General features: G+C 60.1%; 2 protein-coding genes and 1 pseudogene across 5 annotated transcripts; 2 read left to right on the top strand and 1 right to left on the bottom strand.

Moving 5' to 3' along the window:
• The first annotated feature begins 7,352 nt into the window (after positions 1 to 7,352).
• GMEB2 (glucocorticoid modulatory element binding protein 2) lies at positions 7,353 to 35,437 on the top strand. 4 transcript variants are annotated; one of them, XM_035705628.2, is made up of 10 exons: positions 7,353 to 7,484; positions 12,692 to 12,878; positions 20,738 to 20,835; positions 21,447 to 21,577; positions 25,581 to 25,684; positions 28,172 to 28,329; positions 30,957 to 31,028; positions 31,277 to 31,414; positions 31,631 to 31,753; positions 32,740 to 35,437. In XM_035705628.2, exons 2-10 carry the CDS (start codon positions 12,748 to 12,750, stop codon positions 33,396 to 33,398), a joined length of 1,614 nt encoding a protein of 537 aa, XP_035561521.1. In that variant the 5' UTR covers positions 7,353 to 7,484; positions 12,692 to 12,747; the 3' UTR covers positions 33,399 to 35,437. The 4 variants fall into 4 exon arrangements, with proteins under 4 accessions (XP_035561521.1, XP_048956295.1, XP_048956294.1 ...); XM_049100338.1 differs by having other exon boundaries at positions 7,355 to 7,484; positions 21,450 to 21,577; XM_049100337.1 differs by lacking the exon at positions 7,353 to 7,484 and adding an exon at positions 9,702 to 10,559.
• Positions 35,438 to 43,295: 7,858 nt separating this feature from the next.
• LOC112673339 (60S ribosomal protein L32-like) lies at positions 43,296 to 44,372 on the bottom strand (annotated as a pseudogene).
• Positions 44,373 to 47,206: 2,834 nt separating this feature from the next.
• HELZ2 (helicase with zinc finger 2) lies at positions 47,207 to 62,453 on the top strand. Its single transcript, XM_025470694.3, is given in 21 exon segments — positions 47,207 to 47,312; positions 48,690 to 49,788; positions 50,066 to 50,249; positions 50,328 to 50,435; positions 50,811 to 51,328; positions 51,421 to 52,062; positions 52,927 to 53,710; positions 53,864 to 53,939; positions 54,018 to 54,115; positions 54,117 to 57,856; positions 57,986 to 58,104; positions 58,207 to 58,338; positions 58,425 to 58,583; positions 58,661 to 58,808; positions 58,901 to 59,017; positions 59,097 to 59,289; positions 59,422 to 59,556; positions 59,728 to 59,946; positions 60,099 to 60,255; positions 60,350 to 60,517; positions 61,041 to 62,453. Coding segments are annotated over 20 exon segments (8,925 nt in total). The 5' UTR covers positions 47,207 to 47,312; positions 48,690 to 48,742; the 3' UTR covers positions 61,223 to 62,453.
• The last annotated feature ends 1,493 nt before the right edge of the window (positions 62,454 to 63,946 follow it).

Below are 63,946 nucleotides of genomic sequence, written 5' to 3'. Positions count from 1 at the left end.
TGTTTGGAATTGGTGGGTGGGGGTCCTCTGAGACCACCTGGCTTGCAGTTGGAGGCTTGGGCTGGCCTGGGAGGCTGCAGTCATTGCCTGTGGTTGGAGTGGGCTGGGGGGGATGTGGCCTGGCCGAGTCTTCAGGGGAGTGGGCATTCCCCACCAGGGACCCATGAGCAAGCTACCCTGGACTCGCGGGTTGGGGGTGCCCTGACACTCCCAGGGGTGCCCTCCTCCATCACCGCTCCCCCCCCACCGCCGGGGCATTACAGACCCTTGGAGGACCCCACCTTTAGAGCCCTTTGGAGTCCTTGCCCCTTCCCGGGCCCTCACCCTGGTAGAAAGATGCTCCCGTGATGCTCCGGGCCACGCAGGTTTCAGGCTCACCTCTGGACAGGTGTAGCTAGGTGTGAGTGGCAGTCACCAGTGCCCCCGGGAGCAAACAGCAGGGGGAGTCAGCGACCAGCTGCCTGCAGATTCAGATGTTGGGGGGCAGGGTTCCCCGAGCACCTTCCTGCCTAGTCCATCCTTGACATTCTTGACCCATGGCCCCCTCTGGCTCCAGGCCTCTCCTGCCAAGCCTTCCTGGACTGGGTTCCATCTCCTCCCTCAGCCTAGGGGGAATCTCACAGATTCCCAGCACCAGCTTTTGAGGACTGTCGCCTGCTGGACATGGGGGGTATCCAGCCGTAGCGGAGTACTGAAGGCAGGGTCCTTGCTGACCATCCTCTGGGTGGAAAGCATGAGGGGACAGAGCCAGCACTTCAGAAACCAGGTGGCTTGCAGCCCCCCACCCTCCACCGGCTTCCATCCTGCAGAAACCTACAGGAACACCGCCAATGGACTCCCAGGGCAAGCCAGAGAGCGCAGTGGATACTGATCCCCCACAATAGGGAAGTAGTGACCCATGCCACTGTCCTCGTCCCCACCCACACAGCCCCCAGGGGAGTGACAAGCCAGGATTGGAACCCAGTTGTCCCACTTGTCCCACTCAGAAAGGGAAGCGGAAAGAGAACGGAGGGCTGGATTCCTTTCTGCAGTGGCAGCTCTCTCGTAGTGGAAGCCTAGTGTGATATGTACCCATCTCATCCACGTAGTGAAAGTGAACTTAAAATTAAATTGAATGATTAAAGACACAAAAACCCCAAAACCTGTGTGTTTAAGTGGCTGTACTGTCCCCACGTGCATCCTACATCTGTGGGATCAGACAGGTCACGGGGCACTCCTTGTGAGCATGTAGCCCCAGACTCACGGGTGGTAGGCCTGTCCTCTAGGACCCAAATAGGCCCTGGGGGTGCCCAGCAGGGACCCCTCTGCTAGGGAGGAGGCTATGCTCAGGCCTTGGGTAAGTGCCGGCTCCCCAAGACCCCGAGAGACCACTCCCCCCCACTCCCGGGCCTCTCCTGGGGCAGTCCTGGCCACTTCCCCAGGCTCCAAGGACCTCTCGCCACGTCCCCTCCCCCCCCTGCCCCAGGAGAGGTGGGAAAGTCAGGATCTGGGACATGCAGCCCCCGAAGACACAGGCATCAGAAACCTGCGAGAGCAAAATTCGGGAGAGCGGTAGGAGAGGACGGGAGTGGCCGAAGATGCTTTTATGAGGCGTGAGCTCTGCATGCCGGGACTCTGGGCACACAGACACGTGCATGCCACGTACAGGCACATCCCCAGAGGACCAGGTGACCAGGGGCCAGGGCGCCCCAACCCTCAGGGGGCCCTAGTCAGCCGTTAGGGGCAGACAGCATTTGACACACTCACCGCGTGGAGCCTCTGCATGGGGCACGGATGGGGACCCCTCCACAGACCCCATGCCTTCCCTGCAGGTGGGGTCCTACTGGGAGCCAAGCCTGCCTCGGTTACCTCCTCCCGTGTAACTAGTGACCTCAAGCACCGTGTCTCACGCGGCCGGCTGTGTCCCTAAGTCAGGAATCCAGGAGCTGGGCAGCCTGCGCGGGGACCCCCTGAGGTTGCAGTCGCGACGCCGGCTGAGGCCCTGCGCGCTGGAGGCTGGGCGGGGGGGGGGGGGGGGGGGGGGGGTGCTCCCACGGGGCCCCAGGCGGCCTCGGGTCCTCGCCACGTGGACGTCCTCGGCTGGGCGGCTGGCCCCAGGGGACTCCACCCGCGACGAGGACGGATGGCGAGAATCTGCGCAGAGTTTAAGAGCAGGTCCGCGGTGCTGCCGAGGGACCTGCGGCCCGGACACGCGCGTTCACTCCGCGCCCAGGGGCTGCGGCGGCCCCAGGAGACGGTGTCTGGTGGCAGGGACAGTCTCGCAGCAGGGCCGCCTGGTGCCGGGCAAGCCCAGCGGAGGCCGCAGAGGCCCGAGGGTGGGGGCATCAGCACGGCCACGGGCCTTACTCCTCGGCCGAGGCGCCAGCAGGGTCCCAGGGCTGCCGTGACCAGCACCACGGCTGGCGACCCGACCTTCAGACACGTACTCTGTCACGGTTCTGGGGCCGGAAGCCCCACATCAAGGTGTCCCAAGGTCCCGCTTCCTCTGAAGCCTGTGCTGGGGTCCCCCCGGCCCCTCCTAACCTCTGCTGTTGGGAAAGGTCATCTTGGGGCCCCGCACAAAGCCGCCTAAGAATGGGCTTTGGGCCCGGAAGCCTTCTTTCCAACGGGTAGGGACCCACAGACCTGAGCGGGCCAGGCCTCCCGGTGGGAGCTCAGTGAGCCACCCGCCGCCCCGGGGCAGCGCCCTCGGCCGTGCCCTCCTGCAGACCCGGGGCTCGGCTCTTCCCACTGCGGCCCGGGAGGCGTGTGCCCGCCACCTGCCGCCCCAGCACACCTTGTGTCTCTTGCGTGAGCACAGCTGCCGTGTCAGCGCCCGACTGCTCACGTTCGCCTGGGCACCCGCAATGCCAGGGTGCGGGGGGCGGCAGTGTTGGCACTCCTACCCCGGGGGCTTGTGAGCTTTGCCTTCCTCCTCGTAGCCGGGGTCCTCCCCCGGGACTGGGAAGCTCAGTGGCTCTGCTGCTGGACACTCACAGTCTTTGGCTTGCACACGCATCACACCAATGTCTGTGGTCACGTGGCCACCTCCCCTACGTGCGTCTCTGTGGGACACCAGTCATGGGATTGGGGCCCATCCTAATCCAACATGACCTCCTTTTAGCTAATTACGCCTGCAATAACCCCATTGCCAAATAAGGTCACATTCTGAGTTACTGAGAATCGAGATGTCAATGTAGCTTTGGGGGACGTGATTCAGCTAAAAACAGAAGTTGTAGAAACAAACACATAGCTTTATTTTTTTTTTAAGATTTTATTCTTTTTAAAGTAATGTCTACACCCAATGGGGGCTCGAACTTACAACTCTAAGTCCAAGAGTCACACGCTCCACCGACGGAGCCAGCCAGGTGCTCCAGGATAGTTAACTTAAAAACATTCACACATTTATTCACATATTCAGCATTTTAGCCAGTGCTTGCTACTTAGTACAAGTGTGTGTATCACTCTAGAGAATGCCCTTGATTTGAGAGCACAGCCCCTGCCCCGTGAGAACTTTCATGCTAGTCACTGAGACTCTCTGCACTCACTGTAATTTATGATTTTTCTTTTTTTAAAAGATTTATTTTTATGTATTTATGATAGACATAGAGAGAGAGAGGCAGAGACACAGGCAGAGGGAGAAGCAGGCTCCATGCAGGGAGCCCGATGTGGGACTCGATCCCGGGACTCCAGGATCGCGCCCTGGGCCAAAGGCAGGCGCAAAACCGCGGAGCCACCCAGGGATCCCCAATTTATGATTTTTCAAAAGCACTTTAACATATTTTTATTTTTTTTTATTTTTATTTTTTTAATTTTTATTTATTTATGATAGTCACAGAGAGAGAGAGAGAGAGAGGCAGAGACATAGGCAGAGGGAGAAGCAGGCTCCATGCACCGGGAGCCCGACGTGGGATTCGATCTGGGGTCTCCAGGATCACACCCTGGGCCAAAGGCAGGCGCCAAACCGCTGCGCCACCCAGGGATCCCACTTTAACATATTTTTAATCTCCAGAATGCCCACTATGAGGAAAAAAACAGAGTAGGCATTATTTTTATGACATTCATATTTTTTCTGGTTATATGAGTAATATATGTTCACTGCATCACTGCAAAGCACAAAGAAAAAAAAAAACTTGATCCACCCAAATGTCTTTCCTGCACAGCGGATTCGCTCCATCAGGGGCATCGAGGGAAGCCAGTGCTCAAACCTCTGACAACTACACACAGTAACGTTAGCACTTCTCCCACGTCATAACCTGCTTCAGCGGCCGCGTGGTCATCTAGTTTATGGATATACTGGGGCGTTTGAGAAAACTTTGCCCATTTTTTGGTCTCATAAACTTTTTGTTTATTTGGATGATACAGATGGACAGTGACCACATTAGGAATTAAAACTCAGAGATTGATTGATTATTTATTTATGTATAAAGGTTTTATTTATTCTTAAGAGACACAGAGAGAGAAAGAGAGGTAGAGACACAGGCAGAGGGAGAAGCAGGCTCCATGCAGGGAGCCCGACGTGGGACTCGATCTCAGGTCCCCAGGATCATGCCCTGGGCCGAAGGCAGGCACTAAACTGCTGAGCCACCCAGGGATCTCCCCAGAAAAAAAAAAAAAAAAAAAAAAAATCATTTAAATGATACACCCATTACATGTTAACATTCTGAAATGAAAAACAGTATTGTGTCAACTATACTTACATTAAAAAAAAAAAAAAAATCATCAGGGGCATCCCTGGTGGCTCAGAGGTTTAGTGCCACCTTTGGCCCAGGACGTGACCCTGGAAACCCAGGATCGAGTCCCATGTCAGGCTCCCTGCATGGAGCCTGCTTCTCCCTCTGCCTGTGTCTCTGCCTCTCTCTCTGCGTCTCTCATGAATAAATAAAATCTTAAAAAAAAAAAAAAAACAACAAAAACAAAATGAGCAACATTTTCCTAGGGAAAAAAGTTAGAATGGATGAAGCAGATGAATAAGTTTGGCCTCAATCCATGATTGAAGGAACGTATTAATAGATTGTTTATTTAAATACCAAACTAAAGCTTGTCGTGGGGCAGTTCCTTTGAAGCTGGCCGCAATGTGAGTCTGAAATCACGCCAGTGAACTTTTCATATGCTTCCATCAGTCCACTGGTCTGTGCTGAACTTATTTATGCCCACCTCATACCCACGTGTGGCCCTGCAGCTCCCAGGGCAGGTAGCCACAGCAGCAGGCAGCTGTGTAGGCACAGTCTCATGCCATATGGGCCCGGTGTCCGTCACCACTGCCCTTCTGGGGCCTTCTCCCTTTAACTGTATCGGTATTATCTTAAGAACACGAGCACCGAGAAACTCAGGTAAATAACACAGACACAGATTGTGCACAACCATTCTTATATTTACCAAATAATAAAATAACAGCATGAACACAAACTCAATAGTTTAATCTTTTTTTTTCTTTTTTTTAAGATTTTAGGGGGGCCTGTGTGGCTCAGTGGTTGAGTGCCTGCCTTTGGCTCAGGTTGTGATCCTGGGGTCCTGGGATCGAGTCCCACGTCGGGCTCCCTGCATGGAGTCTGCTTCTCCCTCTGCCTGTGTCTCTGCCTCTCTCTCTCTCTGTGTCTCTCATGAATAAATAAATACAATCTTAAAAAAAAAAAAGATTTTATTTGTTGGGATGCCTGGGTGGCTTAGCGGTTGGGCATCTGCCTTTGGCTCAGGTCATGATCCTGGAGTCCCAGGAAGAGTCCCACATTGGGCTCCCTGTGGGGAGCCTGCTTCTTTCTCTGTCTGATTTTATTTATTTATTCATGAGAGACACACAGAGAGAGAGAGAGAGACACAGGCAGAGGGAGAAACAGGCTCTATGCAGGGAGCCTGATGCAGGACTTGATCCCGGATCCTGGGATCACACCCTGAGCCACCCAGGTGTCCCAGTTTAATGTTTTTTAAAAAAATATCTTATGTATTTCAAAGAGAAACAAAGTACACAAGTGGGGGAGGGCCAGAGGGCGAGAGAGAAGCACGCTGCTCGCTGAGCAGGGAGCCCGACTAAGCTGGGCTCCATCCCAGGACCCCAGGATAATGACCTGAGCCAGCCAGGCACCCTGATAGCTTAATCTTAAAAAAAAAAAAAAAAAAGTTTAATTTTTTTCCATCACTGGCTTAAAGACACTCTAAATTATGAAAACAGTGAATTACAGCATTATTTAAATGAAGTTTGCTTGAATTTTCCCATTTGAGAAGTGGTCTTCAGTGATGATCGTGCTTGAGGGTGAACGCGGGCTCATGGCTTGGCCCTAACAGGCATTTATTTCCTGCCTTCTCGGTGCGCTCACACTCGGGGCAGGGGTGAGCAGGGAGAGCGATCGCACCCGGATCCCGAGGGCTCGGGCGAGCGTGCCGGGCTCTGAGAGCAGAGCCGGAGCCGTCGGGGACCTGCCCCTCGCTGCGCAGGCAGGGGAGGGCCGCAGTGGCTCCCGGGGCCCTCGGACCGACAGCGGGAAGCCTCACCACCGCGCCTGCTCTGGACAGGGCGGAGGACTGTCGTAAGCAGCCCCGTGGGGTCGAGGGGCACAAGGATGCTAGTGCCCGGCTTCCAGGTCAAGGCGCTCCGCGAGGTCAAGGCGCTCCGCGAGGTCAAGGTGCTCCGCAAGATGAAGATGCTCTGCAAGGTCAAGGTGCTCCGCAAGGTCAAGGTGCTCCGCAAGATGAAGATGCTCCCCAAGGTCAAGATGCTCCGCGAGGTCAAGGTGCTCCGCAAGATGAAGATGCTCTGCAAGGTCAAGGTGCTCCGCAAGGTCAAGGTGCTCCGCAAGATGAAGATGCTCTGCAAGGTCAAGGTGCTCCGCAAGGTCAAGGTGCTCCGCAAGATGAAGATGCTCTGCAAGGTCAAGGTGCTCCGCGAGAACTGGCGAACACGTCCCTTCCTGCGTTCTGGAAATGCACGGGCTTTACCTGTAATTAAGCAAAAAGAGCGCGCGGGCGACCTCGGCGCCCCCTCCCCAGGGTGTGTCGGGCGTCTCTGCGCGCGGGGAAGCTGCGGAGCACGCGGGCCGCCGCCACGGCGGGACAGTGCGGAGGCGGCGCAACACAGACCCCGGCGCGGCCCAGCCCCCGCCCGGGACTAAACTAGGCAGGTGCTCCCGCGGAGCCGGCGTCGGGGGGCCGCGACCCGCCCGTGAGGGCGGAATCCGCAGGTGCGCCGGTGGGCGGGGCCCGGGGAAGGTGCCGCCGCTTCCGCCCCGCCCCCGCGCACGCGCGCCGGGCCCCACCGGGCCTTATTTCTTGGCGCTGCCCGCCTTCCCCTCGAGCGCCAAATAAGTCTCCGGGCCCGCCCCCGCCCTGCGTGCGCGGCCCCGCCGCCTGCGTCACTAGGAAGCGCGCGCCCGAGCTGCCGCCGCCGCCGCCGCCGCCGCCGAATCCCCAACAAGGAGCGGAGCCCGCGGCCGCCGCCGCCGCCGCCGCCCGCCTGACGCCGTCGCCGCCGCCCGCCCGCCGGCGCCCGCGCAGGCCCGGCCGCGGCCCAGGTAAGAGCCCGCGGCCCCCCCGCGGCGAGGCCTCTCGCTCCGCCGCGCGCCGCCGTCCAGTCAGGGGTCCCTGCGGAGCGTCAGGACGTTACGGCGGGGGGAGGGGAGCGGGGGAGGGGCGGCGGCGCGCGGCGGGCGTCACGGGCGTCACGGGCGTCACGGGCCCGCGTCAGGCGGCGTCGGCGGCGGCGTCCGCCTCCATCTTGCCGGAAGGCGGCGGCCGGGCGGCGGGCATGGCCCTCGGGCTGGGCGCGGACCCCGGCCCCGGGGGGACCGTGCGACCGCCCCGCTTCCGCCGGCCGGCGGGGGCCGCGTCCATGTGCCCCTCCCCCGCGGCGGGACCCACACCCGCGTGCCCCTCCCCCGCGGCGGGAGCCGCGTCCACGCGGGCCCCCCTCCCCCACGGCGGGAGCCGCGTCCATACGCCCCCACCGGGAGCCACGTCCGCGCGGCGCCTCCGGCGGGCCCTGGGTGGGGGTCCCGGGCGGGAGCCGCGCGGCTCGGCCGGCGGGCGGCGGGCTGCTGGGCGGGGGCCCTCCCCGGGAGCCCCCTGCGCGCGGGGCGGGCGCGTTGCGAGGAGCAGCGCGGGGACCCCAGCCCTGCCCTGCACCTCGGCGGCCTGGAGCACGCGGTGCACCTTCCAGCACCTTCTGTGGGGGCCGTGGCCACGCCCGCCCGAGGCTCCCCGGGACTCCGCTGCCCCGCCCCGTCCGCGAGCCCGCCCTTGGGCCATCGTGCACCTGCCGTGCACCTGCCGAGCGTTCCAGGGCTCCCGTGGGACGCGGCCCCGGCCCCCTGGGTGCGCCCCGCCCTGGGCGCTGGGTCACCGGGAGCTGCGCCCGCCGTGTGCGAGGCGCGAGTCAGCCAGGCGTACAGCCCCGAGCCCAGAGCGGGCGCCCTGCCCTGGGGTCCTGGAGCCCGAGGACCTGCCCCATGGGGGCGCGGGGCGCAAGCGGCGCTTCCCTGCGCGCCGGCCCTGGAGCCCTGCTCGGGTCAGGCTGGGGTCAGGCGCCCGAAGTAACCCGGTTGGTGCCTGAGCTGAGAAGGGAGGCCGCTTGGCCGGGCGCCCCCCCCCCCCCCGCGGGCAGACCCCCCGGAACCCGGGACTTCATGTGCGAGCCGTGTGAACTTCCACAAAGTCGGCAACTCATTAAAAACGTTTGAAACCCTGCGAGAGGGATCCCTGGGTGGCGCAGCGGTTTGGCGCCTGCCTTTGGCCCAGGGCGCGATCCTGGAGACCCGGGATCGAATCCCACGTCGGGCTCCCGGTGCATGGGGCCTGCTTCTCCCTGTCCTTCTGCCTGTATCTCTGCCTGTCTCTCTCCATATCATAAATAAAAAAAAGACTGTTTCTGTTTATAAAAACAAACAAACAAACAAAAAAAAAACCCTGCGAGGATCTGAGAACCGGTGCCCGTGGGCGGCTGTTGCGGCCTCCGCTGCGCTCCTTGCGTTTTTACCGAAGGGAAGCACGTTCCTGACCTTGCAAGCCCCGTGGGAAGCCAGAGCTGAACCGCGCGCGCCCACCGCGCACTAGCGCTTTTGTCTAGTATTCACGTACCATCGCCCCGGAGGGCCCCCGGGAAAGTAACAGTATCTCCTTCGCCCGAACGTTACATGGAGCCTGGGTGGGCTCGCAGGACCCCGAGCTGCGGGGGGAACCCGGGGGGAGCCCGCGCTCTTCCCTGCGGGCCTCGCTCCGCGGCTGAGCATCATTGTATCAAGGCCTTGAGTTCTGTGAAGTAACTTTCCTCCGGGTTGTTCTGAAAACTTAATACAGTTGCCACCGGAGAGGCAGGAGCTCACTTGTGTGCATTTTCACCCCGTCTTGCTCTGGGTGGGCGCAGCTGCTGTAGGGAGGACCCCGCCTTCCTGCCGCGTGGAGGGGGCGTTCGTGGCCCCACGGAGCTCACCCACTGAAAGCAGGGCTCCCTGCTGGTGAGAGCTAAACCGGTTCAATGTTACTTTGAGTACAATAAAGATTAACAAATTTATTGTTTTTAAAAGTTCTTTTTTTTTTTAATTTATTTATGATAGTCATACAGAGAGAGAGAGAGAGAGAGGCAGAGACACAGGCAGAGGGAGAAGCAGGCTCCATGCACCGGGAGCCCGACGTGGGACTCGATCCCGGGTCTCCAGGATCGCGCCCTGGGCCAAAGGCAGGCGCCAAACCGCTGTGCCACCCAGGGATCCCTAATTAGTAATCTCTACATCCTCCGTGGGGCTCAGACTCAAAATCCTGAGACCGAGAGACTGGGCCAGCCGGGTGCCCCAGAAGTACGATTTTACAGTAGACTTTGACTCATGTTCGTTTAGAGGTTTTGGTTTTACCGCTTAGACTTAGGACACAGCAGCTCTACTTTAGAAATGGGCAGTGCGTCCGTCAGCGCCAGTGACTTCATCGTGCAGCTTTCCTGGTTTAAGGCGTCTGAGCACAGGCTTCAGGTCCCTGGAGGCCCTGCCATGGGACCTCATGGCAGAGGACCCGGTCTCTCGCCATCAGCATCTCCCGCCCAGTGGTGCGTGTTTGACCGAGGCGCAGTCTGCACGCATCGTAACTACCCAAAATCTGGGGTTTGCGTCACATTCTTCTCGGTGCTTATGTTCTGTGATATCACGTGGGCACCATCACGGCGTCCTGCGGTGACTGTCACTGCCTCTCGCCCTCAGAGCCCCTGCAGCCGCTCATCTGACCGTGTCCCCCGTGTCGCCTCCCCAGACTGGCTCCTCTTACTTAGCGGTGTGCAGTTAAGCTTCCTCCATGTCTTTTTCTGTCTTCGTAGCCCGTTTGTCGCTGTCCCTGGATGATGTTCCGTCGTGTGGAGCATAAACACCCGTTTATCCCCTCACCTGTTGAAGGACTCGGTTCCCGGTCTGCTTAGAGCCGCTCCGCCAGCCGAGCCGCCAGCCGAGCCGCCAGCCGAGCCCTGCCCCGGCCCCGGCACGCGGCACACCTGGCTGGCCTGGGCGCCTTGGAAGCCCTAGCAGACCACGAGTGCTTTTGCTCTCGAGCCGTCGTATGCTCATAAGAGGAAAACGGTTCAGTGTGTACTGGCCCAGATCTGACCGTCCCAGGTACTCTGTCTCCGTCCCCGACGGGACAGGCTTCCTCTCCTTTCTGGCGGAAGAACGTCCCCTCGTGCCTCCTTTGGAACAGGTCTCCGCGTGACCAGTTCTACTTTTCCTTCCCCTGAGAACGTCTTTATTTCTGTAGGACGTCTTCACTCTCGAATCCTGGGCGGACAGCTCTGTTCCCCCAGCACCTTCTGGATGCTCCTGCCCCCTGGCCTGCTGGTTTCCGGCCAGGGCTCTGGGCCCCTTGGCTTCTTGTTGGGAATGTGGTGTGTTCCGTTTGGCGGCTGCCTTTGAAATGTTCTTACTTTCTCTTTGATTTTCAGCAATTTGTTAGGATCTAGGCATGGAGCTGTTTGAGGTTTGCTGAGCGGCTTGAGTGTGTAAGTTTGTACCTTTCATTAGATTTGGAAAGTGCTCAGCTATCATTTCTTCGAAACACGCTTCTTCGGCTTCACACTGTCTTCGTCCCTCCTGGGACCCCAGGGACACAGCCGTCCGCCTCTCTACCACGTTCACTCAGCCCTGCTCATTTTGTTCGTGCACCTTTGTCTGTTGTTCAGTTTGGATGATGCACTGGGCTGTGTTCATTTCATTGTTCTACGTCCATCTTCTCCCATCTCTTTTCTGTTATTGAGTCCTTTCAGTGAATTTTTTATTTTCATACACACACACACACACACACACACATTCTCAGATTTCCATTTGGCTGTAGGTCCTGTTCCTGTGCTGAGACTTTTTATCTTTCCACTTGTTTCAAGACGTCTGGCTTTGTCCCTGAAGCATGGTACACCAGCTGCTTTAAAGTCTCTGACGATTCATTTCAGAGTGGGCTTTTCTTGATTTTTTTTTTTTTCTTGAGAATTGGCCAGACTTTCCTGCTTTTTATGTCAGAAAAGTTTGGATTATATTCTGGGTGCTTTGAATATCGTATTTTGAAGCTCTGGGTCTTGTTTAAATCTCAGAGTGTAGACATTTCTGTCCTAGCAGGAAGGCAGCCTGGTTAGGCTCAGGCCGCAGGTTTGGAGCTCCTGCCATGGGCATGGTCATTACGTCAGCTCCGTCTTCAGAGCCCGTGTGGTGCTCTTTGGAACTGACCAGTAGGGTGAGTTCTCCAAACCTTTGGTTTGCCATTTAGGGTCTGGACCCCCATAGACAGTTCTGGGGTGGTGACCCAGGCACCCTTTCCATACCTCCCTGCTCTGCACAGTCTCCGCCATATTTTCTGACCCCAGGGCCCCCTTTCTCTGGCTAGAAACCTTGGTGTTCGTGTGTCCTCTGTGCCGTGACACCTCAGCACAAGGTCTGCCTCGGGTGAGTGTCAACTGGAGGGCAATGGGATCCGCCAGTCGGTGGACCTGTGTGCCTCTAGTCCCTCAGAGTTCTAGGTGCCTGCTGGGCTCCTGCCATCACAGGGATTTAGCAGGGATCGAGGCTTGCTAGAAGGCAGAGCCAGTAAAAGCAAAAATAATAATAAAAGGGCGTTTCCTCCTCTTCTGTCTGGTGTGGGTTTTCCTTCCAGCTCTGCAGACCGGAGCCTGTACTCGTCTCCATATGCTTACTGTGCACGGTCCTGCAATGCGGGCTGCCTCTGCGCGGAGGCCACGGGACTCGCCTCCGGAGGAGTCTGCTTGGGTCCTGGGGTCCTTTTTTTTTTTTTTAATTTTTTATTTATTTATGATAGTCACAGAGAGAGAGAGAGGCAGAGACACAGGCAGAGGGAGAAGCAGGCTCCATGCACCGGGAGCCCGACGTGGGATTCGATCCCGGGTCTCCAGGATCGCGCCCTGGGCCAAAGGCAGGCGCCAAACCGCTGCGCCACCCAGGGATCCCGGGTCCTGGGGTCCTGCTCTGTCCCCTGCTACATAACCACTGAGTTTTGGGCCCACGTGCGGCAGCTCTGTGTTTCACTTGGGGGTTTTAACTCTTCTAGTGGCAAAGATGGGTGGGCTGTATTTATTCCATCTTCACCAGAACCAGCAGCCCCGGGATAGTCCTCTGTCATTTGTGTCAGGAGGGAGCAGGCTCGGACTGAAGGGCGGGCCTGGGAGGTACGGAGGCGCAGGTGCTGGGAGCTCTGTTGTGCCTAACAGAGGCTCGCTGAGACCCTGCGCCCTGCCTTGTGGTTTCTCTAGGGCTTGGGACCCTGGCGGAGTGACACTCCTGGTTCCGGTGTCATCTTCGCTGAGCCATGGCAACCCCGGATGTGAGTGTCCACATGGAGGAGGTGGTGGTGGTGACCACACCAGACACTGCAGTGGACGGGAGCGGCGTGGAGGAGGTGAAGACTGTGCTGGTGACGACCAACCTGGCTCCTCACGGGTGAGATGGGGCCTCTGTCCTGTGAGGGTGTCCTGGGCATGGCATAAGGGGACGCGGCAGGAGTTTCCCTTACTTAAATGTTCTAAACTGGAGTCGAATGTCCATGTCAGTAGAGAGCGTGAAGGAAAAATAGGAACATCACATCATCCAGGAAGCAAAGATAACACTTCATCTTTGCCTTTTTCTCCCACGTGAAACGTGGTCACGTCGTTTATATTTCTAAAGACACATGGTAATTTCTTTTTTCGTAAGAGGGACAGCGGGAACAATTGGGGACTGTTTTTTCAAAATGAAGTTGAAAAGTCAGTGATTTTCTTGACATTCTTCACAAAAACTGAATTTTTTTCTTCCTCATCCCTTGTAATAGAGGTGCACGTGGAATATTAGCTGAAGGGGCGCTTGGATGGCTCAGTCAGTTGAGGACTTGTTCGACCCTTGATTGCAGCTCGGGTCATGGCCTCAGGGTCATCATATTGAGCCCTGAGCCGAGCTCCATGCTGGGCATGGACCCTGCTTGAGGTTACCCCCCCATATTCCCTCTCTCCCTCTCTCTCTCTTTTTCTCTCTCTCAAATAATATATATATATATATATATATATATATACACACACACACACACACGTCAGTTGGCTAAAATGTCCACATTTGACTTCATGAATCTGCCAGCCTGTGGGGGCAGAATGGTTCCTGCCTGTGCAGCGCCCACTACCTCTGCCCTCTCTGGAAGGGCTGACATAAGAGGTGACCCTGCGCAGGGGGCCTGCGTCCCCTTGTGCTTCCTGCGCAGAGGGATTTAGGCTGGGGTGGTGTTCTTGTCTCGTCTTTCTGCATGGGGCACGTTCACACCGATCTCAGCACATCCGTGCAGCGGCGGGAAGCTTTTGCCTTTTCTCCGTCTGACGGAACTTTCAAGAGGAAGGTACTAGACCAGGACCCGCCCTCAGCACTGGTCCCTGTCGCTGGCCTAGAGGGCGCTTGGGTTTTCTTTCCTCCTTGTGTAGCTAACTTGGAGTTGCCGTGTGGCTCCAGGCGCCTGGACTCTTCCTGCCTCATTTCCGCACTTTGGAGCTGTGCCCTCCCATGGAGGCCTTTTATTTTATTTTTTTTTAACTTTTTTAAAAAATATTTTCTTTATTCATGAGAGACACAGAGAAAGGCAGAGGGAGAAGCAGACTCCATGCAGGGAGCCCAATGTGGGACTCGATCCTGGGACTCCAGGATCGCGCCCTGGGCTGAAGTCAGGCTCTAAACCGCTGAGCCCCTCCCAGCTGTCCCCCTCGGAGGCCTTTTAACCCGCCTTCCTGCAGGCAGCATGGAGGAGGGCTTGGCTCCTGCTAGGCCCCTGGGTTTGACAGACCGGATGCTCAGCTGCGTCACCGTGGCAGGAAACGCAGGGCCTTCCAATTGGATTTCCCACCGAAGTTGTCTTGCGTTCATTGTCTATGCCCCTGCTGTGGGCAGCTATCCAGGTTGCAACCCCAACATGTCCCTCCCCGCCAGGGGGCGGCACCCAAGCGCCCTCCCTTGGATTTGGGACGGCCTGTGGGGGATGATTCACCATGTCAGGAGTAAGTTGCCCCCCGCCCCCTCCCCCTGCCTGCCTGGTGCCCTGGATGCTGTGAGGAGCCCTGATCCACAGCCATTCTCCTGGAGGTACTCTGGTCCTGGTCAAGCCCAGCTTTGCGACCCCCCCATCAGGTGCCTGACCCAGCAGGGAGGAGTCCTGGGTGGATCTAGCCCCACATTAGAGTCTCCTGAGTGGCCCCGATACTGTGGCTGCTGCTGTGGGGTGACACCATTCTGCCCTTTTGTCCGGGGCTGCCAGTGTAAGCGCGTCTGGGTCTGTCTCCTTGGGCTGCTCAGACTCCCCAGACAAGGCGTTTCACCAGCTCTGGCTGCCATAACAAAGTACCACAGACGGGACGGTCTGCACTAAATAAACTTACCTGCTTGTGGTTCGGGAGGCCGGGAAGTCAAAGATCAGCCGCTGGCAGGGTTTGGGTTCTGGCGAGGACTCTCCCTGGCTTGCAGGGACAGCTTCTCACCATGTCCCCATATGGTGGGGAGAGAGTTTCCTCCCTTCCCCTTCTTACAAGGTCACAGTCCTGTTGCATTAGGGCCCACCCTTAGGACCTCATTTAACCTGAATTACTTGCTAATGGCCGTTTCTCCACATTGGGGAGTCATCCTGGGGATCGGGCATCAGCAGAGGAATTTGGGGGAGGACGCAGTTCAGTCGCTGGCAACACACTTTCACCCTTTTCCTGGGTGGTGACTGTCAACTGCTGTTGGTGTTTTAGGGGCTGGGCTGGGGGCAGGCAGGGTCTCACTGTCCAGGATGCTTGGATTTTCCCCGTGCCCCTCCCCACCCCTGGTGCTTGAGGCCCTATCAGTGGGAGGCCTCCTTTCTCCTTCTAGGGTCTTGTGCAGGTGAGGCTGGGACTGGGATAGAGCTGCTCTGTCGTCCCTTACTCTTGCTGCCAAAGGCAGCCGGTGCCCAAGCCTCTGGATGTGGAGTGTCTGTCTCATGTTTATTTCCTATTTAACTGGGAAGTTTGCAATAGGTTCTTAAAAATTAATAACAAATTATTATTATGAAATATGTGGTAGAAAATTAGGAAATATTGTTGAGCAAAGACTAAAGCAGGTTGTGTTGCCACCACCTGGAGATTGCTGCCGCCAGCACCCTGGAGCAGGCCCTCCAGGTGTCCTGCTTGGAAGCGAAGGCACAAGTCTTTCTTTCTCTAAGCCTTTTTGTTACTCGGTATAGTAGTGCACGTGGAGAAAGCAGAGGCGAAGGCAATGTTTCCAGCACCCCTGAGCCCCCGCAGGCTCCCTTCCAGTCCTGCAGATGAGCTTGATCAAGCTGTATTGTGCTTTTTGTTCTGGTTTTGTGTTAATCAGTGGTCTCCACTTTTCTACGTTGACATGTTTTCATCTCTCCTCCATTTCTGCTCATCGTGGGTTCTTTGAGGTCGACCCTCAAAGGCTGGGAGGCAGGCTGCTGTGGACAGTGCCCTAAAAATTCTCGAAGCCCTTTGGCCATCAAGCGAATCCTTGACATGGTCTTTATCCTGAGGCCATTTCTCACCTTGAAGTCTTTTGCCAGGTGGGAAGCTGGAGACGTGAAGCAGCTGGACTCCCGTGTTCCCGGTAAATTCTGCACCCCACAGGATCACTGTCTCCCTTTTTCACACATGATTGTTTCTGCTCTGAGAAGCTCCTTGTTCCCTTCTGCCTTCTGCCCGAGATCTTCCTTGAGAGAGCCACACACAAGTCCATTAGGATCTTTTCCACTTTCTCTGTGACTGTGGCTTACGTTTTGCCAGTTTTTCCTCTACTGTATGGTGCAGGATCCTTTTCCAAGCCTGCCGCAGCCGCTCCCGTCCCCAGCCTACCCCTGCTCACCATCTCTGTGCTTCCTCCCAGGATTTTGTGACAGCTGTACCATTTCTGGTACAGTTTCTTTGTTAGGTTTGCTGCATGGCCTCCCCACGCTCAGGGGCTTAATTGGAAACGGTGGCCGGCCAGGCAGTGGTTCTGGCCGAGGCTGGTGCTGCTGGGCCCAGCCAGATGGTCTAGTGTGCCCGCCCTCACTAACTGGAAGGGCAGAAGCGCTCTGCTCGTGGCTCTCACCCTCCAGCACCGCTTCCTGGCTGCCTTCATAATGGAAGGTTCCAGTAGTAGGCATGGGAGCTGCAAGACCTACTGGGGCCTGGCTGTATCCCATGGTCCTGGAGCCAGGGTACTGAGGCACTGCCCATGTTGGTCGGTCATTTATGGAGGAAAGGAGAGGCTGTGTGTGCCTTCTCCCTGGGAAACAAAACCCCATGCTGGGGTGGGGGCAAGATTATCTTAAAGGACCCAAGGATATTTCTCTTCTTTGTCTATGAGAAATCTTGCTTACTGTCCCAGTATTTGGAAGCAGAGATTCCCTCTTGCTGTGTGTTTAACAAAAAGGGTGGAGTGAAGAAGCCAGTTAACCTCCTTGTGGGTGCTGATTTCTTTTCTGGCTGGGTATTCGGGGGAGAGCTTGGGAATGTTCCTCATTCGTGAAAGCCGGCTAGGCCTGCCTCCCACCCACTGCTTTGCCATGGCGATGGGCATGCGTGGCCCAGGCTGGGAAGAAGAGAGTAGCATTTTGTAGATAGCCAGCAGTTCCTATAAACATTTGATTTAAGTGGACATTTTTCAAATAAAATTTGAATAACAAATGCCAGTTAATTGGCTTGTCCTAAGAGCAGGGGGGGGTTTGATCTTTGGTGTGTGTGGTGGGCAGGCACAGAGGGAGGTGCAGTTGGGGGTCTGCCCCTCGTGTCTGCCTTCCTGGATGGCCCTTTGGTCAAGGGCGGGGCCTGAGGGCTGGGTGTCCCCAGGGTGGTCCCCGTGGATGGCTTACTGCCTCTGTGCACAGACCCATGGTGAGGCCAGGCTCTGGCTCTTGGTTGGCACTTCCCTGTGTCCCACTCCTGACTCACTTTTCTTAGGGGCTCTCCTGTGTAAAGGGGCGTGCCCCAGCTTCGTCATTACCCTTTTCACTTCCACCTTATGGCTGGGAAAGACACTTTCCCTCTGAGTCCGTGCACCATTGTTGGAGTTCCGATGTTCGCCCTTGGTAGTATTCTTCATGGAGGAGTCGCTCCTGGAAGGCCCCGAAGACCAGATTCCAAGTTTGCCTTTCTTGTCAGCTCTCACTTCTGACCTGGCTGGAGGTGGAGACTGGGAAAGTGGGCCTGGCCTGGGCAGCCATCCTTGGTGCTGCAGGGTTGTGGAGCTACTGCCGCAGGAGCAGTCGTCAGCGGGCAGGGGAGGGGATGTTGCCGTCAGAGGCCACACTGAGCTGTGCGTCTGCTCGGTGTGCAGGAGGAGCGCCTCTGAAGGATCAAAGGAGGGTGCAGGGAGGTGGTCTGACCCTGGGGGAGGAAGGAGGGATGGGAGGATTTGGGTGGGAAGAGCCTCAGACCCAGCGTGCTCTGAGAGGTCTGGCCGGGTCCTGGACGCTGACAGAGACCGTGAGAGGAGCCACGGCTCGTGTGGTTTGCTGGGGAAGTGAATGGCTGCCCGTGAGCCATTCCTGACTGGGCCTTTGTGTGTGACCACACCTTTTCCCACAGAGAAGTGCACGGATGCCCTCAGTGGTCATGAGGGGATACACCTGGTGAGCCTCGTCCAGGCCCCAGACCAGTTTTCCCCATGGTGCTTGGCAGGTGTGAGGGCACCTTATCTGTTGGGTTAGTCCCTACAAGTGCGTGTCTGGGTCAGAGGGGTGTAGCATCTTGCTGCCTGCCTGCCAGGCCCCACCGTCTCCGGCTCGAGTGTGCTGGACATGGCTCAGGGGCTCTGCCCTAGGTCTTGGGCCGTTGTCCTCAAGGGTTGTCATGTCAATCCTAGGGCTCCTTAGGTAACGTCAGAAACAAGCTGTCTTTCTTGTGCTACCATATGCCTGTCCCTCAATTCTCTTTTTATTTTTTATTTTTGTTTTTTTTTTAATTCTCTCTTTTAAAAAGAAATTGTTCATGGTGTTTTTCCTTCATACAGAAAATTCTTATTTTTATTTTATTATTTTACTTTGTTTTGTTTTTGCTTGGGCACAGTATGCTTTATTGGTGGTACATGACAAGAAGACTCCCTACTGGCCTCCCTCCCCTTCTTCAGGGGGTCTGGGATAGAAACCGTTTGGCAGTCAGGAGATTCTCTGTGTGTTGGGAGGAGTCGGGCAAGGACATCCTAGCAGCTGAGGGCCTCTCTCTTCTTGGTCTCGCTGGGGCTCATGGTCAAGGGGGCTCTTACTCCTTGGCCATGCAGACCATAACATCCACCAGCCAGTTGCTGTAGCCAAATTCACGGTCATACCTGGAAATGAGCTTAACAAAGTGGTCATTGAGGGCAGTGCCCACCCCAGCGTCGAAGGTGGAAGAGTGGATGTCACTGTACAGTCGCAGGAAACAACCTGGTCCTCATGTAGCCCAAGATGCCCTCGAGGAGGCCCTCTAGTGCCTGCTTCAGCATCCTTGTTGATGTCATCATATTTGGCAGGTGGCGGGTCAGACACATTGGGGGTGGGGACATGGAAGGCCAGGCCAGTGAGCTTCCCATTCAGCTCAGGGATGACCTTGCCTGTACCCTTGGCAGCACCAGTAGAAGCAGGGATGATGGTTCTGGGCAGCCCCTGGATCACCATGCTACACCTTCCCGGAGGGGCTGTCCACAGGCTTCTGGGTGGCAGTGATGGCAGGGACTGTGGCCATGAGTCCCTCCACGATGCTGAAGTTGTCACGGATGACCTTGGCCAGAGGGGCCAAGCAGCTGGTGGTGCAGGAGGCATGGCTCACAGCCTTGAGGGAGCTGTCCTACTTCTCATGGTTCAAGCCCATCACAAACATGGGGGCTTTAGCAAAAGAGGTAGAGATGATGACCCTCTCAGCTCCACCCTTCAGGTGAGTGCCAGCTTTCTCCATGGTGGTGAAGACCCCAGTGGACTCCACAACATACTCAGCACCAGCATCACCCTGTTTGATGTTGGCGGGATCTCGCTCCTGGGAGAAGGAGATGGGCTTCCCATTGATAACACGTTTCCCATTCTCGGCCTTGTCTGTGCCATGGAATTTGCCGTGAGTGGAGTCCTACTGGAACATGTGGGCCATGTGGTTGAGGCCAATGAAGGGGTCATTGATGGCGACAGTGTCCACTTTGTCGGAGTTAAAAGCAGCCCTGGTGACCAGGTGTCCAGTATGACCAAATCTGTTTACTGTGACCTTCACCATCGTGTCTCAGGGACATGGCTGGCACTGCGCCAGAAGATGCGGCTATCTGTCAAACAGGGAGGAGCAGAGAGCCTTATTTTTACCTTTTTTTTTTTAAGATTTTGTTTATTTATTCATGAGAGAGAGAGGCAGACACAGGCAGAGGAAGAAGCAGGCTCCATGCAGGGAGCCCGATGTGGGACTCGATCCCAGGACTCCAGGGTCACGCCCTGGGCCAAAGGCAGGCACTAAACTGCTGAACTACCCAGGCGTCCCTATTTTTACTTTTTAAGGAAAACTTACGTCTTTTATTTCTGGGTTTTGTATTATTACTATTATTTTTTTGAGAGAGCACACACTGCCCTCGTGAACAGGTGGGGAGGAAAGGGGGGGGGGCGGGGAGAATCTCCAGCAGACCCCCCACTGAGCACAGAGCCCTGAGATCATGACCTTAGCCAAAATCAAGAGTTGGATATTAACCTGCTGCACCACCCAAGTGCCCTGGATTTTTGTATTAAGAAAACTTTTTACCACTGTTAATTTTTTTTTTCCTTTTGACACTGTTGTGGTTTAGTTTTTACCTTTATTTTTTACTCCTATGTAATTTGTTTTGGTACAACATGAGGTTAGGCCTTGGGTATTTTTTTCCCTTTCCTAATATTTTATATTTTTTGTTAGTTTCTGTAACCATTTGAAATCATAATAGCAGGTGGAGGGAGGGGCAGGGGGAGGAGGAGAGTCCCAAGCAGATGCCACGCTCAGCACAGAGCCTGACTCTGGGCTCCATCTTCTGACCCTGAGGTCATGACCTGAGCTGAAATCAAGAGTCAGACACTTAACTGAGCCCCTCAGGTACCCTGAAATAAAAAACTTTGTTAAAGAAAGAGGAGGGGGTTTTAAATTGCCATGTAAGTGCCATTGTCTCCACAGACGTGCTGTGGGCACTGGAGACCCTCAGGGAGACGCCGGGTGGACGGCAGCACCGGGACTGTCCCCGCAAGGTCCCCGACCTGCACGGCCGGTGCTGGCCCCCGGGCCGCATCAGGAGGGGGCTGCATGTGGGAAGAAGGGCGCGCCAGGCAGGTCGGGGCGAGCTGATATGTCCCTCCCTCCTAGGGGCGAGCTGGCGGAGGACAGCATGGAGACTGAAAATGCGGCTGCGGCCGCGGCGGCTGCGTTCACGGCGTCCTCGCAGCTCAAGGAGGCTGTGTTAGGTAGGGAGCCTGCCTTCCCGCTCGGTGCCTCTGCGGGCGGCTCAGACGCGCTTTCCCCTGGATGGTCCCCGGGGCCTGGGGTGTGGGGGGCCTCCTGCTGGCTCTTGCCCCGGGTGCAGCGGGTGCAGCGAGGGTGGTGCAGCGAGGGTGGTGCGGGCTCAGGCCCCAGGGTCCTCCCAGGTGTGGCCTGCTGGCATCTGCAGGGGGGCTCAGCCCTTCCCCGTGGCGGGCCGAACCCCCCCTCTCCGTGGTTGTAAGACCACAGTGAATGCTCACGGCCTCGGAACTCCTCAGAATAGAAACGACAAGCTTCTCCAGAATTATTCAAAACAAAGCTTGATTTTATTTCCTTAAGTGGTTCTTCCATTGAACTGTATTTTAATTATGCTAACATTATTATCATAAGATTGATTTTTGTGGTTTTATCTGAAACTCTAACCTGAGACTAAGGAGTAATGTTCTGCTCACCTGCGCCCTATCTTAGTCCCTCCTGGATCTTAATTTCTGGTGTCTGGTTGGCAGCTATGTCGGTGCTTTTGCTGAAGGAAGTACTTGGGAAAGGTTGTAACTGGTTTTGTTTTTACCCTTTCCCTGTCACCACACCTTGTGAGAAGTGAAGGTGGCTGAAGAAGAGGAGAGCCTGGAGGCTGAAATCGTGTACCCCATTACCTGCGGAGACAGCAGAGCCAACCTGATTTGGAGGAAGTTTGTGTGCCCGGGCATCAATGTGAAGTGTGTTCAGGTGAGGCTTCTGTATAACCAGAGTGCAGACCTGTGTGCCAGGACTACAGGGGAGGGAGGCCCTCGTGGTGCCACACCCTTGAGACCAGCAATGTCAGACTTCGGTCCAAGGGGGGCATGACCTGTGCGGGGGAGTGCAGAAGGCAGGGGTCAGCTGTGTTTGGGAGAACAGAGGAGCCAGGGGTAAGCCTTCAGGGATGGACACTGTTGCTGAGGGCCGCAGGGGAAAGCATCAGATGTCGATTCCTTTTTCTGGAATGCAGCTGTGGGAAGAGGCTAGGGAGGTAGCCCTGGTCATGTGGGGGGTGGCCACAGTCACCAAGTTGGGAGCTACTTGTTTTGGTAGATTGAATGAGGTGTATGCTTTGGAAAGACTCATTTAATAGCCATGAGTAAGGTGAATGCGAGAGGTATTCTCTTTCTGCCATGTTAGATTGAGTGCCCAGACTGGCCTTATGCTAAAAACAGCCCAAAAAGCTGGTTAAGATACTTTACTAAAGCATCTTTTAGATGCTTCCATGAGCTGGCAAAAATGGATGAAATACTCAAGCCAGGGGCCCGAGTAACGGGGTTTGGAGAAGGCCGAGTGCCACCTCCAGCTTTGGCCTGCAGAGCCTTCATCGGCCCCCCACTTTCTCAGCCTCACAGGGCTGGAGTTGAGAAGGTGAAGCCAGGGCTTCCCTGAACTGTGTGGTTGTAAGGCTCTTACTTGTAAGGTCTCTCCCCTCAGTGTCAGGTGGACCCCTAACCTCAGATTGTCAGCCCCAGCCCCATCCTGTCCCCTGGGACAGGGAACCAACCGCCTGCCACCCATCTTAGCACTGAGGGAAAGAGGCACCCTCTTGAGGATTTGCATGGGAGCCTGATGGTCTGAAAATCCTAAGTGTTTAGTTGTAAGCAGTTCCTGGCAGACAGTTCCTGCAGGAGCCTGACAAGCATATGAAAAGACCTTTTGGAGGATCTCATCTTTGTCACAGGTTTTCAGTAATGTCACCAGACAGAGTTTCAAGGAAGAACCAGCTCACTGTGTAAAACAAGCAGAAACACTGAGCATGTGAGGAGACCAAACACCCAAGTGCACAAACCACAAGATAGGAGACTCATAATGCTGCAGACATTGGGATTTTTAGACAGGAAACATAAAAGAATTATATGTTTAATTTATCTCAAGATTAAAGTTTGACGTAAAAGCATAAGCGTATTTAGAAGAACAAACTAGGAATGAAAAATAGAACACTTAGTGGATAGGTGCAGATTAGACACGGTTGAAGGGAGAGTTCACGAACCGGAAGGTAGGAGTAAAGTAGTGTTTATTACTGTGTATTTCCTGCTGTTTCTATCAAATAGAAGCAAAGCTTCTTACATTGGAAAGTCAAGTCCTGTAGAGGTGGAAGAAGTGAAGCTGACTGGTGAGAGCTGGTTGGGGAGCACGATGTTCTCTAGGCTCAAAATATCCCCCATCAATTAGGTATTAACCGTAGAGGAAAGGGGCACCTGGGGGCTCAGTGGTTGAGCATCTGCCTTCAGCTCAGGGCGTGACCCCGGGGTCCTGGGATCGAGTCCTACATAGGGCTCCCCACAAGGACCCTGCTTCTCCCTCTGCCTGTCTCTGTCTCTCTCTGTGTCTCTCATGAATAAATAAACAAAATATTTTTTAAAAAATTGTAGAGGAGGGGCAGCCCGGGTGACGCATTGGTTTAGCGCCACCTTCAGCCCAGGGCCTGATCCTGGAGACCCGGGATCGAGTCCCACGTCAGGCTCCCTGCATGGAGCCTGCTTCTCCCTCTGCCTGTGTCTCTGCCTCTCTCTCTGTGTGTCTATCATGAATAAAAAAAAAAAAAAAAAAAAAAGTTAAAAAAAATTGTAGAGGAAAAACAGCAGCTCTGCAGGGGAAGCCTGGCAGGTAGCTCCTCAACCAAGTGATAACAGTGGTGTCAGGGCAGACCTCCGTCACGGCTCTCCTGATTGAATAGGCGGGAATTCTGTAGCATTCCCACAAGGAAGGCACAGCCTGACTCTTCTCATGAGAAGACTTGAGGGACAGTCAAGAAATTCACTTGGCATGCTTCAGAAATGTCCAGGTCAGGAAGATGAAGGTGGAGTCTTCGGGGAGCAGGTGTGGCGTGCAGGCTGGGCTGAGTCCTGCTTCAGAGACCCATTGCTCCAAAGGCTGTTGTCGGGGCAGCTCACAGGTTCTGCATGTGGCCTGTTGATGAGATAATACAGACTAATGGTGATTTCCTGAGTTTGAGCACTGTGGTTCCACAGCTGAACCTTTTCCTCAGGAAGTAGACTGTGGCAGAGTTCCCGAAAGTGTCCTAGCAGCCGGAGGACAATGGAGCTGTGTCCTGTGCTGACAGAGGAGAGCTGCACGTGGCGGAATCATCTTTAGACCTGGGGGGGATGCAGACATTTCAGACAGAACTGTGGTGGCCACTAGCAGGTCCTCACTGCAGGGTGTTCCAGGAAGTGTTCTTGCGGCAGATAGGAGTGTTAGGTACTGAAGGCGTGCAGAGCAAAGGAAGTGGAAATGTGTGGGTGAGCCAAAGTGTGAGTGAGTCTGTAGCTCTGACAACATGTCTTAGGAAGACTCCAGACCAGATAAAACACGCGGCACCTGGCAATGGGGTCAGTTAGCTCTGGACGCTGATAGTCCACGTAGGCCCTGCACCCGCCCTGAGAGTCGAGCATGACATGCCAACTACTGGAGAAAACTCTGGAACTCCAAGAGTGGTGCTCAGCCCAGATGGTGGCAGGAGAGGAGAGGAGGCAGCGTGTGGACGCAGGGAAGTGGATGGAAGCACGAGACTCCAGACAGATGGAGCAGTTGGGTTCAGCTGTGGCAGGCCAGGGACCGAGGCACAGATGGTGTCACGTGGGGTGGGGGAGGGACAGACACTGTCACACTAGCTGGGGGGGACAGACTGGAGTTGTGTCTGGTGGGGGAACACTGATTGTGTCACGTCTAGGGAGTGGGGTGTGGGAGGTATTGGCAGAGGCTGGGCCCAGGGTGAGTGTCCTGCTGGTTGCGCAGGGGCCAGAGGGGTGTCCACCTCCGCTGCCTGGGCTCACAGCCCATCTCCTCGACCCTCGAGTGAGGGGTCGAGTGGCTTTGTGAACTCCGTGAGAGGGTGTGTGTAGGTGGTCAGGATGTTAGGAAAATGACTCCCATCTGCAGGGGTCCCCAGGCTGCTTGCACTTGCTCTGACCTCAGTCTGCTGGAGGTACCAGTGCTCGGTGCTCCGTGCTCCCAGCAGGGTACGCTACACGATCCCACACCGCCCAGGGCCCTGGAGGAGGCCTCCTGGGAAGGGGAGGCCCAGCGGCACTTGTGTTGCTGCTTCTGCTGAGTCCCAGTGACTCATCTCTCTCCTGTCTATAGTGTTATTTTGATTCTTAAGTTCCAACAATTGCTTGTTTTTCACGATCGAGTGGGTTTGGGTAAAACTGGCCCCAAAACCCTGACATTGAAATGGATGTTTGTGCGTCAGGGCCAGAGATGCCTGCTGTGAGAGGGTGCTGCGGTGGGTCGGGTGGGGTGAAGGGGACAAATCACAGCTTACCCTGTGCACGTCCTGTGTTAGATGTCACATACGTGAGTATTTAATGGAATGAGTGGGTTTGCTGAGTCCCAGCTGGAGGGAGAGAGCGTCTTGCTGTTCTGAGTGGTGTCACCTCAGCTCTCCCTGGCTCAGACGTACCATCTGTTTCTCGAGGCAGCACCAGGTGCTGGGCTCCCTCCCCGGGCTTGGGGGCAGTGCCGGCCACAGGTCCCCATGCCAGCCCCCGTGCGGAGGGCCAGGTCTTATTTTGCCTGAAGTGTTCTTTTCCCATGGTCAGGGTTGCCACTGGTTGAACCCGAAACATCAGAGAGGAGAAGCCTGCTGCTCTTGGAGCCAGGCCGTGGCACTCTGCCCTGCCACCCCGCACTGCTCTCCCGGGCTGGGCAAGCGGGAGAGGTGGGTCGCATGTGCGTCCTGACCCAGCTGTGCTTCCCTCCTCAGTATGACGAGCATGTGATCAGCCCAAAGGAGTTTGTGCACCTGGCTGGCAAGTCCACCCTGAAGGACTGGAAGAGGGCCATCCGGATGAACGGCATCATGCTCAGGTGGGCGTCTGCGAGAGCGAGCCCTCCGCAGTGGAGTGCAAGTGACCGCGCCAGGTGTCCTTCTATGGCTTTTTTGTTGGTTTTTAATAAGATGAGGCACATTCTGAACAGGAGAGCTGACCGTGTCCCCTGCAGTGCAGCTGACCCAGCTGACCGCACCTGCCACGGCCCTGCAGGCATGTGGTCTCATTCTGATGTCCTCACACGGCCTCCCTTTGCATCCTGCATCTCCCACCGCAGCCACTAAACCCAGGGGTGCCTGGGCAGGGGCCTAGGTCTCTCACCTGGGGTGGGGTGGTGTGTCTGGCCACTTGTCCCTTCCTGGCACGGCCGGTCTGCCTGCTGAGGGTCTCACCCAGACTACGTCTAGTTTGCTGGCCACACATCCGTCTTCTGGACATTCTCCACCTTTTGTGGCAATACTGCTTTCAGGGTACAGGACAGTGGGTCCCAGAGGGCCTTAGTCTAGATCCCTGACCTTTCCTGTCATCAGGTCAGGGGTGCTGGGTTGGTGCCCCGTCTCTGGCTGCTGATGGTGGTGTCCTCTTGGTCAGGTGCCCACTTACTCCTCATAGATCTCGTTTTCCCTTTGAGATTAATCAGGAATTTGTAGAAAGGTTGGGGCTGGCTCTCCGCTCCCTTGCCGACATGAAATCCCAGAATAGAGACGGATTTGTGCCTCTGTCTCTCCACGGGCAGCGTCCATCCCAAGGGTCCTGTCGCTTGTTTTCCTGGGCTGATTCTCAAGCCGATGTGAAGGCCATGTCTGCTCTGCTAGCCCTCCCTGGGTGTGTGTGACCTGTCCCCAGTGGCCTTCTGTCCCTTTCCCGTCACTCGTGAAACAGGAATGGTGATGCCCCTTCTGAGAAGCCTGAGGACAGACTAGGCTTTTAAGTTCACACGCCCAGAATGTCAGTCCCAGTCTTCACGTTTTCGGATTTCCTGCTTTGGTGGTAACAACTCACCCCTCCTGGTGAAGCAGAGGGCACCTCTCTCTGGTGGTCCCCACCCCACCCCTGTGTTCACTCCGTGGCCCCCCCTGCCGGCCAGTCCAGAGATGGCTGCTGTTTCTGATGGTGTCTGGCAAGGCTGGACCGGGTCACTTTGCTGCTAAAGGGGCTGCTCTCCTCTATGTGGTTATTCCCGGGAGATGTGGCTTTGTGCTGTCCTTGGGTGTGGGTTTGCTGCCCAGAGGAGTGCCTACGGCCCTGTGGTGAGGCCTGGGTCTCGGTCCTGTTCACTGTCACCGTGAACCACAGCCTGGGCTTGAAGTGGCCAGATGCCCACGGCCAGAGACCCAGCCGGCCTGCTGATACCTGTGCTTCTAGAGCATGCTTGGCACCCTTGCAGTTGGCTGGGTCCCATCCTGCCGTGCTCATGGCTCCTAAGCCCCACCCATTAAACGTGCTCCTGACTTTCTAGAAAGTGTTTTGGTGGCTTAGCTGTGAGAAGGCAACTGGCTGTTTCCTTGGAGGAGCACGCAGGGGAGGTGCACTGTGGGTCAGCTGCTCACCTGGAGGTCAGTGCAGGCACACCGTGCAGAGGCCCCATCAAGCCTCCCGACCCTGTCACAGGTTGAGGGGGGTGAGTTGAGGTGTTCCCAGGGTTAAACCCAGGCCCTCCAGGGATCCCTGGGTGGCGCAGCGGTTTGGTGCCTGCCTTTGGCCCAGGGCACGATCCTGGAGACCCGGGATCGAGTCCCACGTCGGGCTCCCGGTGCATGGAGCCTGCTTCTCCCTCTGCCTATGTCTCTGCCTCTCTCTCTCTGATTTATTTAATCATAAATCAAAAAAAAAAAAAAAACCCAGGCCCTCCAGAGAGGCTGTAATAAAGGGCCTCCCTGGGAGGGTGATCCTGGCAGGTGAGGGACGTGCCGTGCCCCCTGCTGCAGTCGAGGATGGGAAACGAGCCACCTTGAGTGTGTAGCCAGAAGCCAGAGGCACCAGCACCGTCCTGTGTTGCTGTACACACAGGGCCGGGCTGCTCCGGAGGGTTTCTCATCCCCCTCTGCCTCACGGTCACCTTGTGGGTGCGCCGTCAGGCTCTTCTGTTAGCCGGGGGTCTGCTCACCTGCGGCTGGCAGGCGGCGGAACATCCCCGGAGGGCTCAGGGCGTGACCAGCATCCCTGGGACAACTGCCTGCCAGCACCCTCCTTTGTCCTGGCCACCAGCCATGTGATTGCGGTCCCCATGGACTTCTGACTTGTGCTGGCAGCTGGAGGTCCCACACTGGCCTAGGGAGCCCTGGCTGGCGCTGTCACGGCCTGTCTGGAGCCCGAGGGGCACCCAGCTCCCGGCCCGTGGTTGGCCACTTTGCAGCCGCCACCTCCCCAGGGACCTGCCGCCAGGCCAGCCCTTCCTTGCCCTGCCATCAGGACCTGAGGATGCTGGAGTGGGGGGAAGGGAGGGGAGCGAGGTACCTTGAGGTCCACCCGCACCCACTGGTTCTCTGGACGTGTCCTCCGTCCCTGGTCTCCTTTGCCACAGGAAGATCATGGACTCTGGGGAGCTGGACTTCTATCAGCACGACAAGGTCTGCTCCAACACCTGCCGCAGCACCAAGATCGATCTCTCAGGCGCCCGCGTGTCCCTGAGCAGCCCCACCTCGGCCGAGTACATTCCCCTCACACCTGCCACGGCTGATGGTACGTGCTGGCTTGGAGCCTTTGCTCTCACCGGGGCTTGAGCCTTCCCACTCCAGCTACAGCCATGGGGTGGGCCTTTGCACACCACTCGTGGAGCCTGGCCTCCCGCCCTGGTCCTGTGGTGTCCACCACCGCCACCTTCTTTGTGGAGAGTCTAGCTCGATTGTTATTGTCGTTGACAGGGAAGATTCGGGTACTTTTTCTTAGTCATTTTTAACGTAAACTGTTATAATTTGTGAGTAGAGAAGTGTAGAAGGAAGGTTAGTGCAGACGTCCAGTGACCATCACCAGCTCCGACTCACTCAGGGACGCCACCCATGTGGCGGACGTGGGCTCCTCTCAGCCCCGGGGCTGAGCTGTGTCGCAGGCCCGCGCTGCCTGTAGCACCCGGTGCTCAGCCCACGTGCTGGTACCTCCTGGCTTTCGGCTGACCTACCCTCCATATCCTTCCACGATGACGCCTGTGGCTGTGGCTGGTAGATGCGCATGTTCCCAGGAAGCCTTCCAGCTTTTAGAAAGAAATTCTTTTTAAAACTGCAGTTAGGGATCCCTGGGTGGCGCAGCGGTTTGGCGCCTGCCTTTGGCCCAGGGCGCGATCCTGGACACCCGGGATCGAATCCCACGTCGGGCTCCCGGTGCATGGGGCCTGCTTCTCCCTCTGCCTGTGTCTCTGCCTCTCTCTCTCTCTCTGTGTGACTATAATAAAAAAAACAACAACAACAACAACAAAAAAAAACTGCAGTTAGAGGGACGCCTGGATGGCTCAGCGGTTTAGCACCTGCTTTTGGCCCAGGGCGTGGTTCCAGGGTCCCAGGATCGAGTCCCATGTTGGGCTCCCTGCGTGGAGCCTGCTCCCTCTGCCTTCTCTGCCTCTCTCTCTCTCTCTCTCTCTGTGTGTCTCTCATAAATAAATAAATAAAACCTTAAAAAAAAGTAAAAAATAAAACTGCAGTTAGAGCAAATTCGGTCCTTGGTCCTGCTGGTAACTTGGAGGTGGTGCATTTCCAGTGATGTCACCTGAACTAACCTGACTATACCTGTCAGTCCATGGGGCCAGGGACTGTCCTTGTCACTGGCCAGACAGTGGCCAGTGGAGGGGTCCTGGGAGGATGGGGGAGAGTCTCAGGCACAACAGCGAGGTTCCACCGTAGCCTCCAGCTCCGCTCCTGCACTCCGCCGGCACGGGCTGGCTGGCCGAACTTCAGAGCCCCTCCTGGAAACTCCAGGAACACAGTTGCCGGTAGTCAGATGAGCCAGCTGCTCTTTTGTCAGCTCTCCTCATCCGTTGGTTACAGTTTGCAGTGATGTGGGGCCTTGGGGCCTGGGCTTCTTTCTGGGCCAAAGCCCCAGGCTGGGGCCTGGTCTGGCTCCTTGGAAGGCACAGCGCAGTGTGGGGAGGGCCTGGGTCACCCCAAAGCCCTCTCTGCACCCCCAGTGGGCTGTAGCTTTCGTGAGAATAGGGCTGACACCGGGTTATGGGTCCAGACCCCCTGCTCCGCCATGAGAGTCCGCCTGGGACGACGGGTCTCCAGTCTCCAAGAAGGGACCAGGCTTTGAGCGCTCCAGTCAGCACTCACCACGTCCGGTGAAGGCCACATCAGGTTTAGGATTTAGCTCTTTGAACGCTGTCACGTCTCGACGGTCTGGACGAGGCTGTGTGTTCCTTTACTTAGCTACGTGCGGTCTGCTCAGCCAGAGTTCTCAGGGAACATCTTGCCAGTTGTGTAGTTAGTGAAAGATTTTGTGTCACCTAGACTATGGAGAAAATGTGTTTTTGCCCCGAATTATTCTAAGCACATAGCGTTTTTCAGCACGACGTCGTTGGTCGTAGGAGGCCCGTGTGAGGCTGGGGAGCTTACGCAGATGTTAGGCAGTCGCAGGCTTGTGCCTCAGCGGGGTCTGTGTGGAGCCAGGCCTCCATCAGAAGCAGCCTCAGCGGCCAGGTGCCCGCTGTGTCCGCAGCTGTGCGGGCACCAGAGCGGAACCGGGGCGTGAGCCTGAGCGGACGGCGTAGGTCCCTGATCTCGGGAGGCGGCGCTGGCACACGCGAGGTCAGGGCGCTGTGGACCTAGCGGAGGTCGCGGGGAAGGGGCAGTCCGGGTGCTGGCCTTGCGGTCCGAGGAGTGTGCGGGCAGGTCGGAAGCGCCTGGAGACGAGTGCAGTGGTGGGAATTTGTCGAGGCTGGTGGTGGCGTCAGGGAGACTCCGTTCTTTCTCCTTCATGTGTGTTTGATGATGTGTGCGGTTCAGAAGCTTAAAAATAGGTGTACCTCAGAGCTATGAACCTGTTGACTGCCCTGGTACACGTGTGCTTGTGGATTTTATAAAAACTGGTGCAAAGGGGGAGCCCTGGTGGCCCAGGGGTTTAGCACCGCCTTCAGCCCAGGGCGTGATCCTGGGGATCCGGGATGGGTCCCGTGTCGGGCTCCCTGCATGGAGCCTGCTTCTCCCTCCTCCCTCTGCCTGTGTCTCTGCCTCTCGCTCTCTCTGTGTCTCTCGTGAATAAATAAAATCTTAAAAAAAAAAAAATTGGTGCAAAGGAGAGCTTTAGAGCCCGTGTTGGGATGGTGGGTTGGGAGGGTTGCTCGCTGGCTGGCGAGGCTCACGGTGGCCGTGTCTGGGTTGCAGTGAACGGGTCTCCCGCCACCATCACCATAGAGACCTGTGAGGATCCTGGCGACTGGACCACGGCCATCGGAGGTACCAGTCCTTCTGGTTGGGCTGCTTGGGGGTGAGGGGCGGGATGTGCTGGGTGGCCCTGGGCAGGCTGCAGGCAGGCCGGGGGGCTTCCCGGAGGAAGTGCCAGTGCGGCGGTGGAGCTCCACCCATGCAGACCTGTGCACGCTGGCCCCCAGCCCCAGGCCTCCTGGCAGCTCTGCTCCGGCCTGCGGCGAGAAGCCTGCCGTGGCTGCTTCTTCCTGCCCTCTGAGCCCCCCTGCCCCTCACAGACGACACGTTCTCCTTCTGGCGAGGCCTCAAGGACGCAGGCCTGCTGGACGAGGTCATACAGGAGTTCCACCAGGAGCTGATGGAGACCATGAAAGGCCTGCAGCAGCGGGTCCAGGACCCCCCCCTGCAGCTCCGAGGTGAGAGGCTCTGTGTGCCCGGCACCACCCTCCCCCCGCTCCCCGGCTGCCCCTCCTGCCCTGCCGTGCCCCTGTAGACTCAGGACCCGGCTGGGCCTGGTTCAGCCCTGGTGGCGGAAGGGGGCGGAGCAGAGGCAGGCGGCCGGCCCCCTGGGTCACTGTGTCCGCGGGACGTCTCTGTGGGGGCCGTTCTCACCGTGTGCTCGCGCCTTCAAGATGCCGTCCTCCTCAACAACATCGTGCAGAACTTCGGCATGCTGGACTTGGTGAAGAAGGTGCTGGCCAGCCACAAGTGCCAGATGGACCGCTCTCGGGAGCAGTACGCCCGAGACCTGGCAGGTACGTCGGGTGGCCAGGGCCTCCCTGGGCCCAGTGCTCCCGTGGCCGTCCCTGGTCACTGCCTGGTGGGACAGCTGCTCCTGAGAGAGCACAGGAGGCACAGTCTGGAGGGGGGAGGACCAGGAGAGCCTAGCCTAGCGCGTCTCACGGGGAAGCCAACACGCAGGGCCTAGGTGGCCCGCCCTCGGCTCCCCTGCGACTGTTTACAGGAGAAAAGTGGGAGAGGTGAGGCTGTGCCACTGGGGCCCCCAGAGTCACTCTCTGACGTGTGTGTTTCTCCTTCCTGGCGCTCCCAGGGCGCTCGTGTGCAGCAGATGGCTCACGTGTGTGGTTTTGACCTATTTTGTATCTTCATGCTTCACAAAAGCAACTTTCTGTGCAGATTCTAGAAAGATCAGAAAGTTAGAATGGGGAAGGTCTGTCCTCGTCTGGCAGCTTAGAGGCCGCCTTTGAGATGACATTTCTGCTTTCTCGGAGGGGCAGTCAGCACAGGCACCGCAGAGAGTGTCACTGGGGGGAGATGGGGTGGGACAGGGACAGAGCATCACTGGTCAGGGTACATGTGTTTCCCTCCCTGTGTCCGCACTGGCCTCTGTTCCCCCCCCCCCACCTGACTCCTCCTCCCCACAGTGATGCTCTGTCCCATGTCCCCCATCCGCCCATGCAGTGACGCTCTGTCCCCCATGTCCCCCTGTCCTTGCAGTGATGCTCTGTCCGTGTCCCCCCCCACAGTGACGCTCTGTCCCCCATGTCCCCCTGTCCCCACCGTGACGCTCTGTCCCATGTCCCCGTAGCCGCAGTGATGCTCTGTCCTGTGTCCCCCTCCCTGCAGTAACACTCTGTCCCGTGTCCCCCTGTCCCCACAGTGAAGCTCTGTCCCCCATGTCCCCCTGTTGCCGCAGTGATGCTCTGTCCCGTGTCCCCCCCACAGTGATGCTCTGTCCCCCCGCCCCTCCCAGTGACACTCTGCCCCTGTCCGCCCACAGCCCTAGAGCAGCAGTGTGACGAGCACCGCCGTCGGGCCAAGGAACTCAAGCACAAATCTCAGCACCTCAGCAACGTGCTCATGACGCTGACCCCCGTCTCCCTGCCACCCCCCACGAAGCGGCCCCGGCTGGCAAGGGCCACGTCAGGGCCGGCTGCCATCGCCTCGCAGGTGCTCACCCAGTCTGCCCAGATCGCCCTCAGCCCCGGCGTGCCCGTCTCCCAGCTGACTGGCGTGCCACTCGGCAAAGTGGTGTCCACCCTGCCGTCCCCCGTGCTGGGCAAGGGACCCCCCCAGGCTGCTTCCGCCAGCTCTCCAGCCTCGCCCCTGCTCGGGGGCTACACAGTGCTGGCCTCGTCGGGCACCACCTTTCCTAGCACCGTGGAGATCCACCCGGACGCGTCCAGCCTCACAGTCCTGAGCACAGCCGCCATGCAGGACGGCAGCACTGTGGTCAAGGTGGTGAGCCCCCTGCAGCTGCTCACCTTGCCGGGCCTGGGCCCCACCCTGCAGAACGTGGCCCAGGTGTCACCTGGGGGTAGCACCATCGTGACAGTGCCCACGGGGGCCGTCGAGAGCGCCGTGGCCGCCTCGGGGCCTGAGGAGCACACGGCCACCATTGAGGTGGCCGCCATGGCGGAGGGCCACGAGCACAAGTAGACGCTGGTGGAGGGCGAGGCCCCTCGTGGGCACAGGGCTGGCCGCCTCTCCTCAAGCCCCGGCCGGCCGGGAGCACGGCACCGCCGCCCCGCGGGTCACGTCGGGCTGAACCAAAGAGAGGGAACACCAAACAGACGGAAGAGAAAGGGATCGCCAGCGACAGGCCTGTGCGGTCAGCCTCCACCTCGAACTTCCTCCCCCTTTTCTTAGGAAATACATTCTTCCATCTGTTGCTTATTGATACTGTTTACACGTTGGGCCTGATGAGGAGCCAGGCAGAGAGGACGAGGAGGCACCGCCGGGGAGCAGGGCGCGGACCCCGTGGGTGCGAGGGGCCCCCGGGGGGGGGTATCACGAACACAAGTCTTGGGAACCGTCCCCAAGTGTGGAAACCCATGGATCCTATGGATTTGGTTTCTTCCCACAGTTTTCTGTAGGTTTAGCGGGTCCCGGCACCCTGATCTCCCGTCTCTGGAGCGGGCGCCGTGCTGCTGCAGGTCCACACGCGGCCCTGGGCAGGGGCGCCTGGGCACCCGGGGCTGGAGTGCCACCCCCAGGGCACCCGCCTGAGCAGAGGGCCCAGAGGCCCCAGCAGCTGAGTTTGCCGTCTGCCCACCTCCCTCCGCCCTGCAGGCGCTCGGGCCCCCCGGGGGGCCCCTGCACACGCGCCGTGGGTGTTTTTAAGTGAATTATTAGTAGGCTTCTAGGAAGAGTCAGATTTCTAGCATTTTCATCCTAAGCAATGCTGAGTGCCTAGGCTTCCTGCATCGCTCTGGGCTCCAGAGTGCTCAGTACGAGGCAGCTGTGGGCGCCGCCCCGGGGCGACTGCGCTGGTGGTTCCCGCTGCTCCGGCGGTGAGCACTCGCCCGGCGGGCCGCCCGGAGGAGGGTGGCGGTGACGGTGGTGCGCCCCTGCGGCTTTGGTTCCGGGGGTGCGGGTGCGAACACAGCAAGACAGGAACCGAGGAGGGGCTGCGTGGGGCGAGGTGCTCCCGCCTTTGGGGAGCTCGTCATCCACCCCGTGCTCAGCCTGCTGGCGGGGCCGCCGTGACAGCTTTAGCCCCTGGCCCTCCGGGACCCCCACCCAGGGGTGGAGGTGCACCCTGCTGGCTGGCGCTGGTGCCCGAGGGCGTGTGGGGTGGCAGTTGGGTGGTCTGGACCAGGGTCTGTCACGGCGGGGCCACCCGGGGGCCATGCGCAGGTCTGCTTGTGGACCCAGGAGGAAGAGCAGCAGGGGTCCCAGGGCCCGCCCGAGCCCTTGAGTGGACGTCCCCGCGGCCACGCTTCCCCTGGCGGCCAGTTCAGTTGCCTGCGGAAGACCCTTCTCTGCCGGAAGGGGAGGGGGCTCCAGCGCAGCCACTGCCCTACTTTGTGCTTCGAAGGGAACTGGGTTGTCTGTCTGTCCTTCCATCCCAGGTGCCCCACACCTCCCCGAGTCTCCCAGGCGCTCCTTCCTGTTTTCTTTCTGTCACATACTTGTTTGCCGTGGTCACGGGTCAGCTGGTTTCAGCACGGTGTTTACCTGCTGGTTACGGAGTCCCGATGCCTGTGGCAGCGTGACCGCGGGGTGGGCGCGTCCTGTCCTGTCCTGTGCGTCTGCACCAGCTCGGGCAGTGCGAGAAAGCACATCTTGCCCTTGGGGCCTTTGTCAAAGTCAGACAAGCGGCCCCTTTGAAGCCGCCGCCCCGCCGGCAGTCAGACCGCAGGGCTGGAGGGAAGTGCACATCCGAGCCATAGCACGGAAGCCGCAGCTTCAGAAATAACTGCAGCCCCTCCCTCCACCTGGGCGGGGGGCGGGGGGACACCTGTGCCTGGCAGGGCCCCGAGTCCCGGCTGTCGGGGGGCCGCGGGGGCCGCCTGCACCCCTCCAGTCCCCGGGCGGGACCGCGGGCTGCTTCTGGGGAGCAGGACTGGACTTGGTTTCTCTCACGGCTGCCGGCCCAGAGGCAGCCTGGGGAAGGGAAGCATCCGGGTTCTACTTTGTATGTTTTGCAAGTATCTGCTTGGTACTTTGATTTACAGTAAAAACATTTTTCGTAACGTGTGTCTGAGTCTTGTGATGAGAGCTCATGGAGGGGGTCACGGTGGTGCAGGTGCGTGTCCCGCGCAGACGGCGCTCAGGCCATGCCACCTGCCCTGGGAGACTGTGGTCGGGGCCCAGGCCCTCCCTCCCTGTGTCCCTGAGGTCACCGGTGTTGTCGTGTCGGCACCATCCCCACCCCCAGGAGGCCAGCAGAGTGTGTGCACGTCTTCACCCCAGAGGTGGTGCGTGCTTACCACAGGCTGCAGGTGACACGAGGGGTTCCCGCGGTGGGCATGCAGTGGACGGCCTGACCCCCCTCTCACACAGGGGAGGAGGTTGAGCTACTTGGCAGGAGAGGGTGGCACAGCCTGGCTGGGAGCAGGCTGCCTGCCCCTGGTGGGGAGCTGCCGCCAGGACCGAGAAGCATCAGGGGTGCCCCCCACGGGCAGCCGGGGGGCCTGTGTGGGCCCCGGGAGCAGGACATCGTCTGCAGGGGGTCTGCGGGCTCTGTTGTACCCTCCACCTCTTGCCCGCCGTAGCCCCTTCTGGGGCTCCCTTGACCACCAGACGCCTGCTGCGGTGCTCTGAAGACTCCCCACTCCTCTCAGGCCCCGCATCCAGGGGTCCCCTCGCCCTTGTTGGTGAAGTGTGTGGGGAGCCCCTGCCGCTGTCCTCCCTGTGTGGAGACCCCCCCCCCCCCCAGCAACCGCCAGCTCAGGAGCACCGCAAGCCCCGACGCGGCCGCTCCCCACCCCTGCGTCCTCGTCCTCGGCTGTGGAGCAGCGGGTAGTGGGGCCTGCCCTGGGGACGTCCGGGAGCTGGGCCTGTGAAGCTGGTGGTCTATGACCTGTGGCCTAGGGGGCCACCCAACAGGAAGGGTCGGGAGGGAAAGCGGTCACGGGGGTACTAACGAGGAGCACAGCCCTCTCCGGGGGCGGAGGGGACGAGAGGGAGTCCAGGTAGTGTCCGTGCTCGGGCGACCTGGAGAGGCCATCGCTGGAAGGTGGGCAGCAGGGTCACTGCTGGTGTCACAGCACCTGCGGATTTGGACAAACATGAAGACATGTTTCACCCGATCATCCGGCCCTGAGGCCCTCTGAGCCACAGAGGGGCCACTCGTAGGAAAAGCAGCACTTTGGAAACTCTGGTTGTGATGCTGGTCAAAAAAGCTTGAAGACCACTCTGTGCTGGATCCCCTCTTTCATTAAGTCGTGTTCCTATATCTATTTATTTTGTGGGTGTTTTTTTTTCTCCTAAATTCTAGATCGTCTGAAGTTAATACTGCTATGTCAGCGTTGACTTATTTATGTTTGGTTGGTAGATGCCTGGCGTACCTGTTTCCTTTTTTATTTTTGACTGTATTAGGCTTTTGCGTTTGGGTGCATCTCTGGCATCTCTGACTTTCCTTCTTTCAAAATCCTCTCTCAGATTCTCAATCTCTTGATAGAATGTAGTCCTTTTACATTTATTGTACTGATGTGTTTGGGTTCAGGTCTCTTACCAAGTTGACTAGGGGCTGAAGTGTTTGTGACGAGTTGCCTTGTGCTCTTCTGCTTTCCTCCCTTTTTCCCTAGCGTGTGGGTCGCTCAGCTCTCTTCTGCCTGATGGCTTTACACCATGTCCGCAGATTCTATGACACTCGTCCCACGGAAGGTGGAGGTGGACCTCCCTCCCTTTGCTGTGAGCTGGCCTTAGTGACTCACGTTTAACGACCGGGACGAGGCAAAGGTCATCCAGGGCCATGACTTCTGGGGCTGGGCCAGGGATGGGCAACGGTAGATCCACCTTCCGTTTTCCGTGTCTCAGAATGCGGCTGGTCTGCAGCATGGGGGGCCAGGCTGGAGAGACCACGTAAGATAGAGGCAGCCTCAAGGAGCCCCCGCGCTCCCAGCCGTGGCCCACGTGCCAGACGTGGAGTGAGGGGTCTCGGATGACCCCAACCACGGAACAGGAGTCTTTGGGCCGACGCTCTGGACCCTGGAGCTGGCCCCGTGCCAGTTCCAACCCACAGACCTCAGGAGCGTAATACATGGTGGGTTGATTTCAGTGAGTTTTGGGGTCCCTTGTCAGGCACCCATATAACATCTTGGGACATACTTGTGTTCATCAGCTTCTCCATCTGAGCCACGTCTGGGTCCTACTCTCTGTTTGGTGGCCTGGGGAGGGGGCTGTCCCCTGGTTTCCTGTCTGCTGGAACAGCTTAGCTGGACACTCATCTGCAAGACAGTTTTGCTGTGGCCTCAGCCAGGCCCTGTGGTTTCCAGATGAGACTCTACGTGACCGTTCTGTGCTTTGGGAGCCTGCACCACGAGGGCGGGATGAGTCCGTAATCCTTTGACCTTGTGATCATTTCTCTTTCTTGAGCTTCATCTACATGGAGTCATGCGCTAAGTATTCTCTCAGGCCAGGATGCTTTTGCTCAACAGAACATCCCTCGGATCCATCCACGCTCTCGTGAGCGTCGGCAATGCTGTGGCTTCCTGAGTGGAGTGTCATTGTACACACGCCAGAATTTGTTTATCCAGTGGCCTGATTGTGAACATTTGCATTGTCTCCAGATTTTGGTTACAATGAACCCACAGGCCCAAGGACCAGGACAGCCACCAGCCCCTGCAACCGCAGGAGGAGCTCCGCTGACCAGGCCAGGCCTCGCCAGGAATGAAGATGCAGGGCGCCCGCAGGGCAGGTGGTGGAGCATCCAGCTGCTGGTTTTAGCTTAGGTCCTGATCTCAAGGTCATGAGATGGAGCCCGGGGTCAGGCTACGTGCTGGGCGTGGAGTCTGCTTGAGATTTTCTCCCTCAGCCTGTCCTCACTTGTCCGCTCTCTGTCTCTGAAAGAAGAAGGAAGGGGAAGAAGCAGGGGAAGGAGCAGGAGCAGCATGTTGCTCTCTCTTGGGTAGACACCTGGGAGCTCATCTAACTTTATCAGAAACCACCAAACTGGGATCCCTGGGTGGCTCAGCGGTTTAGTGCCTTCCTTTGGCCCAGGGCGTGATCCTGGGGTCTTGGGATCGAGTCCCGCATCCGGCTCCCTGCTTCTCCCTCTGCCTGTCTCTGCCTCTCTCTCTCTCTGTCTGTCTCTCATGGGTAAATGAATAAAATCTTTAAAAAAAAAAAAAAAAAGGAAGAAGAAACCACCAAACTGTTTTCCAAGTCTTCTCAGAGTCAGCCGCTCTTCTGTAGTCTGAGTGGCATCTCACTTAATCTGCATTTCCCTGGTGATGTCGGGCACTTTTTAAAAAAAAAGATTTTAGGGATCCCTGGGTGGCGCAGCGGTTTAGCGCCTGCCTTTGGCCCAGGGCGCGATCCTGGAGACCCAGGATCGAATCCCACGTCGGGCTCCCGGTGCATGGAGCCTGCTTCTCCCTCTGCCTGTGTCTCTGCCTGTCTCTCTCACTGTGTGCCTATCATAAATAAATAAAAAAAAAAAAAAAGATTTTATTAATTTATTGGAGAGAGATTAAGAGCACAGCAGGGGGAGGGTCAGAGGCAGAGGGAGAAGCAGGCTCCCCACTGAGCAGGGAGCCGGACCAGGACTCACTCGACCCCAGGACCCTGGGACCATGACCTGAGCTGAAGGCATGTTGGGCCCCTTTTTAACGGGCTTGTGGTCATTTGCATATTTTCTTGTATGAAGCATGTGTTCAAATATTTGTTCATTTTTTAAAAGAATGCTTTAAAAATACTGAGTTTTTAAGATTAAGAAAAATAATCTGCATAGAGCTCTTCATCAGGTATGTGTATTTTGAATATTTTCCTTCAGCCCGTGTCTTGCTTTTTCATGTTTCTCACTGGTGTCTTTGAAGAACAGAGATTTTTGATTATTCATGAAATGCAGTTTATCAACTTTTTTTTTTGAAAGGGAATTTTTTTTTTATAGATTTTATATATTCATGTGACACACACACACACACACACACACACAGAGAAGCAGGCTCCATGCAGGGAGCCCAGACTCGATCCCAGGACCAGGATCACGCCCTGGGCTGAAGACGGCCCTAAACCACTGAGCCACCAGGGCTGCCCCAACTTTTTCTTTTATATGAGCGCTTCTCATGTTCCTTTAAAGAAGTATTTGCCTACCCGGAGGCTGTGGTGATTTCTTCTGTTCTCTTCTAGAAGCCTTAGTGTCGGGCCCTGACACTGAAGGGATCCACGCGGAGTGAGTGTGGTGTGACGGAGGGCTGGGGTCCACTCCGTCCTCGGCAGAGCCGTCCCTGCCCTGGTGCCGTTGGAGAAGACAGGCTGCGGGTCAGGCCTGGGCGCTCTCCTGACCTTTGCAGGTGGACCGGGCCAGCATCCCACGGTTCTGGATGGTTCTGGATGGCGGGCGACTTCCCGCGGCTCCGCAGCCTGCCCAGCGCCTGCCATGCAATCAGCCTTCCTTGTCCTGAACTTTCTCTTTACACGACCAAGCCAGGTCCTGGAGGCAACGGGTGGGGGTGGCTGGGGACTGGACTTTGCCTGGGAGGGGACAGGGCGAGCTGGCTGCGAGCTGAGGGGGGAGGCCCAGAGGCCAGGTGTGTGGCCTGGAGGAGACCCAGGGCTCTGGCCCCCCGACCCGCATCCTGAGCCGGGGCTTCAGCTCTGCCCCCAATGGGTAGGAGGTGGAGGCAGGTACAGCCGCCAAGGGAGCACACCAGGTGTCCAGCCGAGGGGAGGGGTCCGGCGCCGGGATCTAAGGCAGGTGTGTGACGTCCCCAGAGGCCAGTCCTCCAACAGGAGCGGCTCCTCCCTTGCAGGGCTTGCCGGCACACCCTCCACCTGCGGGGCGGCGCCCTGCCCCCAACCGGTGACCCTAGAGGACCCGGTGGGGAGGAGTCTGACTTGTGCGCTCTGTGCCAGGCTGGCCAGCTCCTCCCCCACATCGGGGGCTCGGGGGCTGTCCTCAGTCTTCACCACGGCCATCCTCGTCACTCTGCACAGCTCACTCTCAGGGGCTCCAGGAAGGGTTCCAGGCTCGAGGTGGGGGTGCACGGAGGGCGGCGCAGGGCAGCCGCACGGTCGGGTGGGGGCGGGGAGAGCAGCTGGGACAAAGTGCTGTGTAGACCTTTCCTGGGATGAGACCTCCCCCTCCCCTGCCCCCAGGTCAGGTGGGATGAGGGCCGCTCCACAGACCCTCCAGGCTGTGCCCTGGGAGCCTCCCACTCCTAGACTCAAAGGCCAGGGTGTGACCTCCTGGCTGGGTGGGTCCCTGGGAGGTCCCTGGGGGCCATACCTGGGTATTCAAATTCTCTTTAGGTGGGTCTGAAGGATTACCTGAGACCAGACGGGGTAATGTGAAGCCCGGGCCGGACCACGGCCCCGCAGTGGGACCTCCACAAGCCCAAGTGGTGTCTGTAGGGGCATCCGGGGCTTTCCTGAAGTTCTGGCAACAGCAGAGGGCCGCGGACGGCGAGGGCCGAGCTTTATCCACTAGGAGATCCTCTGTGTGGGGAAGGCCTGGTTAACTGGGGGAGGTGTTGGGTGGACGTCTTATTTATTTTTTTTTATTTTTTTTTTTTAATATTTTTTTTTAATTTTTATTTATTTATGATAGTCACAGAGAGAGAGAGAGAGGCAGAGACATAGGCAGAGGGAGAAGCAGGCTCCATGCACCGGGAGCCCGACGTGGGATTCGATCCCGGGTCTCCAGGATCGCGCGCTGGGCCAAAGGCAGGCGCTAAACCGCTGCGCCACCCAGGGATCCCATTATTTATTTTTAATGTGATGTGATTTCAAACAAACTTAGGCTAAAGTTGCAAACATAGTGCAAAGCACTTCTATGTCCTCCATCTAGATTCACCAATTTTTTAAAAATTTTTATTTATTTATGATAGTCACAGAGAGAGAGAGAGGCAGAGACATAGGCAGAGGGAGAAGCAGGCTCCATGCACCCAGAGCCCGACGTGGGATTCGATCCCGGGTCTCCAGGATCGCGCCCTGGGCCAAAGGCAGGCGCTAAACCGCTGCGCCACCCAGGGATCCCTAGATTCACCAATTTCTGACATCTGTCCCGCTTGGTTTTTTATATAAATAAACTTATGTCTGAGCCCTCTGGGAGCACGTTGCAGACGTCAGGCCCTTTACCCTTGACCCCTGACGTCAGGCCCTTTACCCTTGACCCCTGACTTCGTAGTGTCTGCTTCCTAAGAAGGTGTACTTTGTCACTCATTAAACCAGGAGACTTGGGCGGTTGCTCACATCCACGTTTCCCCTTTAACGATGCCTCCTAATTCGATATATACGCACGTGCGGTTTTTAGTGTGAGAATCTGCGGTGCCCCGGCCTCTCCTGGTCTTTGATGACCCGGACGGTTTTGCAGGGGGGGTCATTTAGTAGAGTCTGTGATGGTTCCTTGTGAATTTTTTTTTTTTAAGATTTTATTCATTCATTCCTGAGAGAGACAGAGGCAGAGACCCAGGCAGGGGGAGAAGCAGGCTCCCTGCGGGGAGCCCGATGCAGGACTCGATCCCGGGACCCCAGGGTCACGCCCTGAGCCCAAAGCAGATGCTCAACCGCTGAGGCTGAGCCGCCCAGGCGCCCGCCTGATTGATAAGAGGTTTTGCATTTTGGGCTGGAAATTCAGGGAGGGGCTGTGTCCTCCAGGCGCCGTGCCCCGTGCGAGATGTGTCTGCCTTGTGGGGGTGATGAGCCCTGATCCCAAGGCCGGGAGACGTCTGACCGCTTGTCCGTGGCAAGCACGAGGGGTCCAGGACGCCTGGACCCCCGGGAGGATGGGCTGCCCATCTGTCCATCTGGGGGCGGCAAGAGGAGAAGGTGTGGGCCCAGCATCGAGTGACGTGCCTGCCTGGCGTTCCGGGAAGAAGCCGAAGAGGCCAGGACGGCGTGAGTGCGAGCGTCCACGTCCGGGAGGAGCCCTGCGCCAGATGACCGCGTGGGCCCCATCAGCGCCGGGAGGAGCTGCAAAGCCCAAAGGTGAGGGCCGGGCCGGCAGAGAACCGCGGAGAACCGGCGCTCTGCACGCCTTCACCATCCAGGGCACGGCGCCTCTTACCCTCCGCCTTCCTATTTCAGTGAGGATCGCGAGCCCTTAGTATAAACTCAGGCCTACGAGAAAGGAGAGGGCAAAAGCCTTCCTCCCGCCCCGGCCACGCAGTTGGCTTCTGGTTCTTCTGATTCTGTAGCTGAAGTTCGAGCTCGTGCACGCGCACTCTCTCTTTATCTTTCTTTTTTTTTTTTTTTTTTTTTTTTTTGTGAGAGGGGGAAAGAGGGTGGGGGAGGCAGAGGGAGAGTCTTAAGCAGGGCAGGGCTCGATCCCATGATCCTGAGACCATTAGCTGAACTGAAATCAACGGTCAGCTACTCACCCAACTCAGGTGCCCCTGAACTTTATATGCTTTTCCTTTTTTTTTTTTTTTGAACCCAAGGTGCAGGGGCGCCTGGGGGCCTCAGTGGTTGAGCATCTGCCTTCAGCCCAGGGCGTGACCCCGGGATCTCGGATCGAGTCCCGCGTAGGGCTCCCTGCATGGAGCCCGCTTCTCCCTCTGCCTGTGTCTCTGCCTCTCTCTCTGGGTCTCTCAGGAATAAATAAATAAAATCTTTAAAAAAAAAGAATTGTTTTATTTTCGCGTGGTTGAATGTGTTCGTGGCGTGCTGGTAGATGGCTACCCGCGCTCTGAGGGGGAAAGAGAGAGCCACGATTCAGCGTCCGCGGCGGATTTCAAACCAGCACCTGAACGTCAGTGAAGCGAGTCCGAGGAGCTGGGGACGTGGCGGCCGCTGAACCTGCTGCCCGAGAGCGCCCCCGACCAGGGCCTTGCCCCCGCACCTCCCCGCACAAACGGCTCCTTCTGTGCCTTTCCGGCTGGCGGTTTTTTCCTGTTTATTTATTTTATTTTTTTATTTTTATGGTTTTATTAACACAAATATGACACGCACATAAGCTGTCTATTCCTTTTCTTCGCTACGCAGCCTGGCACTGGGATTGGTGACTGATGGCCAGCTGGGCTGCTCTTTCCACAGTGGCTTTGCGGTTCTTGGAGGATACATTGTGAGCAATCTCTGCACAGTAAGATTTGTTGCACATCAGCAGCACTTGCAGCTCCTTGACGCTGTGGGCTAGGAACTTCCGGAAGCCACTGGGCAGCACGCGCTTTGTTTCCTTGTTGCTCCCGTAACCAATGTTGGGCATCGAGATCTGGCCCTTGAGTCTTCTGCTACCTATTGTCAATGCCTCTGGGTTTCCGCCAGTTGCGCTTAATTTTGACATATCGGTCTGACTGGTGCTGGATGAACTTCTTGGTCCTCTTTTTAACGATCTTGGGCTTCCCCAGCGGTCTGAGGGTGGCCGTGATGCCCGGCGGTCGACGGCTGCCACCTCCACAGGCGGCGCCGAGGAGGAGCGTTCTCTCCTGTTTAAATCTTTGATCCGTCTGCTATTTTATTGAGGTGCGAGGTCCTGTGTAGAGGATCCCCCGCCCTATTTTCGTTTCCAGATGCTAGCCCCTTGTCCTAGCGGAATCGTAGAGCTGCAGCAGCCCTAACAGAGCTGGTGGGAGGCAGCAGCTTTTCCCGGCCACACGGTCTCCCGCTACGCAGGGAGCTCTGCAAGTCCGCCCGTTTCTGGACTTTCTGTTCTGCCCACGGCTTGTCCCCTTGTGCTCCAGAACCACACTCAGCAGCTGCACAGGGTGTTTTCATATTTGGCAGAACTCCTCTCCTGTTACTCTTTTCTTTTCTTTTTTTTTTTAATTTTTATTTATTCACGATAGTCACAGAGAGAGAGAGAGAGAGGCAGAGACACAGGCAGAGGGAGAAGCAGGCTCCATGTAGGGAGCCCGACGTGGGATTCGATCCCGGGTCTCCAGGATCGCGCCCTGGGCCAAAGGCAGGCGCCAAACCGCTGCGCCACCCAGGGATCCCCCTGTTACTCTTTTCAAACTAACTCACCGATGTCCTCTTTACCCGTTGATCAGGTGACAGACGCGTGGGTTTCCGTGTCCTGGCCATGGGGGTGCAGGCGGCCTCCGAGGCTCATTTCACTTCCTCCAGATACAAACCCGGTGCCATTGCGGGTCCTAGGGCAGCTCTGTGTCTAACTTCTTGGGGACCCTCCACGCTGATCTCCAGGCGTCTGCACCAGCCTGCATCCCCACCAGCGGTGCAAGAGGGCTCCCCCCTCTCCACGTCCTCGCCAACATCTGTCGTTTCCTGACGTCTCTTGGTGGTTTTGATTTGCGTTTCCCTGATGCCAACAGATGTGGAGCATCTTTTCACGTGTCTGTCGGCCACCTGGATGTCTTCTTTGGAAGGGTGTCTATTCAGGTCCTTTGCTCATTTTTATTTTTTTAAAGATTTTATTTATTTATTCATGAGAGACACACAGAGAGAAGCAGAGACAGGCAGAGGGAGAAGCAGGCTCCCTGTAGGGGGCCCGATGTGGGACTCGATCCTGAGACCCCGGGGTCACGGCCTGGGCTGAAGGTGATGCTAAACCGCTGAGCCCCCCACGTGCCCATGGGCTCTCTATTCTATTCCTCTGGTCTATGTGCCCGTATTTATGCCAGGACCACAGTGTGTTGGTTACTACAGCTTTGTATTACAACCTAGAATCAGAAAGTGTGACACCTCCAGCTTTGTTCTTTTTCTCAGCATTACTTTGGCTATTTGGGGTCTTTTGTGGTTCCAAATGGATTTTAGGATAGTTTTTTTCTATTTCTGTGGAAAATGTCATTGGAATTTTTATTGGGATTGCATTGAATCTGTAGATTCTTTAGTGACAATTTTTGCATCTATATTCAGCAGGGCTATTGGTCTTTAATTTTCTTTTATTGTGGTGTCCTTATCTGGCTTTGGGATCAGGGTAATGCTGGGCTTGTACGAGGAGTTTGGGAATGATCTCTCTTCTTCCGTTTTCTGTTACTCTTCCTCGTAATAATTTTCCTGCCCACTCTTGCTGGCTTAGGTAATGCTTTTCCCAGTGAATTTTAGTATATGTGCTGCCGAAGCGAGCACCCCAGTGAATTTTAAAATCAGCTTGTCTATCCCCCAATTCTTCTTAGTAATTTTATTGGGATTGTATTAAATTCATGGATGAGTTTAGGAAGAGTTAATATATTTATGTTAAATGTCCTTATCCATGAATGTAGTACTCCACTCCATTTTCGGTGGTATTCTGTTGTGTCTCGGGAACATTCCAGGGTTCTTGCATGTTTCTTGTTAAGGTGACTCCTAGGTCTTGTGTTGCTGCCCTTATTTATGGAATACTTTCTTCTGTTACGTCCTCTAACTTAATGATTGTGTATCTTTTTTTTTTTAAAGATTTTCATTTATTTACTAATGAGAGACACAGAGAGAGGAAGAGAAGCAGAGACACAAGCAGAGGGAGAAGCAGGCCCCATGCAAGGAGCCCGATGTGGGATTCGATCCCGGGACTCCAGGATAGCACCCTGGGCCGAAGGCAGGCGCTAAACCGCTGAGCCACCCAGGGATTCCCCAATGCTTATATATCTTGAGGCTCTTAGTATGATTACTAAGGATGCACCCAGACAATTTCCTGAATTAGTTGGGGAGCTCCCATCATTGCCTCCCATCATCGTACCTCCGTGGTACAGGCGGGGCCCCCACGTTGGCCTCTGGGGCTGGTCAAGGGAGGTTCATTGAGGCCATTGTTGCCCCTTACAATGTGATGCTTGTCTCCATACAGGTGCATGTCACCGAGGTGCAGTTTTGGTGTGTTGACCATCTATTGCTGTGTGAGAAATCACCCGAAGACTTGTTGGCCTAAAACAACATTAAACATTTATTATCTCATAGTTGGAAGTGGCTTAGCTGGTGACTCAAGCTTGTGGTCTCTCTTGAGGTTGCAGTCAAGCTGGAACTTGAGGGTCCCCTTGCAGAATGACCCACATACATTCCAGACAATTGGTGCTGGGGTTTGGCAGGAGGCTGCTGTCCCTTCTGGCATGGGACTGTCAGCAGGGCTGCTGGAGCGCCCTCGCACGGAGGCGGCTGGCTTCCCCCCACAGTCAGCCTGCGAGCCGGGAGCAAGCACAGTGTCCTTTGGCCCAGCCTTGGTCGTCAGACAGCTGCCATATGTTAGCTCTCTCCATGGTTCAAGGGGACGCTACAAGGTTATGAATCTAGGAAGCAAGGACCCTTCGGGGTACATCAAGTCCCAGTGGGGGCACTGGCTGCTTTGCTAGCTAGCTGCCTGCTGAGTCTCAGCCAGTGAGCACAGTGCCTCAGTTTCCTCAAAGGTGACCACGGATGACACCTGTGCAGGAAAGTTGGGAATCAAATACAATTAAGCTGCAAAACGCTCCTGACCCCTCCAGCTGTCTAGAGAGGGGTGTGGCCCCTCCCGGCTCGCTCGTTCAGGGTTCACCGGTAGCTTTGGTGTATTTTGAGGGGTTGGATGTGGCTGCAGAGCATCCTCAGGTGAGAACCTCCCCAGGTAAGAGGGCGGGTCCCCTCTGACCTAGACTGGACGGAGCCGGTTGGGAAAGCCCCGCCCCCGGCGCTCAGCCTCTCCCCTTCCCGGGCCTCCGGCGGGGTCCCCGGTGCCCCCTCCCCACGCCCCCTCCGCTGCCTGAGCGGCTCTGCAGCAAAGGGGCGCCCGCCAGCACCTGCCCTTTGCTCCGCTCGGCTCTCCCGCCCCCGGCCCCCGCGGGCAGGGCCCCTTCTGCAAACCGCACAGGAGCATCCTCCCCGCGGGGAGCGCGCGGGCACCTGGGGGCAGCTCGGGGCGCCTGCCGGGCCGGGGGTCGGGTCGGGTCGGGGCGCGGGCGGGGGCGGCGCCGCGGCGGGAGGCGGGCTGGGGGCGGGGCGGGGGGCGGTGAGGTAATTTCCGCGCTCGGGCGTCAGCTTGAGTCACCGGGGGCAGAATCGAAAGTGATCGCTGGCGCCGGGCGGGAGCCGGGGCGCCGGGCGGCGGGGTCCGTGCGCGGGGTAAGCGCCCGCGGGCCGGGCTCGGGGGTCTCCGGGGGCCGGGCCGGGGCGGAGGGGGACGTCCCTGGGGGGCGGGGGGCCGGGGTGCTCGGAAGCCACCTGCACCCTGGGCCCCGAAGCCCCCGGCCTGCCCCCGTCCTGCCCTCCCGGTCCTGTCCCGGTCCTGTCCCCATCCTACCCCCATCCTGGCCCCGTCCTGCTCCCCCGTCCTGCCCTCCCCGTCCTGCCTCCCGTCCTGTCCGCATCCTGCCCCCATCCTGCCCCCGTCCTGCTCCCCTGTCCTGCCCTCCCCGTCCTGCCCCCCGTCCTGTCCCCATCCTACCCCCGTCCTGCCCCCATCCTGCTCCCCTGTCCTGCCCCCTATCCTGCCTCCCGTCCTGTCCCCATCCTGCCCCCATCCTGCCCCCCGTCCTGCCCCCCGTCCTGTCCCCATCCTACCCCCATCCTGCCCCCGTCCTGCTCCCCTGTCCTGCCCCCCATCCTGTCCCCATCCTACCCCCATCCTGCCCCCGTCCTGCTCCCCTGTCCTGCCCCCCATCCTGTCCCCATCCTACCCCCATCCTGCTGCCATCCTGCCCTCACCCCGGGGGTGGGAGGCGGCCGTGGTCTCCACACCTCAGGTCCAGAACCCTTCGCGTTGCCCTGTTTACCAATATCCAGCCGGCTGGAGGTCCCCCCGGCCCCCCTGCAGGTGGACTCAGGATTCTCTGTGGAGTGGGGTGGGCTTTCCCACTCGAGGCTGACGCTGCGGCTGCAGCTGTTTCCTCCAAAACATCTCTCGGTGCCCTCAAAGTTTTCCCCGAAAGTTCCCCTCAGACCCAGGGCATCCCCATTTCCTTCCTTCTGCAGCTCCGAGGCTCGCAGTCCTGGCTGCCCCGCCCCACCCCTCCGGCTGCCCCGCGGTTCTCAGGAGCTATCACTTTGCAGAGCCAGGGAGGGGGGCGGGGGTGCAGTGGGGGGCATGTGCTTGCTGTGTGTTTAGAGGAGTCTGTGCTTGAGGGGACTTCAGTACAAGGACCCAGGAGGGAGGCTCCCGGGAACCCAGAGAGTCCCTGGGCCCCGAGGGCATCTGCCTTTCTGCAGGCTCCTGTTGCCAGGGCAAACCACCCCCCCCCTCCGCCCCGCCGCAGGCTCCTCTCCAGCAGGTCCCAGAGACCCTTCAGAAGAGGGAGGGTCTTGGCTGGGTTGGGGTCAGTGGGGCCCAGCTCCTCAGACCTAGCACCTCTCCTCCTGTCTGGTGGACGGAATGCTCCCTGCTTCTGCTTCCACCTCCGCCGCCCCCGGCCTGATGGGGACGCCCCGTGTATCCGAGCCCCCACCCCGGGGTACACGTGGGCCTCCTGGCCTCGGGGTCTGACCTTGCTCCTTCCCTTCCAGACATTTCACATGGCTGAACAGCCCCAGAGGACCAGCTGAACCGGGAGCCTGGGATGCCGCTCCGCAGAGCCAGGCCAGAGATGGTGTCCCCAGGGTCCAGCTCATCGCCCAGCAGCCCCATGGCCACCAAGGAGCTACCTCTGGCCAGACTGTGTGCCCAGCTGGACCTGCGACTAGGCTGCTCCCGCTGTACTCAGCGCCTCAATGAGAGCACCTACCTACTGCGCCAGGTAGAGCACAGCTGTCCCCAAGCCATCCTGCTGGCCCGCTTCAAAGGAGCCACCAAGAGCAGGGTCTGGCGCAAGGTGGACCGCCGGCCCAGCTTCCCACGGCCTGCCCGCTATGAGGTCTGCTGGTACTACAGCCCGGGGCTCGGCTGCCAGCGCCACCACAACCAGTGCACCTTTGCCCGAAGCCGGGAGGAGGCCCTGGTCTGGACCTTCGAGCGTGAGCACAACGTCAGGCGCATGTGGCTGAAGTCCGAGCTGCAGGGCGGTGGGGCCCAGGGCGAGCTGCGCAGCCCAGCCGAGGCCATCCGTGCCGAGTACGGCGGCCACTTCCAGCTGCTGTGCTCCCACTGCTTCCGCTGCTGTCCTCCCCGCGTCTGCCCGGTGGACGCCCGGGGCCGCTGCCCCGAGCATGGAGCCTGCCCCTCGCTCCTGACCCACGTGAGCACCGAGGGCCGCCGCAAGCAGCAGGTTGTGGAGGTGCGGCCGCAGCCCCAGTACGGCCAGCCACTGGCCTACTGCATGTTCGTGGGGCGCGGGCGGCCCTGCCGGCACGGGGCATCCCGCTGCCAGTACGCGCACAGCGCGGTGGAGATGGCCGTGTGGGAGGCTGAGCAGCTGGACGGCCTCAAGCGGTGCGACCTGCTCTCGCCCGCTGCCCCCAGCGGGGAGGAGCGCACAGCCCGCCCTGGCCAGGCCCCCAGGGTCAAGCTGTACTGCCGGGCCTGCCTGGTCACCTGCCACTCCCAGGAGGCCTTTGAGAACCACTGCTCGTCCCTGGAGCACGCACAGATGGTGGTCTTGGACCAGGAGGAGTGCTGGGAGCACCGCAGCCCACCCACGGGGCTCTCCACATTTGAGCTCTGCCCAAAGTAAGGACCGTGGGGTGGGGGAGCGGGGTGGGAGGGTGAGCCAGGGGTTCCCTGTCCCCTCCGTGGTACAGGCGGGCCCCCACGTTGGCCTCTGGGGCTGGTCAAGGGAGGTTCATTGAGGCCATTGTTGCCGGGCCTCTTCTTGGCATAGGATAGAGGAGGTCCCTGCTCCCACCCTGCCGCCCCCAGGCCTGGAATGTGCCCCGCCTCCCCCACAAGCCAGCATGGGGCTGAGAGGGCTAAGCCCTGCTCTGCTTGCTCGCCTCCCCTTTCCTAGTCCCAGCCTCTGTGAGTATGGGGACATCTGCACCAAGGCGCATTCAGAGCAGGAGCTGCAAGAGTGGACCCGACGGGTGCAGGCCGTGAAGCTGCGGGAGCGGGCCGCCTGGCAGGAGGGGCTGGCGTCTTACCAGACGCGGCTGCTGGCTGAGTACCAGCGGAGTAGCAGTGAGGTTCTGGTGGTAAGCGGGGACCAAGTGAGTGGGAGGGCGTCGCTGGGGCCAGAGCCACCCCGCTGACAGCCAGGCTTCCCTGCGCAGCTGGCCGAGACCGTCGAAGGCGTGTCCATCACGTGCAAGCAGCCCCTGGTGCATGAGGCCCATGAGAAGAAGACTCAGCACAGCTGGATATTTGACGTCAACTCGAAGGTGAGGAGCCAGCAGGCCCCGGGTTGGCTGGGGTTTGGGGTCTGCGGCCGCTGCCTTGTGCCTCCCCTTGGCCACGCCCGTGTGACCCGGAGCACGTCAAGCGCTGTGGGGTTATTCTGTGCAGTGTCTGACAGAGGGTGGGGACCGGGCTAGTGACCGCGTGTGCCCGGAGCTTCCCTACACCGTGGCCTCACTCAGCATCCACGGGGGCTGCCTCAGCCAGCCTGTGGCCCCCTTTGCAGAGGGGACCCCAAGGTTCAGACTGGCCGAGCGCCCTTCTGGGGTGACAGCAGGGTGGGGAGGGCCGGATGTGTCGCCTGGACTCTGACGGGCGGGCCGGGGCTGGGCGCCCTGACTGTGCAGTCTCTCCCCCAGGAGCCCCTGCTCCACGTGGCCCTGCTGAAGCAGGAGCTGGGCGCAGACTTCTGGCTGGCGGCCCCCGGCCTCCCGTCGGGCCAGCTCTATGCGAAGGGCGAGCGCTTCCAGGCGCGTGCCTCGCCAGCCGCGTTCCAGGTGGAGGTGCGCGTGCGGACTGCCTCCTTCGGCTGCTTCGAGCAGTGGCTGGTCTTGGACTTCGGCCGCAGGCCAGTGCTGCTGCGGAAGCTGAGGCTGCAGGCGGGCCAGGTGCCCTGCCCGGGGCTGCGGGGGAGGCCGGGGGACAGCCGCCCCAAGGAGCTGGAGCGCTGGCACACCGGCAACCGCCACGTGGTGCCTGGTGTGGTGCGGACGGCCGAGCAGGAGGCCCTGGTGGCGATGTACAAGGTGCCCGCCCTGGCCCTGGACTTCAGTCCCGGCGGCCTGGCCTCCGGCCCCATGTCCTGCACCAACTACCGGCAGAGGATGCACCAGTTTCTCTATGAGGAGGAAGCCGTGCAGCAGCAGCTGGTGGCCAAGTGAGTGAGGGCGGGTGGGCGGGGGACGGCCGCTGCTGGGGTGTCGACGGCCGAGTGCCGGCTCCGTGCGCTGACCCTTGTCCTCCCCGCAGGCTGAACTTCCGGGGCGCGGTGGCCCTGAGGACGTCACTGCAGACGCCGGCCCTGGGCATGCTCTTCCCGCCGTCGGGAGCCCTGTTCGCCGAGGTCCCCAGCCCCTCCTCTCTCTTGCCAGACACGGACCAGGGCTTCCTGCTGGGCCGGGCGGTCAGCACAGCGCTGGTGGCCCCCGTCCCCGCGCCTGACCACACCGTGTACGAGGTGCGGCTGGAGACCCGGGCCAGCTCCGAGCAGGCACTGTGGCTGCTGCTGCCCAACCACTGCTGCTCGGCCCTGGGGCTGCAGCCCGAAACCAGCCCCACCTTGGAGGTGCAGTTCCAGGTCGACCCGCTGACCTTCCGCTTCTGGCACCAGGCGGTGGACGCGCTGCCTGAGGAGCGCCTGGTGGTGCCTGACCTGCCGACTTGCAACCTGCCCCACCCTCTGCCCATCCCGCCCGCAATGCAGGGCAACCGCAAGCAGAAGCTGGCTGTGGCCTTCATTGCGGGCAGTAGCCCCGGGGGCCAGCGGCCCATTGCCCCGCTGCTCATCTACGGCCCTTTTGGCACAGGCAAGACCTACACGCTGGCTATGGCCTCCCTGGAGGTCATCCGGCAGCCGCACACCAAGGTGCTCATCTGCACACACACCAACAGGTGAGCAGAGCCACCACCCAGACCTGCCCGGAGCCTGCTTCCCTAGGATCTAGGGCTGGGGAGCGTGTGCCACTGGCTTGGGGGGTCACCGCCAGAGAGGAAGGGGAGGCCGCTGGAGGCCCGGGCATGACCGCCCGTGTTGCCTGGCCATCGGCCCAGTGGGGCTGGGCTCGGCTCGCATCCTCTGGCTGCCCTGTGGACGCTGGGGGGCGGGGAGCAGCGCGGCCCCTGGGGTGAGTCTGGTCACTCTGACCCTAGGGACCCTCTGTCCTAGCTGACTGGTCCTGGGCTAAGAGACACAGGGGACACCTGTGCTTCAGGCCCAGTGCAGGGCGCCCCGGGGTCAGGGTGTGCTGCTTGGGGAGGGGCCCGGGGCGAGGTCCTGGCGTCGTCTCTGAGACGAACACAGACTCTTCCCTCAACCTCTCACCCGATCCCCTCGGTCAGTGTGGTTTTCTTAGCTCCCAGCACTTGCTGCTCAGGAGGGGTCTCTCCCGCGGGGGCCCGGCTTCTGCCCCAGAATGCGCTGGCCCTGGGTGTGTGAGGGGCTGGCCTCAGTGCTCCTGAGAGCCGGCGCCAGGTCTCCCGGCCCCTGGCCCCCCTGCGGCTCCCCCATCTGCCTCTCTGCACGGCCGGCCCCTCCTTCACCTCCTCCGGGGAGCCCTCCCTGGCCTCCCCGACCTGCGCTGTTGCCAGTTCTCGTCTGGCTCTGACCTTCCGTGTTTCTCTGTCTGTGTGTCCGTCCTCTGTGCTGGTGTTTAAGCTCTGTGGGGGCAGGACAGGCCTCGCTGCAGGCCAGGCCGGGCTCACAGTCGGGGCCTGAATGGACAGCCGCTGAGGCCCCGTGTGCCCTTCTGCCCTCAGTGCGGCCGACATCTACATCGAGGAGCACTTCCACGGCTACGTCAGCAGCGGCCACCCCGAGGCCGCCCCGCTCCGGGTCATGTACACGGACCGGCCGCCCAGCCAGACGGACGCCACAGTGCTGCAGTACTGCTGCCTGACGCAGGACCGCCGGGCCTTCCGCGCACCGACGCGGGCCGAGCTGGAGCAGCACCGCATCGTGGTCACCACCACGTCGCAGGCCCGCGAGCTCAGGGTGCCCGCCGGCTTCTTCTCGCACATCCTCATCGACGAGGCCGCGCAGATGCTGGAGTGCGAGGCGCTCACCCCGCTGCGCTACGCCGCGCCCGGCACCCGCGTGGTGCTGGCGGGGGACCACATGCAGGTCACGCCCCGGCTCTTCAGCGTGCCCAGGGCCCAGGCGGCGGGGCACACGCTGCTGTACCGCCTGTTCCAGCACTACCAGCGGGAGGCGCACGAGGTGGCCCAGCGGAGCCGCCTCATCTTCCACCAGAACTACCGCTCCACGGAGGCCATCCTCAGCTTCGTCTCGCGCCACTTCTACGTGGCCAAGGGCAGCCCCATCCACGCCAGCGGCCGCGTGCCCCCACACCCCAGGCTGCACCCGCTCATGTTCTGTCACGTGGCGGGCAACCCCGAGCGCGACCTGTCCAGCACGTCCTGGCTGAACGCGGCGGAGGTGGCTCAGGTCGTGGAGCAGGTGCGGGACCTCCACGACGGCTGGCCCTCCTGCTGGGGCGCCCGGGAGCAGAAGCACATCTGCGTTGTGTCGCACGGCGCCCAGGTAAGTGCACCCACCTGCGCTTGAGCCCCGTGACTGCAGCCGGGGCGGGAGCTCCGGGGCACTGGGTGGGGGGGCCAGAGTCCCACCCTTGGGGGGCCCGCACCGCACGCCCAGCGCTCACCCAGGCCCGCTGCGCCGGCCGCGTGTCTCCAGGTGACTGCGCTGAGGCAGGAGCTGAGGAAGAGGAACCTGGGCCAGGTGTCCGTGGGCAGCTTTGAGATCTTGCCAGGTGGGCGCCGGGGGCGGGGGCGGGGGCGGGGGGGCCTCCCCTCCTGGCCTGGCCTGGCCTGACGGTGCCCCCTTGCAGGCCGGGAGTTCCGGGTGGTGGTGCTGAGCACCGTGCACAACCACCACAGCCTGCTGAGCTCAGGGACAGCCTCCCTCGGGTTCTTCACGGACGCCCTGCGTGCTCAACACCATCATGACCCGCGCCCAGTCCCAGGTGGTGGCCGTGGGGAACGCTCTGGCCCTCTGCTCCTCCGGGGCCTGCAGCAAGCTCTGGAAGAGCTTCATCCGTGAGTGTGTGAAGCATCACAGCGTCTGCCCCGAGAGCCTGTCCCTGGAGCACATCGAGCAGGGCGTGCTTCAGCAGCAGCGCTGGGCCCTCCAGGCCGGGAGGTCTGCGGCAGCGGCGGCCCTGGACGCTGTCCCAGAGGAAAGGGCAGCAGGGGAGCCGGCCCCAGAGCGTGCGGCCACGGGGGCCACGGCTCGGGGGAGGACCTTCCCGTCTAAGACCTCGGCAGCAGGAGACAAGGCCGCGCCGCGGGCAGAGGCAGGGGACGCGGCCTCAAGGTCCGTGGCCAGGGGCTGCTCCGTGGTGGGGGGCCCTGCCACGGTGCCCACGGAGGTGGAAGGCGCAACATCGGCACCATCGAGGACCTCATCGCTGGGGGACGGGACCTCCAGGAATGCGGTGGCAGGGCTGACGGCCACGGAGAACAGGGACCCCGAGGACCCTGAGGACACTGAGTCCGACTTCTGGCCTTCTGACACGGAGCTCAACGCGGACGACTCCATCCTGCAGGAGCTCCTGGATGAAGGCCGGAACGTGACGGTCACCGTCCGGGAAGATGGGCTACTGGACACCATTGCCAGGCCCGAGTCCCCGCACCAGGCCCGGCAGTACACACACCTGCCACGGGCCACCCTGCAGAAACTACTCTGCTCGGAGCCCGAGCTGTACCGCCACTGTGCCTTCGTGCAGGAGACCTTCGAGCAGGCGACAGCCCTCCCGCTGGATGACGTGGCTTCCAGCCCCATCCAGATCAGGGGCCGCCTGCACTGTGGGATGGCCTTCAGCGGGGACGAGGTGCTCGTGAAGGTCCTGGGCCAGGACACGGGCTGCCCGGGGAGGCGGCAGGGCTGCGTGGTGGGCGTGCTCAAGAGGAAGCGCCGGGAGCTGGTGTTCGTGTGCCGCATGGATGAGTGGGACTCTCGCATCATGACCCCCGTCGATGGCTCTGTGACGAAGATCTTCGTGGCCGAGCTGAAGGACCCGCTGCAGGTGCCCATCCACCGCGTCCAGCAGGGCCGCGTGCAGCGGGTGGGGTATGAGCGGCTCACGGCCGAGGCCCGGGGCAGCCGGCTCTTCTGGGTGCGCATCGTCCTGTGGCGGCAGCGCTTCTACTACCCCCTGGGCATCGTCCTGGAGGTGCTGCCCGAGGCCACCACGTGGGAGCAGGGCCTCCGCGTCCTGGACCTGGAGCACGGCTTGAAGAAGCCCTCACTAGAGCCCGCAGCCCTCTGCAAGGTGCTGCAGAAGTACCGGGCGGAGCTTGGCCGGGCCCCCGACCACCGGGAGGACTGTCGCGGCTTCCCAACCTTCACCGTGGACCCCCAGGGCGCCCAGTACCTGGACGATGCCCTCAGCGTCCGCGATCTGGGCCCCAGGTACCAAGTGGCTGTGCACATTGCTGACGTGGCCAGCTCCCTTCCCAGGGACGGGGCCGTGGACCTGGAGGCCCGCAGGCAGGGCATCACGTTCTATGCCCCTGACCGGGAGCCGGTGCCCATGCTGCCAGCCGGCCTCTGCCGTGACGTGCTCAGCCTCCTGCCCGGCCAGGACCGCTTGGCCATCTCCCTCTTCCTCACCGTGGAGAAGGGCAGTGACCAGATTAAAAGCCTGCACTTCGCGCCCTCTGTGATCTGCTCCGACCGCCAGCTGTCCTACGAGGAAGCTGAGGCCGTGATCCGGAGGCACCCGGGTGGTGGCCGCGAGCTGCCCGCCCAGCTGGACTCTGTGGACGCCTGTGTCGTGGCCGCGTGCCACTTCTCCCGGGTGCTGCGCCGGCGCCGCCTGCAGACCGACTCCCACTACGAGCAGCCCAGCGAGGACTGTGTGCTGGGCTTCCGTGCGGCCCACGTCATGATCAAGGAGTACATGATCCAGTTCAACAGCCTGGTGGCCGAGCTCCTGGTGAGCAGCGAGCCCACGCGGACCGTCACGCCGCTGCGGTGGCAGCCCACGCCCGGTGAGCGGCAGCTGGGGGCCCTGTGTGACAAGCACCAAGAGCTGGTGGCCCTGTCGCTGCACCTCCGCCACCACCTGCCCAGCCGCGGGTCCCCCGGCAGCCACATCTACCTCCTGGCCTCCCTGTGGGAGCACGTCCAGCTCGCAGCCCGCGCCGGGGACTGGAACCGCGTGGAGGACCTCATCACCACGGACGACTTGCACCCTTCTCTGGCTCCCGTGGGCCTGGACCTCCGCAAGGCTCTGGCCCGCTCTGCGTTTGGCCGCTCCTGCCAAGGTGAGCGGCAGGAGGCTGGCCACTACTCGCTGCAGGTGGACTGGTACACGTGGGCGACCTCCCCCATCCGCAGGTACCTGGACGTGGTGCTGCAGCGGCAGATCCTGCTGGCGCTGGGCCGCGGCGGCCCCGCCTACTCCGCCCGCGACATCGACGGGCTGTGCCAGGAATTCAGCTACCAGCACGGGCGCGCCCAGAGCTACCAGCGCCAGGCCCGAAGCCTGCATCTAGCGGCGCAGCTCAAGGTCCAGCCGCGGAGCAAGCTGGGCTTCGTGGTGGGCGTGGAGACCGGCTCCCGCTGCTTCAGGCTGCTCTTCCCCGCCGACCCCGAGGCCCTGCCGGACCTCTGCCCCGTGCACTACCGCTCCTTGCAACTGGCCGAGCACCCCGGCAACCTGGAGGGGCGGCCGGGCCTGCGGCTTGTGTGGCGGCGCCGCATCTACTCCGTGTGGGCAGACGGGCCGCGCTCCCCGCTGCCGGGCGCCCTGCTCGACCCACACACTAGGCCCGTGGACGCCAGCCTGTGGCAGCAGCTGCTGGAGCTGGTGCAGGAGCAGCGGTGGCCGGAGCTGGCTGCCCTCGTGCGGGAGCAGGGCGCGGCGAAGCCCCAGCAGCGCATGCTGGGCCGGGTGTGGCAGAGCCCCTGCGGCCACTTTGTGGAGGTGGCCCGGGAGCTGGGCGGGGGGGACACGCTGCAGGTGCAGCTCAGTGCCACCCTGCAGCGTGGCTTCCTGGCACCGAGTCTGCAGCTGTGCACGGTGGCACCCGGCTTCACCCTCTGCCTGGAGCACGTGGAGCGGCTGGGCAGCTGCTTCCTGGACCAGATGCCCCAGGCCGTGCGAGACCGCTGTCCCGACGTGGCCGAGTACTCCCGCGTGTGGGGGCCCTTCTGCTCCTTGGAGTCGGCCACCGGCGCCGTCTTGGAGAGTGACTCCATCACGCTGCAGCACGTGAGCATATCCTGGGATGTGAAGCAGATGCCGCAGCGGCGGCTCCGGGGCTCCTTCTGCCTGGAATCCTCCTTCCTCAGTGAGCACTGCATCGACCTCAGCTTTGGCCACTGCTACCTCTGCCTCCGGCTCGAGGGGCTGCTGGCCGTGCCCGCCGCAGAGAAGCGGCTCCCCTCAGCTGGCCCCGGCCAGCCTCCCCCGGCCACCCCGGCCTGCGGCCCCAGCGGCCCCGGCCCCTTCCTGAGCATTGACCCCGACACGTACACGTGGGTGGCCCACGGGCTGACAGAAGACTGGGACCCGAAGGAGGGCCGGGCCGACCGGCAGGAGACCCCCAAGCAGGTGCACTTCTTCATCCAGCACATGGCCATGGAGAAGGTTCCAGAAGAGGTGCTGAGGCCTGGTGCCCGATTCACCATTGAGGTGCTGCCCAAGCAGCTTCCGGACATGTGAGTGGCCTCCACGGGGGGACGCCAGGGAGAGGCTGGCGGGCGGGGTGGGGCGACAGCTCCCTGGGTCCCCTCCCCGGGCCAGTCCTGCGGGTGCCCAGTGTCCCCCTCACCACCACCTGCCCCCAGTCGCAAGGAAGAAGCCGTGCGCGGGCTGAAGCGCGCATCCCCGCTGGTCATCAACATTGCCCTGGGCCGGCCCATCCCGCTGCCCCGCCAGCTTCTTTCCCAGCAGACCCGTGGCCGAGGTAGGTGGACGTCCGGCCAGCCCCCGCCCCGCCGCTGAGTCCCTTCATCCGGCCTGGGCCCTGCCCTGCACCCCTGCTCAGCCAGGCCTGACCCTCCCTTAGGGACATACAGCAGGTTCCTGGAGAAGCAGGCGTTCGACCTCCCTGGCGGCCCCCACACGCTGAACCGCAGCCAGAACAGGGCTGTCAGGGCGGCTCTGAAGAAGCAGTTCACCGTGATCCAGGGCCCTCCAGGTGGGGCCCCTGCCGGGGCTGTGGGTGCTTGGGGCTGCCCGGGGTAGGGGGGCGGCAGCTCTGCTCATCGCGTTCTCTGCCCACAGGGACCGGGAAGACAGTGGTGGCCTTCCACATCGTGTTCTGGTTTCACAAGTCAAATGAGGAGCAGACGGGGGCCTGTGACACCCCCAGGGAGAAGCAGCTGGGGGGTCCCTGCATCCTGTACTGTGGCCCCTCTAACAAGTCGGTGGACGTCCTGGCAGGTGCGTGGGGTTGGCTGTGGGGGCTTCGCCCAGGGGTGCTGGCCCGGGGACCGTCCCTGACGCCCCGTGGCCACCAGGGCTGCTCCTGAGCAGGAGAGCGGAGCTGAAGCCGCTGCGAGTGTACAGTGAGCAGGCCGAGGCCACAGAATTTCCGGTGCCGGGTGTGGGCAGCCGGGGCCTGCCCAAGAAGAGCCCCCGGGAGGGGAGGCCCAACCAGACCCTCAGGTGCGGTTGCTCAGCTGTGTGTGTGTGAGTGGAGGCCCCAATCCCGTCTTGGGCGAGAACTAATGCGGCTTCATGGATGTCCCCCACCCCAGGAGCATCACCCTGCACCACAGGGTCCGGCAATCCTCCAACCCCTACGCACCGGACATCAGGGACTTTGATGCCCGGCTGCAGAAAGGGGAGATCCTTTCCAAGGAGGACCTCAGCTGGTAAGCAGCCGGGGCCGTGGGGTTGTCTCTGGCCTCGGGCCGTGGGCTCGCTATAGGACCAGATGGCATCCCGGTGCAGGTACAAGACCATCCTGGGGAAAGCACGGAAGTTCGAGCTGGACCAGCACAGGGTCATCCTGTGCACGTGCTCCTGTGCGGCCTCAGCCAGCCTCAGGAAGCTGGACGTCCGGCAGATCCTCATCGACGAAGCAGGCATGGCCACGGAGCCGGAGACCCTCATCCCTCTGGTGGCCTTCTCCAAGGCCGAGAAGGTGAGTGCCGGGAGCCCCGTGCGGGTGTCACGGGCTGTGGGTTTCAACCCGGAGGGCGGCATCGCGGTCATGGTGCGGTGGCAATGGCCACGGAGCTGCGTCCCTCTAGGCCTGTGCCCGCCTGCCCCCCAGGTGGTTCTTCTCGGGGACCACAAGCAGCTGCGGCCAGTGGTCAAGAACGAACAGCTGCAAAATCTGGGGCTGGATCGGTCTCTGTTCGAGAGGTACCACGTGGACGCGCACATGCTGGACACGCAGTACCGCATGGTAAGCCGGTCCCAGGGTCTAGGCCTCCGGCCCAGGTGTCACCACCCGGGGCCCTGACCTCCGGTGTCCACCTGGCCTTTTCTGGGCCACAGGAGGCCCCCAGGCCCCCCAGCTCTGAGCCCTAGGACAGGTAGAGAGTGACGTGCCCCTGGCACATGCCCTGCCTTGCAGCACGAGGGCATCTGTGCCTTCCCCTCCATGGAGTTCTACGAGAAGAAGCTGAAGACCTGGCAGGGCCTGAGGCGGCCGCCCAGCATCCTCGGCCACATTGGCAAGGAGAGCTGCTCTGTCATCTTCGGCCACGTGCAGGGCCATGAGCAGAGCCTACTGGTGTCCACAGATGAAGGGAATGAAAACTCCAAGGCCAACCCGGAGGAGGTGGCCGCGGTGGTGAGTGCCAGTGAGACCTTCCTAGTGCCCCAGGGTCAGGGAGGGCTTCCTGGAGGAGGAGGCAGAGGAACTGAGGGAACGGGCGAGGCCCTGGTGTCCAGGGCAGGAGAGGCGCCTGGGCCAGCTTCAACAGCACCCCCTTGGTCCCTCAGGTCCGCATTGCCAAGCAGCTGACTCTGGGCAGGACGGTGGAGCCCAAGGACGTCGCCATCCTCACTCCCTACAACGCTCAGGCTGCGGAGATCAGCAAGAGGCTGGTGCGAGAGGGCGTCTCCGGAGTGACCGTGTGCTCCATCACCAAGAGCCAGGGTGAGGGTGGCCCTGGGGCAGGGGGCGCGTGCCACGCGGGTCCCAGGGTGGGCGAAGCGCCGGGGCGGGCCTCATGGTGCCGGCCCAACTGCAGGAAGCGAGTGGCGCTACGTGCTGGTGAGCACGGTCCGCACGTGCCAGGAGAGTGACCTGGACCAGCGGCCAACGAAGAGCTGGCTCAAGAGGTTCCTGGGCTTCGTCGTGGACCCCAACCAAGTGAACGTGGCCATCACCCGGGCCAGAGAGGGGCTCTGCGTCATCGGTAAGGTTGCCTGCCCGGGGGTGGGGCGGGGCGGGGCGGGGCGGGGCTCCCTGGCTGGGCGGGGCTCCCCAGGGGTGTGGCTCCCGGTGGGCGGGGGCTCCTCCCTGGGGGCGGGGCTTCTGGGTGGGCGGGGCTCCCCGGGGGTGTGGCTCCTGGGTGGGCGGGGCTCCCCCGGGGGTGTGGCTTCCTGATTGGGCGGGGCTCCCCTGGGGTGTGGCTCCCGGTGGGCAGGGCTCCCTGGGGGTGTGGCTTCTGGGTGGGCGGGGCTCCCCGGGGGTGTGGCTCCTGGGTGGGCGGGGCTCCCCGGGGGTGTGGCTTCTGGGTGGGCGGGGCTCCCGGGGTGTGGCTCCTGGGTGGGCGGGGCTCCCTGGGTGTGGCTCCGTGATTGGGTGTGGCTCCCGGTGGGCGGGGCTCCCCGGGGGTGTGGCTTCCCGGTGGGCGGGGCTCCCCTGGGGTGCTCCCTGGGGGGGCACTGGGCGGGCTGGGCCCCCCACGGAGCCCTCCGCCTTCCCTCGCCCCGCAGGAGACCACCGCCTCCTGAGCTGCTGCCCCCTGTGGCGGCGGTTCCTGGACTTCTGTGAGGCGCAGCGCAGCCTGGTGCCCGCCGGCCAGGTGCGCGTTTGCAGGAGGCCCGCCGTGGCTCCCGGGAGCGGCCGCTCCACCTGCCCGGGCCTGGGGCTGCCCCGCGGCAAGGCCAAGCCCTGAGCCCTGCCCCGCCCACTGCGCAGAAGCCCGGGCCCTCCGCGGGCCCTGCTGGCCGCCTACCTGGTGGCTCGTGAGCAATAATAACCCCTTTCCGGGGTCTTGGCCTCTCCCGGGGCAGGGAGCGGCCAGGCCCGCGCAGCCGGCAGGTGCGGACACTGGGGGAAGAACGCCGGCCTCCTGGGGAGCTGCTTCCCTTGGGACATTGGGTGACAGGGAACGCTCAGGGGTCAGGGAAGGGGGCCTCTGGGCCTTCTGGTGTTGCCCGGAAGGTTAGAGGCCGGGAAGGAGGTCCCAGCCGGGCTGCTCTTCGGTCCTTGGATGCCATCCCTGACCCCACTGGGTGCTGCTGGCTGGGGAGCTCGGTCTACTTTCTTCTTTCTTTTACTTTTTTTGTTTGTTTGTTTCAAGTAGGCTCCATGCCCAACGTGGGGCTTGAACTCCTGGCCCTAAGATTAAGAGTTGCATGTTGTACCGACTGAGCCAGCCAGGCCCCCCTATTTTTAATTTTTAAATAAGCCAAAAGCCAGTGGCTTTTTTTACTGGAACAAGTTCCTTCGCCCAAACTGACAGAGAGGCCCCCTGGAAGAGAGGGCCTGTTCTGTGTCCGCACCACCCTAAGTGGGACCCCAGCCCTGTGTCCTTCAGGAGCCACCTGCCCTTGCAGGAGGAAGGGAGGACCAGAACCAGGTGCCCACACCTGGACCATGGGTGTGCGGGGTGGCCTGGGATTGGGATGACCCTGGATGGGCAGCCTTCTTGTGCCTTCAGCCTGACCTCTGCCTCCCCTTTGCAACCTCAAGCCTGCTGCCAGGTCAGGACTTTTGGGACAACCTGTCCTGTGTTTGCAAGGTTGAGGACCTTCATTGTCACTCAGGGTGCATTCATGTCCTTCCTGCTCTGGAAACTTCTGCCTTGATATCCGCCCTCACCTCAGGCCACCCCAGCCCACCCCCAGGCAGCTCGGGCCCAGAGTCTCTGCACTTCCACCGTCCCCACGGCCTGAGGGATGCTGCCAACAAACTGCTTATACTAGGAGGGGCCTGCCCTCCCTGTGGCCTTGCTGCAGAGCCCTCTGCCAGCGGTGGGGCAGGGGGCCGGGGGTGGGGGGGTGGGCGGGGACGACAATGATGATGTTCTGATATTTGCTACAAATCAAATGTCTACATTCCAATTTATATATATTTTCTTGTTTCTGTGCTATACGATTCAATAATAATTTTATCATAAAGAACACTCCGAATGTTATTCTCACTTCTGGGTGTTTGGGGTTTACTGGGTCAAGAAAGGGTGGCCTGTCCTCTTGTTTTGGGTTGCAGGGTGGCTATGGCGTCTGTCAAGAACCAAGAGCCCATTATAGCTGGATACCGGACAAGCAAGGACTCAGGGGCTGGTGTCCCCACATCATAGCTGACAGCAGCCGGCAGGCTGAGGAGTGTCTGCCCCACAACACGGGAAGCTGGGTGGTGGTGACCAAGGGCCACAGGGGTGAGCTGCGTCTAGGACCGCGTGCCCAGCCTAGTGAACTCTGACCCCAGGCAGGGCTGGTTGCAGAGTCCAAGTCCAGAGTCCCCAAGGCTGCCAGCCCTGACAGCGTCCTGCGAGGTCCAGGGTCTGAATACTCCCCAAGGACGCCTGAACACTGCGTACCTCCTCCAGGCCAGCTCAGGCCACTCAGGGTTTGGCTCGTTTGCTCTGAGCGCCCGGGGCCTCCAGCAGCACCAGCTGTGCCGAGGCCAGCGCGGCAGGCCCTGGCCTCCCTGATTGCCAGCGTGGGTATCAGACGGGTGTGGAGGGTCAAGGAGCCTCCAAGGCCTGTGAGCCCCCTGTGAGGCTGCAGAGGGGGCCAGACCAGCCCGACCCGGAGGGGGTCTTGGACAGCCGTACAGGCACAGAGAAGTCCTGCTACCTGGGGAGTACTGAAGGGAGGACCAACAGGTGCCCTGCGGCAGGAAGTCGTGCCCTCATCAGCCCGGAGTCCGGCAAGGCTCGAAGAGGCGGGAGTGCCAGGCTTGGTGGCGAGGGGCTCTCACCGCAGGGACCCGCCTCCCTTGGTGACCCCCAACACCGGACTCCCCCTTCTTGGTGCGATCTGTGACCTGGCACAAACCGGGATCCCTGGGCTCTGGCTCTGCTCTCTCTGCCCCACCCCTGCCCCCACCCACCTCCCCTCTCCAGGGTGCCTTGGGGTGACTGGGCCTTGAGGAACATCCAGGAGTGTCCACCCCACAGCCACTTAATGCCACAGTGAGGCCTGGCCTCCTGAATGGCATGCAGCAGCGCCCAGTGGGTCAGCTCCTGGCGAGGCCTAGGGGGAGCCTACCCCACGTCGAGAGCTGGGGGGCAGGTCCCGGGGCATTTCTGACAGTTGGGGACCCGCGCGCTCTGCAAACCACTCCTCTGCCAGTGGGGGAGACTATCCCTGTTCCTGGTCATCTTTTCCTGCCACACCTGCTCTCAGGGGCCCTTGCGACCCCGGAGACGGGCACGGCAGTGGAGGGGCGGTCTGCGGACGGCGGGTCCCCACGGCTCCCCACACAGGGCCGTCCTCCTGGACCTGGACGCAGGCAAGCCGCGGCAGCAGGACGTGTGCGCGGAGCCGAGCGGGCTGAGCACCCCGAGGTTGCGGGATCGAGCCGGAGGGCGAGGACAGGCTGTAGCGGCATCAGCGCGGGGCTGGCCGGTCGCCCGGGGCGTGGCAGCTGGCGCCGAGGGCCGCCACGCGGC

This window comes from Canis lupus, chromosome 24, assembly GCF_003254725.2.
Source record: "Canis lupus dingo isolate Sandy chromosome 24, ASM325472v2, whole genome shotgun sequence".
Classification (NCBI taxonomy): Eukaryota; Metazoa; Chordata; class Mammalia; order Carnivora; family Canidae; genus Canis; species Canis lupus.
This window is presented reverse-complemented; position numbering and strand designations above follow the sequence as displayed.

Coding starts and splice junctions, on each gene's coding strand:
- GMEB2 (XM_035705628.2), top strand. CDS start 12,748: ATGGCAACCCCGGATGTGAGTGTCCACATGGAGGAGGTGGTGGTGGTG. Junction 25,685..28,171: donor ATGAACGGCATCATGCTCAG/GTGGGCGTCTGC, acceptor CCTTTGCCACAG/GAAGATCATGGACTCTGGGG. Junction 31,754..32,739: donor GTACGCCCGAGACCTGGCAG/GTACGTCGGGTG, acceptor GTCCGCCCACAG/CCCTAGAGCAGCAGTGTGAC.